General features: G+C 44.2%; 4 protein-coding genes across 4 annotated transcripts; 1 reads left to right on the plus strand and 3 right to left on the minus strand.

The window, feature by feature from the left end:
* Positions 1 to 12,301: 12,301 nt before the first annotated feature.
* On the minus strand, positions 12,302 to 13,123 carry LOC127030823 (olfactory receptor 14C36-like). The gene has a single exon (XM_050917550.1). It carries the CDS (start codon positions 13,121 to 13,123, stop codon positions 12,302 to 12,304), a length of 822 nt encoding a protein of 273 aa, XP_050773507.1.
* Positions 13,124 to 23,903: 10,780 nt separating this feature from the next.
* Positions 23,904 to 24,857, minus strand: LOC127031329 (olfactory receptor 14C36-like). Its single transcript, XM_050918076.1, has one exon. It carries the CDS (start codon positions 24,837 to 24,839, stop codon positions 23,904 to 23,906), a length of 936 nt encoding a protein of 311 aa, XP_050774033.1. The 5' UTR covers positions 24,840 to 24,857.
* A 9,355-nt stretch (positions 24,858 to 34,212) lies between these two features.
* LOC127030824 (olfactory receptor 11L1-like) lies at positions 34,213 to 36,562 on the minus strand. The gene is made up of 2 exons (XM_050917551.1): positions 35,630 to 36,562; positions 34,213 to 34,260 (listed from the first exon to the last, which is right to left on the minus strand). The coding sequence occupies exons 1-2, from the start codon at positions 36,560 to 36,562 to the stop codon at positions 34,213 to 34,215; spliced, it is 981 nt and encodes a 326-aa protein (XP_050773508.1).
* A 6,474-nt stretch (positions 36,563 to 43,036) lies between these two features.
* Positions 43,037 to 43,618, plus strand: LOC127030825 (olfactory receptor 1019-like). Its single transcript, XM_050917552.1, has one exon. The coding sequence runs from the start codon at positions 43,037 to 43,039 to the stop codon at positions 43,616 to 43,618; it is 582 nt and encodes a 193-aa protein (XP_050773509.1).
* Positions 43,619 to 72,089: the final 28,471 nt, after the last annotated feature.

Raw genomic sequence — 72,089 nt, forward strand, 5'->3', positions numbered from 1 at the left:
TGGGTTACAGTGACAGAGAGTATGGCCCTGATTTCCCTTAGTAATATCTCATGGTAGGAATATGAAAGATGTACATCACTCATCAGTGCCATTGACTAGGAGAGGGTGAATTAACATGAGTGGAAATTGGCATGGCCTACTTAATATCCACGGAGCTGCATCAGTTTACAAAGTCTGAAGATCTGGCTGGATAAAATACAGTATGAAGGATGGAGCAAAGCACATCCAACCCCAATGATCTGGCCAAGATATTTCCTTTATTGGGGAAATATGCAAACTTGAATGTGGAGGTAACATACTAAAAAGCAAAGGCTACCTGATTTCCAGTTTCTGAGGAAATATGACATGGACTCAGAAAGCATCTCCAATGACAGCTCAGTTGTAGGGACTCACTGCAACACCACACAGATGGCCTGTTTCCAAATCTGATTAGTGACACCATCCAGCTGCATTTCCATCTCTGTGTGGTGAGGGGCTAATAGCATCGCTCAGCTACAACTGTGTTGTGTAATTTCCCTCTGTGACTCTATATCTTTATGGTTCAGTGGCCATCAGGAGATTTGTTTTCTATTCTTGGTTCCACCATTGACCTGCTGTGTGACCTTGGGCCAGTCACTTCCCCTCCCTGTAACCCTGTTTTCCCTCCCTCCTTCCCTCCCTTTCTCTGTCCTGTCCACTTCAGTTGTAAACTGTCCAGGACACAGGCTGTGTCTTACTATGTGTGTCTGCGCTCCACCTGTTAAGAGTATTTCTGGTTAGCAAGCATCAGTGTGGGACAGAGGATATGGTGCTAGAACAGGAGATCTGGGGTCTAGGCACATTGCCCTCTTCTGTGCCATTGACCAGAGACAGGCTTTGTCTGGGGGCTTCAACTCTCTGTGCCTCAGTTTAAAGGTGCCTGCATGTATAAAACATAGTCTGAGGATACTAACCAGGGCTGGCTCCAGGCACCAGAATAGCAAGCAGGTGCCTGGGGTGGCCAATGAAGAGAGGGGTGGTACCTGCAGCCATTGGGCAACAATTCAGCGGCAAGGTCGTCACTCTCTCTCAGTGTGAAGGACCTGCCACCGAATTGCCGCTGTGGAAGAAGCAGTAGTAGAGCTGCTGTCAATTGCGAACACAGCTTTTTTTTTTTTTTTTCTGCTTGAGGCGGCAAAAATGCTAGAGCCAACCCTGATACTAACAATGCTGCTTACTCAGTTTTACCATCTTACATGAATCTCTTTGAAACAGCAATAAATGTGATTGAAATAGAGGGTGTTATTGGACGATATCAATGCTGGCTTAGTTATAAATTTCTAACCTGGGAAATTCAGATATTTTCTCTTTAAATTATTTCCAAGGAAAACTGGGTTTAAATGAAAAAAAAAAGTTTTATAATAGGTCTGTGCTATCCTTAAAAACAACTACAACAATTTTTTTTCAAAATTCTCAGTGAAAAATTCTTCAGTTTTCAGTATTTTTACCAGCAATTGTTTGGTTCTCAATTCACGAAACCAGAAAATGGTTTGCTTTCTATAACTTCAATGAAAAAAGAATTTTTTTATGCTGGAAAAAGTGAGCAGCTCTAGATGTTTGACTGAATGATACTAAAGGTTTTAGAGAGTTACAATTGTAACTCATAGTTCTAGTATTACATTGCTCCAGTATATTATCACCCAAACATATTTAACTGAAATAGCAGACTTACAGCGTTGGTCTTTGTGGAATGTTTTCCAACCTCTGAAGCACCGGACAGTCCACTGGCAGGATTCTTTAGTCCTTCTCTATCTGTGCACCTGTCAATGATGCCTCATCACTGCATTATCCAGCTGCTGTCTCCCAGACCCTTCGCAATATCCCCTGAGTTGCTGGGTCTCTCTGCAGTTCCTAGAGGACAAGGACCCACTCCACAGATGGATGATCCCCTCTTTGGGTAGGCTTGGCTGAAAGGTGAAGGATTAAATGGGATTGGGGACTGAAAGCCCCTCCCAGCTCTGAAACTGATCCTGGCTTGTGCAAGATTCAGACACAGTCAGGATGTACCTTGCCTGGAGCTAAATAGTGGAATCTGGTCTCCATGGTTGTGAGCCAGGCTCTGATCTCACCTCAGGAACAATTCACCTTGACAACCTTTCCTAAGTGACCCTAACCCCACAGAAAGGGATTTGCAACCAGCCTGGATCTCACACGATGGCAGCATCCCTGCAAGGATCCTTGGTTAAAAACAAGGCAGGGCTGAGTCCCATGTGGCATCCCAAAGAGATTTCAGAATAGAATATACATTGGTTGTACAGACATGTCACCCACAATAGCTCAAAGCCCAGTGGCACCAGAACCCCAGAAGTCCTGGAATAGCCTGTTCCTTCATTAATGCCACATAAACAGCTCTGGAGGAGCAGAGTTTTTTTTTTCTCCTGAATTTCATCAACAGCTCTTGGGATGCAGCCACCACAGGAACCCACAGCTCAGGCTGCCCTGGCTGTTTGATGTTATTCACTAAGAGGTACCCAGAGGCAAACATTAAAACCTCTGTGAAATGTCCTAAAATGGTGTAAATTGACACAATTCTATTGAATTCCAGGTAGTTAGGGCTCTTTACACCAAGTGGAGATGTGGCCCTTTAATTTCAGTGGAGGTATTTTGTTTTACATTAGCTGAAGATCTGGCCCTAATAGGGCCATGAAGCTATATCAGTTTTCACCAGTTGGGAATCAGGCCTCATTAACTGGAGCTACTGCTGATTTACACATACTGGGTATCTGTTCCTTTGAACAATTTCAAATCCATTTTATTTGCCTGTGAATCTGAACTGAACGAAAGACAAAAGTTTCTATCCAGTTGGCATGTTCTTAGCTCTTTGCCCCATGGGATTAATTGCTAGAGTGTAACTTTTAATGGCTACGGAGCAATTCATTCCCACTGCGGACAGAACTTTGGAGGAATTCAGTGTTGCAGAGATTTTCTGTATCTGAATTTCAACTTCTATATGGATGGATGGCCCTTTCTTTCTTTCTTTCTTTTTTTCTTTCTTTCTCTCTCAGGAATTATCTGTTTTCTTTCTACACACAACGCTAAAGTGACAGGCTCATTGGACTGCAGATGAATTGGTTCATGACATCCTAAAACATGATTAATTCAAACTTGTTGTAGGCATGTCAGAGAGACTGAACAAATTTGAACGATTAGCTCCCCAGTTTGTGTAAGTCACTTGCAGCTTCATTGAAGTCAGTGGAATCAGACCCACTCACCCCCACGCACCTTGTGTAAATCTGCCATTGTACTGTTGGAGTAAAGGAGGCCAGATACCTAGATGGTGTAAATTTGGAATGTTGCTATTGAGCCGTTCCATTTGATGTGACCTGAGTATCTGTGCTGGTGGAGACGCAGGTGGCAATAAATGTGAAAGAAAGCACAGAGTCAAATGAAGTAAAAATCTTAAATGAACCAAAATGTACCATGGAATCTCTATGGATAGTAATTCCATGCTTGAATAATTAAAAAAACATAGCATTGCAGATATACTACCGACCACCTGACTACGAAGATGTAGTGACTATGAAATACTCAGTGAGATTAGAGAGGCTATAAAAAGAAGAAAAAAAAACCTCAATAATAATGGGAGATGTGACTGAGAGACTGCAGACTCATCAAGCCCTCGGATCGCTACCCTTTCCTGATTCTCCACGTTGCCACTAATGATAGTGCCAAGAATGAACTTGAGAGGATCACTGCAGACTACATGGCTCTGAGAAGAAGGATAAAGGAGTCTGAGGCACAAGTCGTGTTCTCGTCCATCCTCCCTAGTCAGGGAAAAGGCCTGGGTAGAGACAGTTGAATCGTGGAAGTCAATGAATGGCAAAACAGGTGGTGTCGGAGAGAAGGCTTTAGATTCTTTGACCATGGGATGGTGTTCCAAGAAGAAGGAGTGATAGGCAGAGATGGGCTCCATCTAACAAAGAAAGAGGAGCATCTTCACAAGCAGGCTGGCTTACCTAATGAGAAAAGCTTTAGATAAGGTTCACCAGGGAAAAGAGACCAAAGCCCTGAGGTAAGTGCTGAAGTGGGATACCGGGAGGAAACACAAGCAGGAGAGTGCAAGAGGGGAGGACTCCTGGCTCAGACTGACAAAGCGGGATGATCAGTGAGTTATCTTACGTGCCTATACACAAATGCAAGAAGCGTGGGAAACAGGCAGGGAGAACTAGAAGTCCTGGCACAGTCAAGGAACTATGATGTAACTGGAATAACAGATACTTGGTGGGATAACTCACATGACTGAAGTACTGTCATGTATGCATATAAACTATTCTGGAAGGACAGGCAGGGCAGAAAAGGTGGGAGAGTTCCATTAGATGTAAGAGAGTAGTATGACTGCTCAGAGCTTCAATATGAAACTGCAGAAAAACCTGAAAGTCTCTAGGTTAAGTAAAAGTGTGAGCAACAAGGGTGATGTCGTGGTGGCAGTCTGATATAGGCAACCAGATCAGGGAGATGAGGTGGACGAGGCTTTCTGCTGGCAACTAACAGAAGTTCTTAGATCACAGGCCCTGGTTTTCATGGGAGACTTTATTCATCCTGATATCTGCTGGGAGAGCAATACAGCAGTGCACAGATAATTCAGGAAGCTTTTGGAATGTGTAGAGAACAATTTCCTGGTAAAAGTGCAGGAGGAACCAACTAGGAGCAGAGCTCTTCTTGACCTGCTGCTCACAAACCAGGAAAAATTATTAGAGGACGCAAAAGTGGATGGGAACCTGGGAGGCAGTGACTATGAGATGGTCAAGTGCAGGATCCTGACACAAGGAAGAAAGGAGAGCAGTAGAATATGGACCCTGGACTTCAGAAAAGCAGACTTTGACTCCTTCAGGCAAATGATGGGCAGGATCCCCTGGGAGAATAACCTGAGAGGGAAAGCAGTCCAGGAGAGCTGGCTGTATTTTAAAGAATCCTTACTGAGGTTGCAGGAACACACCATCCCAATATGTAGAAAGAATAATAAATATGGCAGGCAAGCAGCTTGGCTTAACAATGAAATCCTTGCTGATCTTAAACACAAAAAAAGAAGCTTACAAGAAGTGGAAGTATGAACAAAAAAATATTGCTCAGGCATGCAGGAGTGAACTCAGGAAGGCCCAATCACACTTGGAATTGCAGCTAGCAAGAGATGTTAAGAGTAACAAGATGGGTTTCTTCAGTTATGTTAGTAATAAGAACGTCAAGGAAAGTGTGAGCTCCTTACTGAATGAGGGAGGCAACCTAGTGACAGAGGATGTAGGAAAAAAACTAATGTACTCAATGCTTTTTTTGCCTCTGTCTTCACAAACAAGGTCAACTCCCAGACTGCTGAACTAGGCAGCAGAGCATGAGGAGAAGGTGACCAGCCCTCTATGGAGAAAGAAGTGGTTCATGAATATTTAGAAAAGTTGGATGAGCACAAGTCAATGGGGCCGGAAGCCCTGCATCCAAGGGTGCTAAAGGAGTTGGTGGATGTGATTGCAGAACCTTTGGGCATAATCTTTGAAAATTTATAGTGATAGGAGGAGGTCCTGAATGACTGGAAAAAGACTAATGTAGTGCCCATCTTTAAAAAAAAGGGAAGAAGGAGGATCTGGGGATCTACAGGTCAGTCAGTCTCACTTTAGTCCTTGGAAAACACATGGAGCAGGTCCTCAAGGAATCAATTCTGAAGCACTTTGAGGAGAGGAAAGTGATCAGAAACAGTCAGTATGGATTCACCAAGTGCAAGTCATGCCTGACTAATCTAATTGTCTTCCACGAGGAGATAACTGGCTCTGTGGATGAGGGGAAAGCATTGGATGTGTTATTCCTTGACTTTAGCAAAGCTTTTGATATGGTCTCCCATAGTATTCTTGCAGACAAGTTAAGGAAGTATGGACTTGATTAATGAACTGTAAGGTAGATAGAAAGCTGGCCAGATCGTTGGGCTCAAGAGGTAGTGATCAATGGCTCCATGTCTTGCTGGCAGCCGGTAACAAGCAGAGTGCTCCAAGGGTCTGTCCTGGGGCCGGTTTTGTTCGATATCTTCATTAATGATCTGGAGGATGGCGTGGACTGTACCCTCAACAAGTTTACAGATGACACTAAACTGGGAGGGGTGGTAGATACACTGGAGGGTAGGGATAGGATACAAAGGGACCTAGACAAATTAGAGGATTGGGCTAAAAGAAACCTGATGAGGTTTAATAAGGACAAGTGCAGAATTCTGCACTGAGGATGGAAGAATCCCATTCACTACTACAGATTAGGGATCGAATGGCTAGGAAGCAGTTCTGCAAAAAAGGACCTAGGGGTTACAGTGGACGAGAAGATGGATATGAGTCAAGAGTGTGCCCTTGTTGACAAAAAGGCTAATGGCATTTTGGGCTGTATAAGCAGGGGTATTACCAGCAGATTAATGGACATGATCATTCCCCTCTATTCAACATTGGTGAGGCATCATCTGGAATACTGTGTCCAGTTTTGGGTCCCACACTATAAGAAGGATGTGGAAAATTTGGAAAGAGTCCAGCAGAGAGCAACAAAATGATTAGGGGGCAGTGGGGTAGGTTTAGGTTGGATATTAGGAAATACTTTTTCTCTAGGAGTGTGGTAAAGCACTGGAATGTGTTACCTGGGGAGGTTGTGGAATCTTCTTCCTTAGAGATGTTTAAGTTTAGGCTTGATGAAACCCTGGCTGGGATGATTTAGTTTGGAATTGATCCTGTTTTGAGCAGGTGATTGGACTAGATGACCTCCTGAGGTCCCTTCCAACCCTGATATTCTATGATTCTATGATTTCAACTATCCCTGTATTGACTGGGTAAATATCACCTCAGGACGGTATGCAGAGAGAATGATATCTTAAATAGCTGCTTCTTGGAAGCTAGTCCTGGAACTCATAAGAGGAGAGGCAATTCTTGATTTAATCCTAAATGGAGCACAGGTTCTGGTCCAAGATGTCAATATAGATGGACCGCTTGGCAATAGTGACCATAATATATATAAATTCAACATCCCTGTGGTGGGAAATACACTACTTTCAGCAGCCCACCACGGAAGCATTTAATTTCAGAAAGGGGAACTACACAAAAATAAGGAGCTAAAAAGAAATTAAAAGGTAAAGCACCAAAAGTGAAATCCCTGCAAGCTGCACGGAAACTTTTCAAAGATGCCATAATGGAGGCTCAACTTAAATGTACATCCCAAATTTAGAAACATAGTAAAAGAACTAAGAAAGTGCCACCCTGGATGAAGAAGAAAGTAGAAGAACCAATGAGAGGCAAAAAGACATTCTCTTAAAAGTATCCATTCAATTCTAATGAGGAAAATAGAAAAGAGCATAAACTGTGACAAATGAAGTTTAAAAATATAGTTAGGAAAGCCAAAAAATAATTAAAAAAACCCAGCTAGCTAAAGAAATTAAAAGTAATACCAATTTTTTAAAAGTACATCAGAATCAGGAAGCCTGCTAAACAATCAGTGGGGCCACTGGATTATCGAGATTCTAAAGGAGCACTCAAGGATCATAAGGCCATTGCAGAGAAACTTAATGAATATTTTGCATCAATCTTCATGGCTGAGGATGTGATGGAGAATCCCAAACCTGAGCCATTATTTTTAGATGATGTATCTAAGAAACTGTCCTAAATTGAGGTGTCATTAGAGGAGGTTTTGGAATACATTGATAGTCTAAACAGTAATAAATCACCAGAACCAGATGGTATTCACCCAAGAGTTCTGAAGGAACTCAGATGTGAAATTGCAGAACTACTAACTGTGGTATGTAAGCTATCATTTAAATCAGCTTCTGTGCTAGATGACTGGAGGATAGCAAATGTGACACCAATTTTTTAAAAAGGTTCCAGAGGTAATCCTGGCAATTTCAGTCTGGTACGCCTGATTTCAGTACCGGGCAAAGTGATTGAAACTATAGTTAAGAACAGAATTATCAGACACATAGATGAATGTGATTTGTTGAGGAAGAGTCAAAATGTTTTTTGTAAAGGGAAGTTATGCCTCACTAATCTCCTAGAAATCTTTGAGAGGGTGAACAAGCAGATGGACAAGGTGGATCCAGTGGATATAGTGTGTAAGCAGAATCAGAATGAGCTTTAACCTGACATCTGGTGGTGAATTATGGTGACTGTGGAAAAGAATTTAGGGGGCTGATCTTGTTTGCATAGGCACACCCACTCCACCTAGCATGAGTCCATGGCAGCCCAAAATGATCACATTGAAATCTGTGGGATTCCCAATTTCTCGGTTATTAGGGTAGGAGGAATAAAGTGTTGTTACCCTGGATTATGTGAATGAGGGACTATGAACCTGTTTTATGACAAAGGGTATCACCATCAACTAAGTAGCACTCGCTAGACAAGGGACATGGGTTCCAAAACCCATGTGAATTGAGACAGGTTGGGGACAGGTGTGTGTACCTGATAGTATGGGCCCCCTTTGAGGGCCTGACATACCAATTGCACTGCCTTCTCTCTCTCCCCTGTTGAATAGCAGAGCTTATTATGATTCTATTAGGAGTCTAGCTAGAAACTGCTGATCTGAATTCACTTTAGGTAGATGGTGCATCAGCACTAGGGATCCCCTACTACAAGCTGAAATCACTAAGTACTGAAGCCACTAAAAGAACTAAAATTACTGAGCTGAGATCACTGAGTGCAGTGTTAACTAGTGGGGAAACCTGAAGATATATTGCTAAGTGTCTTGCCGAGCAGTTTGAAGGACGATTGGAGAAGTGAGTGCAGCAGAATGAAGCTGAGCAGTTTGTGGGGACAGTTGGAGTGGTTCATGGGATGGCTGGTGAAGTGGAGCAGCTGGTGGGATGGTTGGAGTGGCGCACGGAACAGAGAGTGGAACAGATGGAGCAGTTTGTGGGGATGGCTGGAAGAGCAGAGCAGAGTCGTTTGTGGTGAAGGCTGCAGCAGATATCCACAGAGAGGTAGGGCAGTCGGCCTTGGCCCATGTAAGGTGCCCCTTTACACCCTATGTGCCCCCCACATTTCCACCCAGTCTGAGGGGGGGTATAACTCTGCAGATGAACTTTTGAACTCTAGGATGGCACTGACCAACGCAGAGACGTTTGTGGTTGTTGGACTTTGGGGTGATTTGGACTTCAGACCCTGAGGGGAAAAGAACATTGCCAAATGTACTTGGAGGTGGATCTTTTGCTCATGGTTTGTGTTATAATCCTGTTTGTGGTGTTCCTCCAACATAATGCCGCATTGTTTCCCTCCTTTATTAAAAGGATTTTGCTACACTCGGAGAGGGGAAGTATTGCCTCCTAGAGGAGCCTGGAGGGGAGTGGTATGTAATTATCCCAGGTCAATGGGTTGAGGCTCGATCCGGTTTTGTATTGTGTTATTGGAAGGGAACCCCTGCATACTGAACCTAGCCCTTGTTGCTGCCAACTCAGAGAGGCAGAAAGGTTACAAGTGTATTTAGATTTTTAGAAAGCCTTTGACAAGGATCTCACCAAAGGCTCTTAAGCAAAGTAAGTTGTCATGGGATTAGAGGGAAGGTCCTCTCATGGATCTGTAACTGGATAAAAGGAAACAAAGGGTAGGAATAAATTGTCATTTTTCAGAATGGAGAGAGAGAAATTGTGCTGTCCCCCCAGGGGTCACTACTGGGACCAGTACTATTCAACATATTTATAAATGATCTGGAAAAAGGGGTAAACAGTGAGGTGGCAAAATTTGCAGATAATACAAAACAATTCAAGAGAGTTAAGTGCAAAGCAGACTGTGAAGAGTTACAAAGGGATCTCAGAAAACTGGATGACTGGGCAACAAAATGGCAGATAAAATTCAATGTTGATAAATGCAAAGTAATGCACACTGGAAAACATAATCCCAACTATATATTTAAAATGATGGGGTCTAAATTAGCTGTTACCATTCAAGAAATAGATCTTGGAGTCAATGCGGATAGTTCTCTGCAAACCTACACTCAATATGCAGTTGCTATCAAAAAGGGCAAAGAGAATGTTGAGATTCATTAGGAAAGGCATTGCGAAGACATAAAAAATCATATTGCCTCTATATAAATCAATGGTGATCCCACATCTTGAATACTATGTACAGGTGTATTTGCCCTACCTAAAAAAAACATGTATTGTAATTGTAGAAAGTTAAAAAAAGGGCAACAAAAATGATTTGAATGGCTTTCTGTATGACGAAAGATTAATAAGACTGAGATTTCTCAGCATGGAAAAGAGATGACTAAGAGGGATATGATAGAGGTCTATAAAATTATGACTGGTGTGGAGAAAGTAAATAAGGAAGTTTACTCCTTCTCATACCAGAAGAACTAAAGGTCACCCAATGACTTTAATAGGCAGCAGATTTAAAAGAAACAAAAGGAAGTATTTCTTCACACAAAACATAGTCAACACATGGAACTCTTTGCCAGAGGAAGTTGTGAAGCCCATGACTACAATATGGTTCAAAAAGAAATAAAAAAATTCATGGAGGATAGGTCCATCAATGGCTATTAACCAGGATGGGCAGGGATTATGTCCCTATCCTCTGTTTGCCAGAATTTGGGAATGGGTGATGGGATGGATCACTTGATGATTTCCTGTTCTGTTCATTCCCTCTGAGGCACCAGGCATTGGCCACTGTCAGAAGACAGGATACTGGGCTAGATGGACCTTTGGTCTGACCCAGTATGGCCATTCTTATGTTCTTATGATGTCTAGTTTCATATGTATTCCAGGATTTGAGATTCTCATTGCTTAGAACCGCCATCCCATTTAAATAACCATAAAATATTCTGTGATATTGATATCACGGTTCATAGAAAGAAACCTGTGAAATGGGCACCCAGCTGGGAAATCGGCTGATGAATATATAGAAAATCGCTGGGTAGCATAACAGAGATAGTGAGGAATCAGAGAGCAGGAAAAAGCCTAGTCATGGGCACCCACCCAGAGGAAGGATGTACTCCAGCAGGACACAGGCCTCCTCAGAGGTACCTCAATAAAGAGTGGGGAAAAGAGGTGTCACGACTGTAAAAAACTTGGTTGTATCTCTCAGAATTGCCCCATCTATCCACTGATGGTGAGAATAGTCCCAGAACAGCTGTCTGTGCTTATGGAGTTAACTTTGTGACTGGTTCAGGCTCTTTGCACACTCAGGAAGATGTAGCTGCATCATTATACCCTATGCATTTTCCCTCTCTCAGAGCAATTGTATCAGGATGCCTATACATTGAGGCAGGTGCTGCATTGGTTAACTGAGGACAGCCCACTCCATCCCATGAGTGATTGGCTCATGCAAGACTCAAGCAGTCTTTACTCTACTGATTACACTTGGTTTTTCTTTTGGGAAACATTTTCAAGCTTTCCTTCTCAACCACGAGGATTAGAAAATGGCTATAGTTTAGGAAATGGAAGCTGAGATTCTCTTGTACTGTCATGATTGCGGGAGCTGAAGCCTGGGACACTGGTTTATAGTCCTTAAATTTTAATCCAGCCTTAAATGCTTTCCTAATACCACATTTCTGTATTCAGAGTTGCTTATGTTGGGACATTGTGTGAACTTGAACTGCCAAGGGATATAGTCTCTATAATTATGTCTGGGTGGACAGGCAGTTGCTGAGGTGATGAAGGAGAGGGGATGTGTGCAGAAGGCAATCTCTCTAATAACATTAAAACAATTGTTTAAAAAGGAACTCAGCTAGCAACATATTTACAGAATCTTTTTTTGAATTCTTCATCCCTAGGAAAAGGGAAACCTCTGATCTCTCCAAAAACCCCTTTAAAGAGATTATGACATTGACACCTTGAATAAATGACAAAATAATCTGATTCCCACATTTAATCAAACATATTCCACCCTACAAATTCCTACCGCAAAAAGTCATCTATAACAAAAAAAAGTCAACCAAAAGAAACACAAAAAAGAAACAAACAAGTAAACAAACAAGTCAGACCTCTCAAACTCCACCCACAATTTTTACCCCCAAAAAGAAGAGAAAGAGAGTTCATGTTCATTAGTGACTTAGCTATGGCTGTTGATATTCTGTGCAACATGCTCAGATAGTATGGCAATATGAGCAGTATAAATCCCAAAGAGATATAGGTGTGTATGTACATTTATGGATAGATATTTAGATTCTGATCTTATTTACACTGGTGTAATTCTAAACTAACTCATTTAACTTCAAAGGAATTAGTCTGGATTTTATGAATTCATAAACAGATTGCACCCTGTGTTCTCAAGGAGACAATTTTGTCATCAGTTGATTATATCCAAGAAGATGCTCAGAATGAAATCTCAATCAAGGAGCAATGATGGACATTTTAATTCTTGGTGAATAAACTCCAGACAATCAGTTTCTTTAATGCAGCTTTGATCTCCTTGTCCTCATGCTGTAGATGATTGGATTCATCACTGGAGGCACTGGAATAGAAAACACCCATCAGGCGATTCATATTTGATACTGAGCTGGAGGTGGGTTTCAGGTAGGCAAAGAAGACAATGCAAAGAAACAAAGAGATCACAATGAGGTGAGGAAGGCAGGTGGAGAAGGCTTTATGCTGGACCTGCTCAGCGGGGATTCTTAGCACGGTTTTCAAGATCTGAACATAAAACACAATTATAAAGACAAAGAAGTTTAAACCTAAAAACACACCAAAGGCAAGAAGCCCAGCTTCACTGAGGTACGAGTCAGAACAGGCGAGCTTGAGCAGCTGGGGGATTTCACAGAAGAACTGGTGGATGACATTTGTCTGGCAGAAGGGTAACCTGAATGTGTTCCCAGTGTGCATTGCAGAGTAGACAATACCACTAATCCAGGCACAGGCTGCCATTTGCACACAAGCTCTCCCGTTCATCACTATCTCATAGTGCCGTGCTTGGCAGATGGCGACATATCGGTCATACGCCATGATGATGAGTAAGGCAAGATCAGTTGAAGAGAAGATTACAAATAGAAACACTTGGGTGACACATCCATGATAAGAAATTACCTTGGTGTTCATGTGGGAATTGACCATGGATTTGGGGATGGTGACGGAGATGGAGCCGAGGTCTAGGATAGACAGATTCATCAGGAAGAAGTACATGAGGGTGTGAAGATGGTGGTCGAGGGCTGTAGCTGAGATGATGAGAAGATTCCCCATCAGGCTTGCCAAGTAAATCATCAGGAACACCACAAAGTGCAAAATCTGCAGCTCCTGAACATCAGAGAATCCCAGGAGAAGGAACTTGGTCAGGGTTGTTTGGTTGGACATTTTTTTCCTCAGTTCATTGTGTGATGGCTGCGGAGGGAAGGACAAAGACAGTGGTGACGATTACAGTGACGGTAGGAGTGGTCCTGATTCCCCACAGCAATATCTCATAATGTGAGTGTCAACAATGCACAGCACTCGTCACTGCTATTTACTAGGAGTGGTGAGTTATCAAACGTGTAAATTGATGTGTCTCGCTTAAAGTCAATGGAGCTATATCAGTTTGCACCATCAAAAGATCTGGCTCAGGATGGGGCTTGAGGCAAACACAAAAAGCTCCTCGTTACGTCCTAAACTGACGTAAATTGATACAGTTCCACTGAGTTCTGAGTAGTTAGGGTTCTTTGCGGCAAGTGGAGATTTGGCCATTTGATTCCAATGGAGCCAGTCTGATTTCCATTAGCTGGGGAGCTGGCCATAAGATGCCCAGGCAGCTATGTCAGTTTTCACTAGATGGGGAATCTGGCTTCATTAACTCCACTGGAGCTACTGCTGATTACCCCAGGAGTGGCTTTTACTCATTGACACCAATGTAGCTGTGGCTGATATTGACCTGCTGGGGATCTAACCTTGTCAAACAGTTTCAAATCTATTTCCTTTGCCTGTGAATCTGAACTGAAGAAATTTTAGTCGCGAAAAAGGGCTTCGTCATGTGGACGGGTCCAGGCTTAAATCGAAATAACACTGCTAAATTCAACCATAAATCGTAGTGTAGACCAGGCCTCAGGTAAGAGCAAGAACAACTGATGCAGGATAGATTTACCCCCACAGGGCTACCAATCTGTAAGTTCTCAAAGGCCTCTAGAAAGGCATCATCGAGCTGTTGAGAGATTTTCAGAAAAGAAAGTGTAAGTTCTCACTGCTTGTTTTAATTTCCCACAACCTCAGGTCAGTTCCTAACCCCACTACACCCCATCCTCGACCATCACTTCTTAATCGTCCATTTATCTGACGTCTTTTCCATTAACCTTGTCCACCGGTGACTCCTCCAACCTGTGGTCGCCTTCTCCACAGGGATGGACAACAAGAGGCCTTCACACTCATCAGTCTTCCTCATGAGCAGTTGGGATTTGGGATCAGCTTCTGGCGTATCCAGCAAAGGTTGAGTCAAAAGGCCCTTGTTGGAACTGTGGCTGATGTAGCGCTTTCTCCACACAAGCCCAACCGTGCTCCATGTTTCCTCTCTGCATTTCCACAATTTCTAAAACATGTGTTCTTGGTAAGAAGTTGACTCTTCTGCCCGGTGCTGGGATTTATGGGATGGTGATGCTGTGCTCTGATTGGCACAATACTTGTATGAGGTGAATTTAACAGATTATTTCTTTTATTTGTCACTTTTACAGTGCAAATATTTGGAACAAAAACAGTAACATGAAGTGAGCACTGTAAACTTTGTATTCTGTGTTGTAATTTAACTCAATATATTTGAAAATGTAGAAAAACATCCAAAATATTTAATAAATCTCAATTGGAATTCTATTGTTTAGCAGTGCAATTAAAACAGTGATTAATCTCCATTAATTTGTTTAATAACAATTTTTCAAGTAATTTGCATGAATTAACTGTTATTAATCAAGTATCAGAGGAGCAGCTGCGTGAGTCTGGATCTGTAAAAGCAGCAAAGAGTCCTGTGGCACCTTATAGACTCAAGATGTATTGGAGCATGAGCTTTCATGCATGCATCCCCATGAAAGCTCTTTGCTATTATTAATCGACAGCCCCAATTTCTAGTCAACACAGTTCAAAGCTCACAGACAACGCATGTCTTGTAGTTATTGTAAATGAGCTATGGACTAAGAACAATTCACAGAAATTCTTTTATATGTAATGCTGAATAATGAATCCTCAAAGAAATCATGAGTTGAAAATCAACATTCATAGACAGAAAAAGGGCAAAATAATTGCCATTGATTATTAATGCTTATCTATCTATCCATCGATCTAGCTTTATAGCCACATATTCTGCTTTTACCTATTGTACATGTAATGTACACAATTATGCACAAACATGATTTATTATTATTACTATTACTAATAATAATTAATAATAACAACAGTCATCTTCTGGGATCTAGACACATTTAGATCCTTGTGTGAGTGAGTGAGTAAGGCAAGAGCAGCTGCATTGAAGACTAAAAAGAGAAAAACTTGGCTGACACATCCAAGATAAGAAATCAATCTGGTGTTGATGAGGGAATTGGTCATGGATTTGGGGATGGTGACAGAGATGGAGCAAAGGTCTATAATGGACAGATTCACCAGGAAGAAATACATGGGGCTGTGGAGATAGTCATCGAGGGCTATGGCTGTGATGATGAGAACATTCCCCATCAGGGCTGCCAGGCAAATCACCAAGAACACAACAAAGTGCAAAATCTACAGCTCCCGAATTTCAGAGAATCTCAGGAGAAGGAATTTGATCAAGGTGATTTGGTTGGATATTTTATTTCTCAGGTCATTCATTGTGTGATGGCTGTGGAGGGAAGGACAAAGACAGTGGGGGGTTACAGTGACAGAGGGAGTGGCCCTGATTCCCTACAGAAATATCTCATAATGTGAGTGTCAATGGTGCACAGCACTCATCACTGCTATTAAGTAGGAGTGGTGAGTTATCACATGAATGTAAATTAGTGCAGCTCCCTTAAAGTCAATGGAGCTGCTTCAGTTTGCACCATCTGAAGATCTGGCTCAGGATGTGGCTTAGTATAATACAGTATGAAGGATGGAGCAAAGCACATACAAACCCAATGATATAGTCAAGATAACTCCCCTATTGCTCCAGACAGCAGGCTGTAAACTTGGATATGAAGCTAAAATACTAAAAAGCTAATGCTGCCTGATTTCCACTTTCCAGGGAAATATTTGCATGGATTCACAAAGCATCCAATTTCCACTGCAACACCACATAGATGGGGTGCCTGCTTACAAAAGGATTTATGGCACCGAATCCCAGCTGCATTTCCATTGCTGTGTGATGAGCGGCTAATAGCATCGCTCAGCTAATTCTATGTTGTGTCATTTCCCTCTGACTTTATGACTGCGCTGTGCAGGTCAGTGGCCATCAGGAGACTTTCTGGTTTTGGTTCTGCCATGGACTTGCTGTGTGACCTTGGGCCAGTCACTTCCCCTCTCTGATCATCTGTTTCTCCTCCCTCCCTTTCTCTGCCTTGTCTACTTAAGTTGTAAACTCTCAGGGGCTTAGGTGTGTCTTGCTATGTGTATGTTCTGTGCAACTGTTAAGAGCATTTCTGTTTAGCAGACATCACTGTGAGACAGAAGATACAGTGCTAGAGCAGGAGAGCTGGGATTAGTCTTATTTCCCTCCTCTATGTCTTTGGGCAGAGACAGTCATTGTCTGGGGGCTTCAACTCTCTGGGTCTCAGTTTAAAGGTGCCTGCATGTATAACACGTATTCTGTGAGTATCAGCTTTGCTGTTTATTCAGTTTTTTCATCCTGCAAATATCCCTTTAAAATAGCAATAAACAGCATTTCAGTAAAGTGAAGAGTTCAAAAGTGTAGTATTATTTGGACAATATCAATGCTGTCACCCTGGTTTAATTCTAAGTTTCCATCCTGGGGAATAGAGAGATTTTCTGTTTAAATTATTTCAAAGGAAAACTGTGTTTTCAAATGAATAAATTTACATGGGAAATCTCTGCTATCCTTAAAAATATTTTTATTGTAAAAAAAAATTAAAAAATTCAGTGAAAATTTCCCCGTTTTCAGAAGTTTTTATTAGCAATTCTTTGGTTCTCAATTAACAAAAACAAAAATGTTTTAGTTTTCACAATTTCCGTGAAAATTGTTTTTTTTCCCTACCGAGGGGGGGAAGTAAATAAGCTATAGAAGTTTAAATTATAGTAAAAGGCTTCAGTTTCAGTTGTAACTCATAGTTCTATTATTACATTTCTCCAGTATATCAATACCCAAACAACTTTAATTGAGATTACAAACATACAATGTTGGTTTTTGTGGAATGTTTTCCAGCCTGTGATGCATCTGGCAGTCCACTGACAGCCTTCTTCAGTCCTTGTCTATCTCTGGACGCATCAATAATGCCTCCCAGCTCTGACACTGATCCTGGCTTGTGCAGGCTTCAAGACAGGCTCACAGCTCAGGACGTAGTGATCAGTGGCATGATGCCTAGTTGAGGCAGCCGGTTTCAAGTGGAGTGCCCCAGGGGTCGGTCCTGGGGCCAGTTTTGTTCAATATGTTCATTAATGATCTGGATGATGGGATGAATTGCACTCAGAAAATTCACGAATGACACTAAGCTGTGGGGAGAGGTAGTTATGCTGGAGGGTAGAGTGACCTAGACAAATTGGAAGATTGGGCCCAAAGAAATCTGATGAGGTTCAACAAGGACAAATGCAGAGTCCTGAATGTAGGACATAAGAATCCCATGCACTGCTACAGGCTGAGGACCAAGTGGCTAGGCAGCAGTTCTCCAGAAAAGGACCTAGGGATTACAGTGGACAAGAAGCTGGATATGAGTCAGCAGTGTGCCCTTGTTGCCAAGAAGGCTAATGGCATATTGGGCTGCATTAGTAGGAACATTAACAACAGCTCGAGAGATGTGATCATTCCCCTCTATTTGGCATTGGTGAGGCCACATCTAGCGTATTGTGTCCAGTTTTGGGCCCTCCACTACAAAAGGATGTGGAAAAATTGGAAAGAGTCCAGCAGAGGGCAATAAAAATGATTAGGGGGTTGGGGCACATGACTTACGAGGAGAGGCTGAGGGAACTGATCTTATTTAGTCAGCAGAAGAGAAGGGTGAATTTGATAGCAGCCTTCAAGTACCTGAAAAAGCATTCAAAAGAGGATGGAGCTAGGCTGTTCTCAGTGATGGCGGACGACAGAACAAGAAGCAATGGCCTCAAGTTGCAGTGGGGGAGGTTTAGATATTAGGAAACACTATTTCACTAGGAGGGTGGTGAAGCACTGGAATGGGTTATCTAGGGAAGTGGCGGAATCTCCATCATTAGAGGTTTTTAAGGTCAGACTTGACAAAGCCCTAGCTGGGATGATTTAGTTGAGGACTGGTCCTGCTTTGAGCAGGGGGTTGGACTAGATGAATTCCTGAGGTCCCTTCCAACCCTGATATTCTATGATTCTATGATTCTATGTATCTGCCCTGGAGCTAAATAGCTGAATCCAGTCTTCAGGGCTGTGAGCTCAGCTCTGATCTCGAATCTGGGATAAATCATCCTGACAACCTGCCTCAGCAGATACTAACTCCCTAGAGGGGGAATACGATCAACATTGGTTCTCACTGAATGGACCTGTGGCTAAAAACAGAGCAGGACTGAGGACCAAAGGGTATCTGAAGGAGATTGCAGAACAAGATATATATTTGAAGCACAGACATGTGACCTACAATACCTCAGAACATGATGGCACCACAGCCCCAGCTGGCCTGGAATAGCCTGTTCCTTCATAAACAGCTCTGAAAGAGCAGTTTTACACACACACGCATGCACGCACGCACACCATGTTCCATCAGCCACTCTTGAGATGCAGCCACTAGAGGATCCCACAGTTGGGTATTAAGAGGTACCCAGAGGCAAACATTAAAAGATGAGTGCAATCTCCTAAACTGGTGTAAATTGATACAGTTCCACTGAGTTCTGAGTAGTTAGGGCTGTTCACGCCAAGTGGAGATGTGGCCCTTTGATTTCATTGGCTCTACACTGATTTCTATTAGCTAGGGATCTGACCTTAGACCGCTATGGAGCGATGTCAGTTTTGGCCAGCTGGAAATATGGCATCAATAACTCCACTTGGCCTATGTCTGATTTATATCAGCTGGCCCATTTCACAGTTACTAATCCATATTCTTTGCCTCTGAATCTGAAATGAAGATGAGATAAAAGTTCCAAAACAGTCTTCACTTTCTTAATAATTTGAGCTGTGGATTAATTTAAAAAGTGCAATTTTTAATGGCTAAGGAGAGAGTCAACCCACTGAGGACAAACATTTAGAGGAATTCAGTGTTGCTAAGATTTTCTGTATCTGATGAGAATTTCTATTGGGATGAATGGACCAGCTTCTTTCTTTCTTAGCCACTATATATTTCCTTCCTGCAGACACCACTAAAATAAAAAGCTCATTAGGCTGCAGGTACAATACTTCATGACATCTTAAAGCTATTTAATTCACACTAGTTGTAGGTATGCCAGAGAAACTGAACAAATACGAAGGGTCAGATCACCATTTGGTGCAAATCAAGTGGAGCTCCATTGTATGTCTCCAATTTGTGTAGATCTGCCATGGTACAGTTAGAGTCAATAAGGCCAAATCTCCAGATGGTATGAATTTGATTGTGCTATGCAGCTATTCCAGTTGATGTGATCTGAGTATCTGTACCATGATGCCTAGTTTAATGTTTGTTCAGGTATTTCTGATTCTCATAGCTTAGAACCATGATGGCATTTTAATAACCATCCAACATTCTAAGATCGTGAGATCATGGTTCATAGACAGAAACCTGTGAGATGGGCACTCAGCTGGGAAGTTGACAGCTCAATATGCAGACAGTAGATCTGTGGCCGCTAGGTAATGTAACAAGGATGGTGAGGGCAGGGCCGGCTCTAGCCATTTCGCCACCCCAAGCACGGTGGCATGCCGCAGAGGCGCTCTGCTGCTCGCTGGTCCCGCGACTCCGGTGGATCTCCAGCAGGCGTGCCTGCGGCTGCTCCACTGGAGCCGTGGAACCAGCGGACCCTCCGCAGGCATGCCTGTGAGAGGGCCACCGGAGCCGCCTGCTGCCCTCCCAGCAAGCAGCAGAGCACCCCCCACGGCATGCCACCCCAAGCACGCGCTTGGCGTGCTGGGGCTTGGAGCCGGAACTGGGTGAGGGATCAGAGACAAGGAAAAGGCCCAATCCAAGACACCCACTTAGAGCAAAGACCTACACCTGCAAGAGGGAAGCCACCTCAGAGGCACACCAGGAGAGAGTGGGGCGAAATAATGTCATGTCTGTAAAAAAATAGGTTGTATCTCCCAGAATTGCTCCATCTGTCCACTGATGGTGAGAGCGATCCTGGAGCAGCAGCCTGTACCGCAACCTTATGGAGTTATCTTTGTGACTGGTTTAGGCTCTCTGCAGACTCAGGCAGGTGTTGTATTGGTTAACTCAAAACAGCTCCCTCCTCTCCATGAGTGATTGGATCATGCAAGACTCAGAGGGATGTTGCTCTACTGGTTATGCTTGGCTTTTGTCTTAGTCTCGGGTAACATTTTCAAATTTTCCTTCTCAACTACGAAGACTAGGAAATTGTGACAGTTTAGAAAATGGAAGCTGAGCTTCTACTGTAATGCCGTGGCTCCTGCATCTGAGACCCTAGACACTGATTAATAGTGTATAATCATTAATCCAGCTGCAAAGGCTTTTTAATATCACATTGCCATATACATAGTTGCTGTAGTTTATGTTGGGATATTGTGTGAACTTGAACTGGCAAGGAACATGGTCTCTATAATGTTGTCTGGGTGGAGAGGCAGTTGCTGAGATGATGAAGAAGAGAGGACGTGTTCATAAGGCAATCTCTCTATTGACATGATCAGTGATCTGACAAAATTTTGACGATCCTCTGTCAAAATGTATTCACATGGACATAGATGTCTACTCGGAGCCTGAGTGGTGGTGGGGTGAGCATATTTCAGGACTGAGGCCTAAGAGTGGATAAGGAAATTGTAGTCATGATCTTGGGTTTGAAATTTTCTGACAATATGTTTTGGTAATCAGAAAATGCTGATTCATCAAAACTAGAACTTTACTGCAGGAAAGGGTTGGGTTTGATGAGCCTCCTAATCTGATTTTTTAGAAAATTCACATTTGTTCAAATGTCCAGGTGGAACATTTTCCAGTCTGAAAAGGTTTTCATTTGGAAATTTCAGTTAATTTATACTAAAGAGATGGTGAAAAAAAATTAAAGAGTCAAAATGAAAATGAAGCTTTGCCCTACAGCATGGAGCACAGGTCGCCTGCTAGGATCACCTCAACATGGCCCAGCTGATCAGTCCCCTATCTTTGCCAGGAACAAGGGCACAGGTGGGACTACAGTGTTGCTGGTTTTCGGCCTGTGGCTCACAACAGTATAGTCTGCTGAGGACTGAAATGCTTTGGTTTAAATAAAGATGTATGGCATCTGGGCTACCAGGACAGTGAGCACAATCAAGGCCAGGAATCCCCATGTATATTAGGCAGCCTGTAACTGGATGCAGACATGAGTGCTCATGATGTTGGCATATTACAGCAGGTGGAAGATGGCCACATAGTGTTTGAAGGACATGACAGCAAAGAGGATGAACTCAGTGGATCCCCCCAGGAAGTGGAAGCAGGCCTGGGCAATGCAGCGAGAGAGGGTGGTGGTTTGGTGCTTCTGAAAATTAGGTTTTTAGTGGTGGGTGAAAGGGCTCAAAAGCCGCAGAAAAGTTCTCCCCCACCACATTACCTGGACAATGTGCTTCAGCTCTGAGCTGGTGCGGTTTCTTCAAGGGGAAAAGGTAGCTACAGTCTAGTCCCCGTGTTTATACATACCTTAGCATCCTCGAAGATACCACCAGGAATGGTTAGGATTATCAGCACCTGACCCTTTTAACTGGAGATGGACCTGATGCTCTTGAGTTAGTAGTGCTTCTTTATCAACATCTAAAAACTGCCCAAAACCGGAAAAAAATGTTTTTTCTTCTGGATTTTCTGTCTTTCAAAGAAAAACCAAATATTTTTGAGGAAAGAGGACCGATTGGGAAATGGAATTTCCACCCCCCCAAAAAAAATTGATGGAAAAAAGAGGATATCCCACCAGTTCTTTCCAACTATTACCAATGATGAATCAATCATCTATAACATGAGGAACAAGGACATCAAAGCTGCATTGAGGAGACTAACTGGGGGGGATTTTATTCACCAAGAATTAATTGTCTGTCTTTGTCCAATAAATACTCTTTCAGTTTGTGTCTCCCAGTCCATGTTAGTTACTTCCATGACAACACAGTTTATACACAAATGGGCCAGATTCTGCTTTCAGTTTCACCAATGCAAATCCAGATTAACTCCACTGATGTTAATGCAGTTGGGCTGGTTTACTTCAGCAGAAGATCTGTCCCAATCTTGGAGTTAAACTGGTGTGCATTTGCGGGAGGGAAAAATCAAGCTTTCATTCTGTGCCCAAGCAATGCCTATTAAACTGCTTTGCCACTTATACCTGTTCCAAGGCCATTAGAAAGCCCGGATGGAAGCGTCTTTCCCTTCTGTGTAAAAATCAGGAGTGGATCAAAGGAATCAGATTGGTTTTTGGTTGTTACTTCCAGGTTCTTTGCGGTGTACCTTGCAGTTACCATTAAGTCTTAGGTAAACAAGATCTAAAGAGCAAGCAGTAGGCCATTTATCTGCGCCAAGGTCACAAACATACTTGCTCATATGTATGCTGCCCGTTGAAACAAATGTCTAAATCCCAATTATTATGGTTAAATGTTTAGCTGAACCTCTGCTCCCTGCTCCTGTCTCTGAGTTCACATCCTGAGGTCTCAGCTTTGCACCTGTCCCTCTCTAAGGGTGGAATAGCGTGATTCATCCCCTCTCATACTGGGTACCAGGCTATAGCAATTTGTGTGCCAACGATATTTTTCCAACCAGGTTTGGTACCTGGAATTCTTCCCATAGGAGCTGTGACCAGTAGTAAGTTGAGTGACTAGCCGGGCTTTTCCATACAACTTAAGATTTATTTACCACTGCAGGAATAAAGCATAACATAAGAGAAAATATGAGCAATTCCAGATCTATCATTGCAGTAGTTTGGTAGGATAAAAAACTGGCTTTATTACTTGTTTTTAGGAAACATTGCAATAGCTTTTTCTCCAAATACCTCTTCACCATAGCAAGAAGAATGCAGTATTTATTTATTGAAATAAAAAAAGATAATACTCATAATTATATAATGATCTTTGTGCGCTAACACATTAAAAATAAGACAATAAAACTCCCACCAACATTAAAATAATAATTTGAACAGCAACTCAGCTATCCAGACATACACAGAAACTTTGCTTCAATTCTTTGTCATTGGGGAAAGGAAAACTTCAAGTCTTTCAGAAAACTGCTTCAAAGATATTATGACATTGACACCTTCAAAAGATGATAAAATTAACAGATACACCCATTTAATCAAACATATTCCACCCTGTAAATTCCTATCCTCCAAAAGTCACCTGGAACAAAGAAACAAGTCAACCAATGAATCAATAAAATGAAACAACATGAAAAAGAAAGAATCAAGGAAACAAACAAGCCATTTGTCTCATACCCCAACTACAATTTCTATCCCAAAAAAGCAGAAGGGCCAGAAAGTTCATGAAGTCCAGGAGTGACCTAGCTATGGTTGTTGATATCCTGTGCAGCATGAATGATGATGGTAGGAGTATAAATCCCTAAGACAGATAGATAGGTGTGTATGTACAGTTATGGATAAATATTTAGATTCTGATTTTATTTACACTGATGTAATCTAAACGAACTCATTTGACTTCAATGGAGTTAATCTGGATTTCATGAGTTCCTAAACAGATTGGAACCTATGTTCTCAAGGAGACAATTTCATCATCGGTTCACTATATCCATAAAGAAGCTCAGAATGAAATCACAGTCAAGGTACAATAACAGACACTTTAATTCTTGGTGAATAACCTCCACACAATCAGTTTCTTCAGTGCAGCTTTGATCTCCTTGTTTCTCATGCTGTAGATGATCGGATTCATCACTGGAGGCATGACAGCATAGAGAACACCCACTAAGAGATCTACATTAGATGCTGAGCTGGAGGTGAATTTCAGATAGTCAAACATGGCAGTGAAAAGTAACAAGGATATCACAGTGAGGTGATGAAGGCAGGTGGAGAAGGCTTTATTTCGGCCCTGCTCAGAGGGGATTCTAAGCACAGTTTTGAAGATATGAACATAAGACATAATAATAAAAACAAAGCAGTTTAAGCCTAAAAACACACTAAAGGCAAGAAGTGCAACTTCACTGAGGTACCAGTCAGAGCAGGCGATCTTGAGTAGCTGGGGGATTTCACAGAAGAACTGATTGATGACATTGGACTGGCAGAAGGGTAAACTGAAGGTGTTCCCAGTGTGCAGGGCAGAGTAGACAATACCAGTAATCCAGGCACTGGCTGCCATTTGGACACAAGCTTTCCTGTTCATTACTCTCTCATAGCGCAGTGGTTGGCAAATGGCGACATATCGATCATACGCCATGATGGTGAGTAAGGCAAGATCAGCTGCAATGAAGACTACGAAGAGAAAGATTTGGGCGACACATTCAGGATAAGAAATCACCCTGGTGTTCATGAGGGAATTGATCATGGATTTGGGGATGGTGACAGAGATGGAACCGAGGTCTATGATTGACAGATTTGCCAGGAAGAAGTACATGGGGGTGTGAAGATGGTGGTTGAGGGCTACGGCTGTGATGATGAGAAGATTCCCCATCAGGGCTGCCAGGTAAATCACTAGAAACATCATAAAGTGCAAAATTTGCAGCTCCCGAACATTAGAAAATCCCAGGAGAAGGAACTCGGTCACCGTGGTTCGATTGGACATTTTCTTTTTCAGTTCACTGTGTGATAGCTGTGGAGGGAAGGACAAAGACAGTGGGGATTACACTGACAGCGGGAGTGGCCCTGTTTCCCTTCAGCAGTGTCTCATGATTTGCGTGTCAATGATGCACAGCACTCGTCGCTGCTATTAACTAGGAGTGATGACTTATCACATGAATGTAAATTGGTGCAGCTCTCTTAAAATCAATGAAGCTGCATCAGTTAGCACCATCTGAAGATCTAACTCAGGATATGACTTGACAAAATGCCATATGAAGGATAGTGTAAAGTACAATCCCAATGCAACAATTCTAGATAAGCTGGAACCCCTCTTGCTACAAATAAGAGGCTCTGGACTTGGGAATGAAATTAAAATGTTAAAATGTCAACACTGTCTGATATCCACTTTCCAGGAAAATATGTCATACAGTAACTCAGTATCCTGCATGACATCTCGTCTGTAATGATTCCCTTGCAACACCACATAGCCAGCTTTCTGCCTGCTTACGTATAGATTTGTGACACAGGATCTCATTTCCATCTCTATGTACTGATGGGCTAGTAGCATTGCTCAGCTACCTCGCTGCTGCATTGTTTACCTCTGTCAGTTTAAGGCTGTGCAGGTCACTGGCCATCAGGAGACTTGGATTCTATTCTTGTCTCTGCCACTGATCTGCTGTGTGATCTTGGGCCAGTCACTTCCCCGCCCTGTGCCTCTATTTCCCCTTCATCCCTTTATCTGCCTTGTCTACTAGGACTGTTGGTTCTGTGAGGGACGAGCTTTGTCTTATTAGGTGTATGTTCAGTGACCTCATTTACAGCATTTGTGTTTAGCCAGCAGCAGTGTGGGACAAGGATACAGTGCTAGAGCAGAATATTTTGGTTCTAATCCCATTCACCTCCTTTATGTCCTTGGCATGGATAAGAGAGTGTCTTTGGTGGGGGGTTTCAATTCTCTGTTCTCCATCTAAGGCGCTAGTATGTTTAACATCTATGGGCTCATCTGTGGGCTACCAACTATCAAACTTACTCATTTTTATAAAAGCAGCAAAGAATCCTGTGGCACCTTATAGACTAACAGACGTTTTGGAGCATGAGCTTTCGTGGGTGAATACCCACTTCATCAGATGCATCTGATGAAGTGGGTATTCACCCACGAAAGCTCATGCTCCAAAACGTCTGTTAGTCTATAAGGTGCCACAGGATTCTTTGCTGCTTTTACAGATCCAGACTAACACGGCTACCCCTCTGATACTTGACACTCATTTTTATGAATCAACAAGTATCCCTTTGAAACGGAAATAAACAAAGTTGCAATAGTGTGACTGGGTGCAGCTTTTATTATTATTGGACAATATCAATGTTCCCATCCTGGCTTACATCTAAGTTCCCAGTCTGGGGTATTCAGACATTTTCTATTAAAATTATTTCAAAGGAAACCTGAGTTTTCAACTAAAGAAATATTCTGGGGAATTTTGTTATTCCTGAAACAGAACCTATGTATTGCAAAACTCTTTTTTTCCCTTAATTTACATGAAAATGTTTCAGTTTCCAGCAGTTTTCCTGACATTGTCTGGTTCTCAATGAACACACACACACAAAAATTTCTATGAAAATTTCTATGAAAAATCAAATGTTTTCTGCTGTGAAAAAAACAAGCCACCTATGAGCAGCTCTAAAGGTTTGATTAAATCATATTAAGATTCTTAAAGAGTTCCAGTTGTAACCCATAGAGCTATGATGAAATTTGCCCAGCATATTAACAGTTGAACATGTTTAACTGAAATAATAAACTTACAGCTCTGGTCTTTGTGGAATGTTTCCCAGCCTGTGCTGAATTGGACACTTCACCACCAGGGTTCTTCAGTCATTGCCTATCTCTGTATCTGCCAATAACACCCCATCTCTGTATTATCCAGCAGCAGTTTCCCTGTCACTTCACCATATTTCCTGAGTTGCTGAGTCTTTCAGCAGTTCCTAGAAGACAAGAATCCCCTTCACAGATAGACACTCCCTGCTTCCCTCCTTGGACTGGCTTGGCTGAGAGGTGAAGGTCTAAATAGGATGGGGGCAGGAAGCCCCACCCAGCTGTGAAACTGATTCCAGCTTCTGCAGGCTTCAAACATGGTCACAACCCAGGATGTGCTTGTTCTGGGGCTAAATAGCTGACTCCTGTCTCTGGGGCTGTGAGCCCAGCTCTGATCTCACCTTAGGAGCAAACCACCATGATAAGCTGCCCTTGCTCAACGTAACCACCCAGAGAGGGAACACAATATGCCCTGGATCTCAGGTGGTGGCAGCACCCTGAAAAGATGCTAGACTAAAAACAATGCAGGGCTGAGGCCCAAAGGGTGTCTGAAGGAGATTACAGAATAAACTATATATTTATAGCACAGACATGTGACTTACAATAGCTCAGAGCCCAGTGGCATCAGAGCCCCCGCTGGCCTGGAGGAGCCTGTTCCTTCATTAACTCCACATAATCAGCTCTGCAAGAGCAGAGATGTTTTTCTCCTGCTTTGCATCAGCAGCTCTTGGGATGCAGCCACCACAGGAACTCACAGCTCAGGCTGCCCTGGCTGTTTGATGTTGGCCTCTAAGAAGCAGCCAGAGGCAAACATTAAAAGCTTCTACCTATGTCCTAAACTGATGTAAACTGATACAGTTCCACTGAGTTCTGAGTAGTTAGGGCTGTTTATGCCAAGTCAAGATTTGGCCATTTGATTCCAGTGGAGTTAGTCTGATTTCCATTAGCTGGGGATCTGGCCCTAAGGTGCCCAGGCAGCTATATCAGTTTTCACCAGCTGGGGAATCTGGTCTCATTAACTCCAGTGGAGCTACTGCTGATTTACACCAGCTGTGGTTCTTGCCCACTGACACAAATTTAGCTATGGCTGATATTGACCTGTTGGGGATCTCACCTTGTTAAACAGTTTCAGATCCATTTCCTTTCCCTGTGAATCTGAACTGAAGATGAGGCAGTAGGTTAATGTTGAGCTGTTGTGTGAACTTGAATGGTCAAAGGAAGTGGTCTCTATATTTGTATCTGGGAGGAGAGGAAGTTGATGAGATCACAATGGATAGGAGATGGGTCCATAAGGCATCTCTCTATTGATATGGTCAGGGATCTGAGAAAAAGTTGAGAGCCTCCGGTCAAAGGGCATTCACATGAACATAGAAGTCTGCCGGTGGGAGAGAGTGACAGGTTTCAGGGTTGGGGCCTAAGAGAGAAGGAAAAAATTGTAGTCAGTGGGCTGATTATGACCTCGAGTTGGAAATTTTCTCACAATATGGTTTTGTTCATCAGAAAATGATGATTCATGGAAACTCTGTTCGCAGCAAAGGGTTGGTTGGTTTTGATGAATATTCTAATTTGATTTCTTTTAAAAGGTTCAAATTTGTTAAAATGTCCAGTTTTGACATTTTTCAATTTGAAAAAAAAAATCATTTGAAAATTTCAGTTAATTCATTCTAAAGAAAAGTGAAAAATAAAGGGTCAAAATCAAAATGAAACTTTGCCCTGGAGCATGGGGCGCAGGTCGCCTGCTAGGATCACATGGATGTACTCCAGCTGATTAGTTCCCTGTCCTTGCCAGGGCCTAGGGCACAGGTGAGACCTCAGTCTGCCAAGGTCTAGGCCTCTGGCTCACAACAATGCAGTCTGCTTAGGACTGAAATCTATTAGTTTAATTGAAGTCATTGGGCTCAACACAGGGGTAACTGAGTGGGATTCAATGGTCGGTGATAAAAAGAATTTCTGACTCGGTGCTTGCATCATTCCTCCTGGCCTAAAATTCTATGAAACTATAAAAATTATGGAAGGTAAATGTTTTCTTTTGACTCAATCTGCTTTTTTTTAATTTTTTTTTTTTTTGTTGCTTTCAGGTTATCTGTTTGAAAAATAATTCAATTTTCCCATATGGGAAAATATTTCAGATTTCTTGAAAAGCCTCACAAGATGAGAAACTCCCTTTCCCAACAAGTTCTACTCTTCAACTTCTCTCCTTTCAATAACCCACTAAAAGGTTATTATCTTAGCGGCTAGGAGCTGCAGGGAGATAGCAGCTTTTGGCTTTAATACAGGGATTCTGCTAAGTCAATATACACTTACAAACATAATAATATTTACTGATAAATAACCAGTTATGTGCAATTTGAAACATACACACAGCAATGTACACTCACAAAACACACACACTCACACAGCACTTTGTGCTGGTAAACACACAATATTGTCATTCAGAAGCAATCATACACAAATGAAGGCTCAGAAATTCACTCACAGACCCTAACGAGTGCTGATAAAGCACACGTTCATGTATGTTTCACACATGCACCTTTACATATACCACTAAGTATATAACTAACAGACTTCTACAGTTTAAGAACACTTTTTAACTACTGGATTCTGGGAAACTCTCACGGGAGAGTGCATCAGCTACTTTGTTAGAAGCTCCTGAGATGTGCTGAATTTCACACATGATGTTATACATTCATAACTTCACACAGTGATTCACAGCCAGAAACACACATTCTCAAAGAGATGCAGATCAGTGTAAAAACTCAATTGCATATTGATTTCCCAGGAGCACATTCAAAAGCACACCTACTCACACAATACTGTTCCCTAGTAGATACACACTCAAGGAAATGACTCTGATGAACATAGAATGTAATCTTAAAAATGAACACGAAGACCTGGTCTGTACTAGAAATGTTTTACCACCAGACGAGTGTCGGTTTGGATCTGTGATTTTGGGAGTGATATTTTTATACCAGGATAAAGTAAAATTTTAAGCAATTTTATTAGTGCAATTAGTAAAGACACAAAAGCTCCCAGTCAAATAAAATTGCAGCAGTAATATAAGATTAAGCTGATACTTAGTATCATTCCTTACATAGAATCACACTGTTTCCTGGGGATTTGGTGGTTAGAGACAAGCGGTCATCTCTTCTGTCCCTGGCCTGCAAAACGAGTCCAATGGTCCAGATCTCCCCCTTACGTTGGGGCATGGGCGAGTAGAGGGTCCGATAGTTACCATATATATTCACAGATATGCCCAACTCCTTTGCCCATATATAAGTTCCTCACCCTAATAATCTTGGGGGTCCTCATCCTATCAGTTCATATTTTAATTATTTTCATTTATTATCATATTGGTCAACATCCAAGTCCAGTATCAGTTCAATGTTTCTGTGGTTACCTGATGTCATTTTATACCAATATCCCCCATAAGAACAATGTTCCCAGTTTTCCAAATCTCAGAGTCATTGTGGGGCTACTTACTTAAGCTAAGGCTCATAGATGTCAAAGCCTTCTGCTAACAGGTTCACATGATATAGGCCTGTAGGTTCCTTTTGTTCCTGCTGAATACAATGCTAAGCTAGCTCTTTGGGCTACATCATCAACTGAGGATGAGTATGGTCTTGGATCTCAATTTTATGGAGTTAACTTTGCAAGTGGATCAGGCTATATGAAGACTCAGGCAGGTGTCATCATCAGTTTCACTCAAAGCAGTCTAATCCCCTCAACGTCCTTGGCTCAGGCTCTCTGCTCATCTCCATGGGCTCTCCCACCTCCCTCCTTGGAAGGAAACTTGCCCATTCTTAGCTCCCCACCTAAAGGGCTCATATGTGGGGCAGGGAGGGAGCTACAGATGCTCCCAAAATGGCAACCCCTCCCTAAGCCTTGCTCACACAAGGGGATGTATGGAGAGTGGTCCACATCTTTAGATGGACACAGACCCCCCAGATGCTGGCACACGTGGGGGGCAGCAAGAAGGGCTCAGACACTCGAGAGTGAAAAGGCCCTCCAATCCCAGCTCATATGAGTGGGGCAGGGAGGGGGCAAAGACCTGCTTAGAGGGGCAAGAGACCCCTAGATTTGGGCACACACATGAGAGGGGAGCATGTGGGGCTGACAGGTTCCCCTGCCCTTTTTTTCACTCAGTCCCCCTCCTACTCACTCCACATCCCCCTACCCATTCTCTCATCTCCCCACACCCCCTAACACTCACACCTTCCTCATCTGAGCCCCCAACCTCTCTTCCCTCCACTACCAACCATCATCACTTATTGCCCTCCCCATTCCTCCCTGCCTTTGCTGCAGCAAAGTTTAAAACAATCCGAGCAACCATTCGGATTTTAGGCCACTTACAAGAGTAGAGCTTTAAAACAATAAAAAATAGAGAGAATGGTGTCTGTTACAGATATCCTCCTATTCCATTTTGTTTCTTATAGCTGTTCTCATACTCCATTTTGTTTTTGTTCTCCTCCTGTGGCCGCCCTTCCCAGGCTGTTAAGTTTTTTACCAGGGCCACTGCCCTTCTCAAAGGGATGGCCACTTGTGCTGCGTGCTAAGTGGGACCACTGCCCTGTTCAAAGGGTTAGTCTTGTTATCACCTTTTGAACCTGGGCTTGGTATAGGGCAGGCAATGTCCAGAGCTGCAAGACCTATTGTGTTTTTAAGATCCTGGGCATGAGTCATAGGCCTCATGTGCTTTTGAGTCACCTACTGCACAGGACTCTGCCCAGGCATGTCTCTGTGCTCACCTGCAGTTTTTTTCCCTGTGCCTCCTCCCCTGTGACAAAGGGAGCCTATCAGGATTACTGGCGGGAAACTGCCTAAATTTGCCTTTAAAAACAGACATTTTTGAAACAAACATCAGAAAGGTTCCTGCATTGCTGCCTGGTCTGATCAACCAGGGGTTTTGGGGGGTCCTTTCTCTGCTCTTGTTTTATTTTTGCGCATACCCCCGATTTTTAACCCCCCCCACGAAGAACGAATTGCTGCCTGAGAGATCTCCTGATTATCCAGACCGTACCGAGCCCTCCTTGCTTCTTCTGATGTTGCTGCTGCTTCTGCCTTTGCTGCTGCCTTGGGGACTGGTAAGAATCCCTCTGTGAAACTTTCCATACTTTTATTTTATTACTTTAGCTGCTGGCTCTGTTTCCCTAGCACACAGACTCAAGCTAAGCCTTAGTCTGTGTCTTAAAACCTCTCTTTAACTCCGTGGCGCTTTGCTGCTAAAAATAAGCTTGTACCACTGCTAAGCTCTGCTCCCTGCTTTCAGCTGTATCCACTGCTGCAGCCATCATCCCTTGGCTTCCTTGGGTGGCTGCCTTGGGAGCTGTATCCTGGGCACATACCACTCTGCCCTCTGTAACTTCCCCATAGCATAAGGTGCACAGTAGGTTTTGCTTTTTAGTTTAATAGGTCAAAGTTTGCTAAGATTGTACAGCTTGTAAGTTTCACCTGCCTTTTTATAGTTTCCTGTTTTGTTGCTCTGTATAGTTGCCTATATAAAGTTAAGTTGCTTATTGACTGTACTGTATCCCATTGTGCTGAACCCCACTTACTGTACCCCACTGTTAAAACTCCCTACACTGTTCAGTAAGAACACCCTCCCATCATTGTCTATTGTAAACACCTATTACACCCCTCCCATCACATTTCATCGTTAAATTCCCACCACTTCCTTTTCCCTTTAATAAAGAAATTAATTGGCACCCCACCTGTGTGGTAATTGCTCCCCAAGATCCCATATACCTGCAGGCAGGGACAAATGGAAACTCTCTCGATGTTTAGTTCTGTATTGGGGTGCACGTCCTGTAAAAAGTGAACATTCCTGTTCTTAAATGTCCTTCTAAATTTGGATATACCAAAGAGTTAACGGGGGCCATGCACTGACTTGGGTAAAACTCGACAAATTGAAACCATTTTGACTTGTATCACGTCCAAAGTTTGAGCTGAAGCGCTGTGCAAGAATAAACAAACTTTTGAGAAAAGGGTTATTTTATTCCAGAGCTGATATCTCTCCAAAGTCCAGCTCAACTGACTCCAAATCTGGAACACTACCCTTACCCGGAACCCTCCCAAGGCACACCAAACTTCAAAGGAATCCAAGTTAGCATGTTGATGTTAGAGATCTTAGAAAGGGTGACCTTGAAACAGTAATTATGATGCAAGTTGGTAAGACAACTCCCACATTTTCATGCTTTCCGTATGTGTATATATATCTCCTCAATATATGTTCCATTCCGTGCATCGGAAGAAGTGGGCTGTAGCCCACAAAAGCTTATGCTCAAATAAATTTGTTAGTCCTAAGATACCACAAGTACTTCTGTTCTTTATGATGCAAGTGATGCTATACTAGTGCTGCCGTGCCAAGATAATGTTTGTGATAAATAAAGGGAGGGGTAGCTCTCTTTTATGAAAACATAACCAGCCAGTTAGCTATAAAATCCCTGTTAGTAGCTGTTCTTTACTTATTTTACCTGTAAAGGGTTAAAAAGTCCCACTGCTATGCATCAGTAAAAGGAAGTAAGTGGGCAACTGAGACTGAATAAGAGAAAAGAATAATGATGCAGAAACACAGCAGATCTATAGGCCCAAGCCTATAAGAATTAGTGTAAGTGCTTAGTATAAAAGCAAGGCCTCACTGCCATAAGAGTAGGTTGCTTAATCTAGTAAGCAGCTGGTACCAGTTTTATGGTATTGAGGGAGCGGGGTTAACAACAATAGATGATCAGCAGCTGTTTAACCATTGGTAGTTAGGGCAACTAATTGACATATATGCTAATAAGTTTAAACTAATGAATATATTAATCTATAGGATAATGGCACCCCATTACTCTGAGTGTGAGGCACTGAAGATATGGTAAAAGAGGAAGGAGATATTCATGCATGTGACTGATAAACATTAAGGCCTATAAATTCTTGGCATGGATTAGGCTATTGGAGTTCTCCATTAGCATGATGGAGCCAAATAGAAACTTTCTCAATCCTCTGAGTCCTCTCGAAGTGTAGAGTGAGTATTCCCAGCCAATGGTACTGAACATTATTATGGGGTTGTATTATTTCACCTTACGTGTGTGGATCGTTTTACAAATCGTAGTAATAATTAAAAAAATTTCACAATCACAAAAAGTGTTCCTGGAGTGTGAGTTGTTGTCACAGACGGGCACAATAGGGCTCTCTGCTAAACAGTAATTCTGATAATACTGAGCCTGATCTTGGGACAAGAACCTGCCATATTTCAGAGTGTTAATTGGGAATGCTAAATAATTAGGGAGATCAATACATAATCAATAGTTCAGGCAACAGTAGAGAAGTAATGTAGGGAGGAGAAGTCTACTGGTGGCAGAGGGAAGAGAGGTGGTTGGTGAAGGAGGTGAATTTTACAGTTGATGAATGGGATGTCTTTTATGGTAAAGGAAGGAGAATGTTATGGGGGATAACCTACTGCGAAGCGGGAGAACCGAGTCGAAATGTCTTACAATGCTGTGTATAGGCCAATACTTTGGGGTATGTGGTTTTCTATCTCTCTCTACAAATAAATAGCACACATAGTGCTGTTACTGCATTCTATGGCATTTCACTGCCTGTGTGTTTCAGAGGTGACTGCAGAACCAGAGATTTTGGTCTTGTGAGGAGCAGCACAAATTCATCTCTCATGTAAATTGGCCAGGCAACATTAACTACAGGTGGTGATGTGCCCTTTTCACCATGAATGGATTAGGCTCACTGAGTGCTACAGCACCACTAGGTGTTGTTAGAGGAGGGAGTTGATGTTCTCAACAGCTGGGTTTCTGGGACCTGGGCATGTCAGTTGCTTTAGACACCACCCCGCTGAGTAGAACAGAGAGAGATCACCAGCACCACTGGCATGGTGTGAGGATGCGGTGCCACCTCCCATGTTTTCCGTGCTATTTAGATCACTACTACAGAGATTTGCAAAGCTGCCTTGGCAAATGGGATGTCAGTCCCCATTAATTTCATTCAGATCTGAGCATTCAAAATCCTCTAAGTGGGTTGCAATTTCAGCCCAAAAGACTAGAGAACGGTTAAAAGAAACCAACAAAAAACAAACAAAAAAAGCGCCTATCTCTCATTTTCCTAAGTGATACACTACCTCCTTAGAGGAACCTAAATGCCTTTAGAAACTTGGCCCTTTGTCACCTGGGCATCTAAGGTCTTGTCTAGTTTGGAACGAGATAGCATCAAATGTGCAGCCTAGTCCATGCCATTTTAGGGATCCATCAGTATTGTTATTTGCAGTCGTATTAATATTAAGACAATATTTGCAATGATTATTTTGAGCCCTATTTTCAAAAGTTGCTTTTATTTCATCCCAATCCTGAAAAGTGACCCACCTGGGCAGATCATTAGGTCTTGAAGTTCTTGCACCTTTTTTTTTTTAGAGCTCCTGGACTATATGCCAGTAGAGAGATTGTTTTGTGGAATGTTCCTCTCTCATTTCTGATCTCACCAACACACTCTCCAGATATACTGGATTTTTCCTATTTGTTTTATTTATGACCAAAAAAAAAATTTCTGATTAGAAATATCAGTGTAAAACAGTTACTCCTTCACACTTAGAATTAAATATCACAAATAAGAGAAGCATGGTTTATTGGTGAAGCATTTCAAGGTGCTCTGACAGCATGATAATGAAATAAACCAATAAAAAGAAAAATGCGACAACATATAAAATCAAAAATCAAGTAGGTAAATCACCACAGCAAATATTCAGGTTGTGTTAACTTTGGAATGTGTGTGAATTTATTTAGGTAAACTTTATACAAAAAGGATTCAATTTTTTATCAATAGAGGGGTTTGTAATAGGATAGCTAGATAAACGCTGAAGCCCTTTTACAGTATTCTGGCAGTGTAAAAGAAAATGAAAATGGATGAAATTGTAATTTACATTCATTTTTATACACCCAGTTTGGTATAAAGGCCCCTCAGCATTAGCCAGAATCCAACCTCCAAGCTCTTACATTTATTTATACTCTGTGCAGACTGCACTGTCCGCTGATTACTTTCTTTAAAGCATCCCTGAAGTCCTTGTTCCTCAGGCTGTAGATGACGGGGTTCAGGAGGGGGGTGATAATGGTGTAGAACACAGAGACAATCTTACTGAGCTTCGAGGGCAGGCTGGAGGTAGGGCGGACATACATGGAGATCATGGTGCCATAGTAGATGGCCACCACGGCCAGGTGTGAGCCACAGGTGGAGAAGGTCTTCCTCTTCCCAGAGGAGGACGGGATCTTCAGGATGGTGAGAATGATGAAGAGGTAAGATACTAGGGTCAGCAGCAGACAGCTGACGAGGACCAGGAGGGAAAGAATGAATATGATGACTTCGGTAGTGGAGGTGTCTGAGCAGGAGAGCTTGAGCAATGGAGGGATATCACAGAAGAAATGTTTAATCTGGTTGGAGCCACAGAAATGGAGCCTGGAGATTAGGAAGCAGGGTAAGAGCCCGGTGAAGATGCCAGTCACCCAGGAGACCGTGGCCAGGCGGGTACAAGATGTATCACTCATGGCCACCGTGTAGTGTAATGGGTAACATATGGCGAGGTACCTGTCATAAGCCATCACCACCAGGAGGAAGCACTCAGTGGCCCCCAGGAAGACAAAGCAATAGAGCTGTGCCATGCATCCAGCAAATGAGATGGCCTTCCTTTCTACCAGTAAGTTGGCCAGCATCTTGGGCATGATGGTGCTGGTGTAGCAGATCTCCAGAAAGGAGAGGTTCTGGAGGAAAGTGTACATGGGCGAGTGGAGCCAGAGTTCCAGCCTTACCACCGAGATGATGACAATGTTCCCTGTGATGGTTAGGATGTAGATGACCAAGAACACAAAGAAAAGCAGGGCCTGCCAGCCAGGAACACTATGGAACCCCAGCAGCCAGAACTCCACCCCTGCGGTGTTGTTGGTCATCTCCTTGGGAGAGCTAGAATTTGCCTGCAAATGGTAGAAGCACCATCATTACTACTCTTATAACCAGCATCACCACTGATAAAATAATAAATAACAATTACAACTGGGATTCTCAAACGGGCCTAAGGGAACACTATAAGTATCACCACAGTGCTTTTTCTTTCTTTCTTTCTTTCTTTCTTTCTTTCTTTCTTTCTTTCTTTCTTTCTTTCTTTCTTTCTTTCTTTCTTTCTTTCAACTCCCCATTCATTTAACTTCTCATTTTTTTTGCAAGGTAATAATTAAATCCAATTATTTAATGTATTTCTTTTGGTACACATATATTTCAGGTATCATGGAAAAGTTCATATTTAGACAGTGAAATACAAACATACCCATGCATAAACATTCCCAAAAATGCTCTCACACAAACTTTCTCACAAACACAGTTACTCAAACTTTCACACAGAAAAATACTCCATGACACATGCATTAACAAACACACTTGGACTTTCATGCACACAAGTAAATGCCTAAGAAACAACACAACACATATAAATACACCTCACACATCTCACCGCAATATATACACAAAATCTCAGTCATAAATGCACACTGTCTCACACACACATAAAAGAAAGGAAACATCCTCACAGTAAAATTCACACATATAAACATAAATACCATCACAATCCCACATTGGCACAAACATACACTCACAGCCACAAATGCTCTGCAAATCTCATTCTAGCATCTGAGAGTTACGATGGAATTTCACTGCTCAGGCATTGTCTGAAGTAACAAAAATTTGTAATTTTACAGCTGTTGTATAAAACAATAGATTGCCTCTCCTCTCATAGTTGTGTTGGCAATGAATATCTCTATCTATCTATCTATCTATCTATCAGAATATTCGTAAATATAGTCAGCGTATACAATTCTGAATATGAACATATCTGTTCAATAAGAAGGTCTATTTTTGCTTAACCTTTTCCATAACCCCATAACCAAATTTTAAAGTGCTCATGGTTGAAAACTGCTCAGACTCAAGTATAGAACAGATAGTCCTGGTAACTTACTTGATTACCTTTGTGCAAGAAATGAGGACATAATCCAAGAATCAGCAGTTACCCCAAAATTAATCACATTTTGAATTGTGGTTGGACTCTAAACCACCTGTTCCCAAGTTCTAAATCACATAGCAAAGAGACTAGCTAGCATCTACCCACTTCTGATCAGAGTTCAGCTTTCTGGAGTCTGACACAGCGAAATAATAACTCTTTCTTGGACTGTACCTTCATTTCAACCCTTGCTTGGCATCTCTGGGACCCACTCTCTGCAACCCCACTGGAATTCCCGAACAAGAGATACACAAAGCAAGACCCCAGCTGTTCTGTTTTAATGACTGAGGTGTAATCTAAAGCATGTGACATATCAGGAAAAGGGTGGAAATTCATATGAGGCCAGATTCAAATCCCCAAATACATTGACTTCGGCTGTTTTTGGATCAGGCTCAATTCAAGAACTTTTAGGGTCAGATTTTACATTGATGAAGGCCAATTAGATCAATAGATAGATAGATGAGTGTGTATGGAAATTAGCCATTTACTCTCCCGTAGTGTGATTCATGATGCAGCAGACAGGCAGAGCTATAGGAAAGAGATCTCTATGAAGGGAGCCAAATGGCCCCTATTTTAGGCTGAAACTCTGGGTTATGTTTGGAAGCAGTCTGGCACTGGGTTGCATTTCTAAGCCTCTGAATCCACATTGAACTGAATCCCTCCTGAAACCTGACCAACTTTCTCCATTTCCAGTTATTATACCACATGCAACTCAGGAAACCTCTACTAATGATTCCTCAGTGTCTGGTTTTCCTGTGAAAAGTGACTTTCCGCAGGTGACACTCTGGAGTTCTAAGCTTAGAACTCTGCAGTGTCACGTGCAGAAAGTCACTTCTCTCAGCTACTTCAGAGAAAACTTGCTTAGAAAAAATTTAAAAGAGTCTGTTAATTCTCACACAAACTCTCTTCCCCTCATCATATACCATCCCTAAAATCTCAGTTTGGGATTTCATTGACTTTATGACCAAATGGACAGAAACGAACAGGCTCCTGAATATCTGGCTTTGAATTTAGTGCTTGTCTATACACAACTGAAAATGACTTGACTACATTTCTTAGGGAAATCACAGGAAAGTCCCAAACGATAACACACACACACACACACACACACACACACACACACACACACACACACACACACACACACACACACACACACACACACACACACACACACCTGGTGCTTTAAACGGCTGATTAAAAAATGCTGATAAAAATTGGAGAAAAGTGACTGCATTGAAGAATAGAGACAGAAAAATGTGAATTAAAACTAGGAATTGTTAAAAAAGGTTTACTCAGTTGCCAAAAAAGCCACCATTTCCCATTTTTGAAAGAAGAAAACATTGTTCAAAAGCCCATCTTGGTTAAGACGGGAAGTGAAAGTAGCTGTTAAAACAGAAACAAAAATATAAGCATAACAAATGAAAACAGAACAGTAGATAACGATTAATATATATTAGAAGCTATGAAAATTGATAAAGGAAGCTAAAGACATGAGGACAAAATCCAGCAATGGCTGGGCTAAGGTAATAAGAAAGACATTTTCAATAATATCTGGAAAAAAGGAATCATAACAATGGTATAAGCCTGTCACTAGATGGAGACAATAACATTGTTGATGATGTAGAAAAATTAAAAGTATTTAAATAAATATTTTTCTTGTCTGTTTGAAAAGAAGCAGGATGATGTTTTTATATCTCATGAGGATTCTGAAGTACTTCTGAGTCCTTAGGTAAATAAGAAGGATATTAATATAGCATTAACCAAAGGGTACATATTTTGAATTCAGAAAGTCCAAATAATTTGTGCCCAAAAGTACGAAAATAGTTGTCAGAAAGAAACAATTTGTTTAATATCTGAATATGTGTCACCCTGCATGAAAACACCTAGATGCAGAATGATGCCTATCCTTTCTCTCTCTGTGAAAAGAACAGACACTATTTAATATTTCATTTATAGTTTCATTGGCAAAAAAACAAACAATAATACTAAAAAACTCAAAAAAATAGTGAGGGATGAAAAATAATAGATTTGAAGGAGTAGAAGTGCAGTTCATAATTTTGCAGAGAATATGTATTAAGACCCCAGTCATGCAAAGACATATAGGTGCTTTACTTTACAAACTGTGAAAGAGCTGTTTGATTTTCCCATTGATTTATCTGAACCTATTTATAATATTTTATGACTTAATTAGAGCTTACCAAAATATAAAACATTTTGAGGAAATGGACAATTTGAAAGATTTTTGTTAATTCATTTCTTTGTTTTTTTGGTGTGATTTTCCATTTTTTACATTTTCAGTGTAACTACAAATATTCTGTACATGTGAAAGGAGTTTTAAAACATTTTAAAAGAACAAAGAAGAAAATTAATCTTTCTCAAAAGTAGGATGGACAAAATTTTCACACAGCAAGGGATTAAAATTGTTCCGCTTAAAACTCCAGTGAACTTTTATAAAATAAATATAAATAAATATAAATAAAAACATCTATATGAAAAATATTTTTTAAAAGTTGAATTTCAAAGATAAACCAAGTTTTGTTTTGTTTTAGAATTTTAGCTAGTGTTTAGATTTATTTCTGCAGAGTGCGAAATGGTAAATCCCCATTGTAGAGATGTCAAAGTGATTTACCAAGGCTGAGCAATATTCAAAGGGGACTAAGGGAATCATAGAAGATTAAGGTTGGAAGAGAGCTCAGGAGGTCATCTAGTCCAACCCCCTGCTCAAAGCAGGACCAACACCAACTAAATCATCCCAACCAGGGCTTTGTCAAGATGGGCCTTAAAAACCTGTAAGGATAGAGATTCCACCACCTCCCTAGGGAACCCATTCCAATGCTTCACCACCCTCCAAGTGAAATTGTGTTTCCTGATATCCAACCTGACCTCCCCAACTGCGACTTGAGACCATTGCTCCTTATTCTGTCATCTGCCACCACTGAGAACAGCCAAGCTCCATCCTCTTTGGAACCCCACTTCAGGTAGTTGAAGGCTGCTATCAAATCTCCCCTCACTCTTGTCTTCTGCAGACTAAACAAGCCCAGTTCCCTCATCTTCTCCTTGTAAGTTATGTGTCCCAGCCACCTAATAATTTTTATTTCCCTCTGCTGGACTCTTTCCAATTTCTCTACATCCTTTTTCAGTGGGAGGCCCAAAACTGGATGCAATACTCCAGATTTGGCCTCACCAGCGCTGAATAGAGGGGAATAATCACTTCCCTCAATCTGCTGTCAAAGTTCCTAATAATGCAGCCCCATATGCCGTTAGCCTCCTTGGCAACAAGGGCACGCTGACTACTCATATCCAGCTTCTCATCCACTGTAATACCCAGGTCATTTTCTGCAGAACTTCTGCTTAGTCAGTCGATCCCCAGCCTGTGGGAATACATGGTCACTTCCTGAGTCTGCAATGCATCCCATCATCCAGATCATTAATAAAGATGTTGAACAAAATTGGCCCCAGGATAAACCCCTGTGGCACTCCGCTTGATACTATCTGCCAGCTAGACATCGAGCCATTCATGACTACACCTTGAGCCCAATAATCTAGCCAGATTTCTATTCACCAAATAGTCCATTCATCCAATCCATACTTTTTTAACTTGCTGGCAAGAATATTGTGGGAGAATGTACTGAAAGCTTTGCTAAAGTCAAGATATATCATGTCCACTGCTTTCTCTGTATCCACAGAGCCAACTATCTCATCATAGAAGGCAATCAGGTTGGTCAGGCATGATTTGCTCTTGGGGAATCCATGTTGACTGTTCCTGATCACCTTCCTCTCCTCCAAGTACTGCAAAATGGTTTCTGTTAGGACCTGGTCCATGATTTTTCCAGGGACTGAGATAAGGCTGACCGGTCTGTACTTCCCTATGTTCTCCTTCTTCCCTTTTTAAAAGATGGGCATGATATTTGCCTTTTTCCAAGTGTCTAGAACCTTGTCCTATCACCATGAGTTTTCAAAGATAATGACCAATGGCTCTGCAATGACATCAGCGAATTCTCTCAGCACCCTCAGATGCATTAGATCTGGAACCATGGACTTGTGCATGTCCAACTTTTCTAAATAGTCCTTAAACTGTTCTTTCACCACTGAGGGCTGCTCACCTCCTCTCCATCCCATGTTGCCCAGGACAACAGTGTGGGAGCTAACCTTGTCTGTGAAGACCAAAAAAAAATAGCATTGAATACTTCAGCTTTTTCCACATCATCTGTCACATCGGGATGGTTTGTTCTTGCACCCTCAGTAAAGGCTTTTTTAAAATAGAGCCAGCTTTCCTGGACTCCTTTCCCCCTCATATTAGCCTCTCAGGGGATCCTGCTCATCAGTTCCCTAAGGGAGTCAAAGACTGCTTTTCTGAAGGGCCTATATTTTGCTACTCTCCTTTCTTCCTTTTGTGAGGATCCTGAACTCAGCCATCTCAGAGTTGCCCAGGGAATCAGGAATTCATCCATCCATACTGAGGAAAATGTTTACACATTTGTTTAATTTTAAGCATGCACTTTCTACCTGAATCAAGATGGATTCCAGCATGTGCTTATAAGGTTTCGAGGGCAGAAAAATTTCCAATAGCCTTGAAAAGAAGTTACCATTTTATCAGGAACTTTAAACCTTTATTTTAAAAGAAACTGTTATTAAGATAGATAAAAACCAAAACATAGAATATAAACTTTGAATAGCTGCTGAATTTCCATGGTGGGTTGATGTAAATTAGGACTGTGCAGCCAGAATAAATATTGAACATCAAGTGTTATTATTTAGATTGTTACATGGGAATATATCTAGAATTAATAAGAATAATAATTAATAATAAACATAAGTGCTTAAGGCTTAATAATGTTTGAAAGCGCTTGAGAGACAGAAATGCTCTCTGAACTACAGAATGTGGTCCAAAAAGGAAGACATGGTGGAGCGTGTGTTTAGCATACATATACTTTCTCTCCATTCCACCATCTTGTATTATCCACATGTTGTTTTCTACTGAGTATATTCACCTTATTTGTTCCTGCATGCAGGTAAAGTGACAGACATGGACAATCAAAGCACAGTGACAGAATTCAGACTCCTGGGCCTCTCGAGCTTCCCAGAAATGCAGCCATTATTCTTCATGAGCTTCCTGATTATCTACCTGCTGACCTTGGCTGGCAACCTCTCCATTTGCTTGACTATCTGGGTGGATACCACTCTGCACACTTCTATGTACTTTTTTCTAGTCAACTTGTCTGTCTTAGACATCTCATAGTCTTTTGTCACTCTCCTCAATATGCTAGTGAAATTTGTTGCCAAGATTAAATCTCTTTCCTTCTCCAGTTGCATGGCCCAGCTGTACTTTCTCATCTCCTTTGCTGGATCTGGATCTTTTCTTCTTGCCCTGATGGCTTATGACCGCTACATGGCAATATGCCAGCCTTTGCACTATGCAACCATCATGAACCACAGGACATGTATGTGCTCTGCCATTGCTATATGGATAGGTGGTTTTGTCTACTCAATGTTACATATATTCTTTATAGCCAGGCTACCTTTCTGTGGTCCCAATGAAATCAATCACTTCCTCTGTGAGATCCCTCCTTTGATCAAATTGGCCTGCATGGACACCTATTTTAATGAGGTGTTGGTTTTTCTGCTCAGTGCAGCAGTAGGTGGAAGTTGCTTCCTGCTGATTTCCACATCATACGCTTACATACTATCCACCATCATGAAAATCCGCTCAGCCCAGGGCAGACACAAAACCTTCTCAACTTGTGCTTCCCACCTTCTCACCGTCCTGCTGTTCTATGGCCCGGGTTTCTTCACCCACCTCCACCCCTCCTCCAGCTACTCCATGGACATTGGAAAAGTGGTCTCTGTGTTTTATACTGTGGTCACACCCATGCTGAACCCAATGAGCTACAGCCTCAGGAACAAGGATGTGCAAGCCTCTTTCAAGAAAGCCATGGGAAGGAGCAGGAAATAGCATGAAGAGGGAGCCAGTTCTTTCTTTGAATGCAACAATATATTTCCAAAAAGAAGGCTCCCTAAATTATTTGGCAGCTGATTCAGAGTATGGATGGAGGGAACTTGACTTTTTCCTCAGTTACCTCAGCCCCAAGTCTGGTGCATTCCCATTTAGCATAGATACCAACCGAAGACATTCACATCCATTATGGCAGTGTACCTGGCCATTCCCACTCGCCAAAGACATTGATTTATTACAATAATCCCACTCACCCCATCTAAGGGCTTAAAATATTCCCAGCCACCACATCGACAAGAGAGGCACCATTCCATCCATTTATCTGATGTACTTTATACTGAAAAAAAAATCATTACTAACCCCTTGGGCACTTTATGATTATTAAATTATTTCAGTAATTAATTAATTCATTTTGTTTGGTCTGAGCATGTGCTCTCTGTGTGGCCAGACACCTAAGCCCCAGTCTGATTTATGAACTTGGGGAAGATATGAGTGTTAAAGGGCTTTCTCTTCACCCCCTCCCCTGGTTCTTGTCACGCAGACAGAACGCAGAAGACCAGAAATCCGAAGTGCAGGCAATGCAATGTTTATTGGGGTTAGTTCCAAGCAAATATATCCATAGCTCTACACACCAGCAGAGTCGGTTTCCCATTGTTCCATTCTGAGCTATGAAACTGCAGAGCATTTACCCCGTGTCCCCCTTCCCAGGTCTGATGCCATAGAGCCTTTACCATGCCATTCTTCCCAGCTCTGATGCTGCAGAACATTGCCAGTGTCCCTATTCTCCTTTTCCCATTCCCACCACCTTAGCAGGCTCTTAACAGGCCCAAATATACCTGTAATACATGCCCAGAGTCCCATCCCTTTTGGGGTGGGAGTGAATTTGTGCTATGGTCTGAGACAGGAATTTTGGGGAAATAGGAAATGGGGAATGGGGACATAAATGTTAGAGTCCTTTCCCTTTACCCATCCCTTGGATCTTGTCACAGACAGAAATCAGCGTTCATATTAAAATATATACATGCATACGTATGATTGTGTGGGCAGGGGAAGAAACAACAAAATTCCTCCAACTGAAGAACTCAACTCCACCACTCTCTTCAGTACAAAGCTTCCAATATGTAAAGTGAGGAATTGGAGTTGAACTTAATGGATGTTTGTCACCTATTAAGTCATCTGCTGAGTCAATGCTGACCTCATTTCCCCAACATGATACTAAGGGATGAGTAAAACCCCCAACAAATGTGAAATTTACTGTAAAACATTTTGTTTTTAAATTAAATTAGTTCTGGATCAAACAACACACATGCACACACACATATAATAAAATAAATGTTTGTGTATGTGTATATATATATATATATAATATACACAATAAAATATGTATATATATATATATATATAATATACACAATAAAATATATATATATATATATTTTATTGTGTATATTATATATAATATACACAATAAAATAAAAAAATGATAAAATAATATAATATACAATGAAGTAATATAAAGTTAAAATAATCTAAAACGTAATATTGGAAATGGCAGAGATGCTTAATGACTTCTTTGTTTCGGTCTTCATTGAGAAGTCTGAAGGAATGTCTAACATAGTGAATGCTTATGGGAAGGGGGTAGGTTTAGAAGATAAAATAAAAAAAGAGCAAGTTAAAAATCACTTAGAAAAGTTAGATGCCTGCAAGTCACCAGGGCTTGATGAAATGCATCCTAGAATGCTCAAGGAGTTCATAGAGAAGGTATCCGAGCCTCTAGCTATTATCTTTGGAAAGTCATGGGAGACGGGAGAGATTCCAGAAGACTTGAAAAGGGCAAATACAGTGCCCATCTATAAAAAGGGAAATAAAAACAACCCAGGAAACTACAGAGCAGTTAGTTTAACTTCTGTGCCAGGGAAGATAATAGAGCAAGTAATTAAAGAAATCATCTGCAAAGGTGATTACCACTTGGAAGGTGGTAAGGTGATAGGGAATAGCCAGCATGGATTTGTAAAGAACAAATCATGTCAAACCAATCTGATAGCTTTCTTTGATCGGATAACAAGTCTTGTGGATAAGGGAGAAGCGGTGGATGTAGTATACCTAGACTTTAGTAAGGCATTTGATACGGTCTCACATGATATCTTTATCGATAAACTAGGCAAATACAATTTAGATGGGGCTACTATAAGGTGGGTGCATAACTGGCTGGATAACCGTACTCAGAGAGTAGTTATTAATGGCTCCCAATCCTGCTGGAAAGGTATAACAAGTGGGGTTCCGCAGGGGTCTGTTTTGGGACTGACTCGGTTCAATATCTTCATCAACGACTTAGATGTTGGCATAGAAAGTATGCTTATTAAGCTTGCAGACGATACCAAACTGGGAGGGATTGCAACTGCTTTGGAGGACAGGGTCAAAATTCAAAATGATCTGGACAAATTGGAGAAATGGTCTGAGGTAAACCGGATGAAGTTCAATAAAGACAAATGCAAAGTGCTCCACTTAGGAAGGAACAATCAGTTTCACACATACAGAACGGGAAGAGACTGTCTAGGAAGGAGTATGGCAGAAAGAGATCTAGAGGTCATAGTGGACCACAAGCTAAATATGAGTCTACAGTGTGATACTTTTGCAAAAAAAGCAAACGTGATTCTGGGATGCATTAACAGGTGTGTTGTAAACAAGACACGAGAAGTCATTCTTCCGCTCCACTCTGCGCTGGTTGGGCCTGAACTGGAGTATTGTGTCCAGTTCTGGGCACCACATTTCAAGAAATATGAGGAGAAAATGGAGAGGGTCCAGAGAAGAGCAACAAGAATGATTAAAGGTCTTGAGAACATGACCTATGAAGGAAGGCTGAAAGAATTGGGTTTATTTAGTTTGGAAAAGAGATCTAGAGGTCATAGTGGACCACAAGCTAAATATGAGTCAACAGTGTGATACTGTTGCAAAAAAAGCAAACGTGATTCTGGGATGCATTAACAGGTATGTTGTAAACAAGACACGAGAAGTCATTCTTCCACTCTACTCTGCGCTGGTTGGGCCTGAACTGGAGTATTGTGTCCAGTTCTGGGCACCACATTTCAAGAAATATGTGGAGAAAATGGAGAGGCTCCAGAGAAGAGCAACAAGAATGATTAAAGGTCTTGAGAACATGACCTATGAAGGAAGGCTGAAAGAATTGGGTTTATTTAGTTTGGAAAAGAGAAGACTGAGAGGGGACATGATAGCAGTTTTAAGGTATCTAAAAGGGTGTCATCAGGAGGAGGGAGAAAACTTGTTCACCTTAGCCTCCAATGATAGAACAAGAAGCAATGGGCTTAAACTGCAGCAAGGGAGATTTAGGTTGGACATTAGGAAAAAGTTCCTAACTGTCAGGGTAGTTAAACACTGGAATAAATTGCCTAGAGGGGTTGTGGAACCTCCACCTCTGGAGACATTTAAGAGTAGGTTAGATAAATGTCTATCAGGGATGGTCTAAACAGTATTTGGTCCTGCCATGAGGGCAGGGGACTGGACTCGATGACCTCTCGAGGTCCATTCCAGTCCTAGAGTCTATGAATCTATAATATTTTTTTTTATAATTAACCAATAAAACAAAATAAAATATAAATTTTAAAAACTAGAGAAAATATATTTAAACTGAAGTATCTAAAGATTACTCTCCTATAAGGATGGCTTTGAAAATTTTTTTCCTTTCAATATTATTCCAATAAATAAATAAATAAATAAATGAAATTGACTGAAATCATTCCCACATAATATTTCAATTTTTATGAATCAACATTTTCCATGCATTGTTTACCATCATTTCACTTTTTAAAAAGCACTTAACACTAAGCTATCTGTATATCATAGTTTACTTATGCACTATATTTCATTTGATTTTGATTTTTACTTTTCCTTTATCTTTTGGCTTCTAATTTTGATTTTATATTGTACACTATTTTACATTAATGTATACTATAATATGATGTAAAATAAAAAATATAAATGGAAATAATATAAAATGGAATGAAAATCATATAAAAAGGATACATGAAATTATACGTATAAAATAATGTAAAAATAATAATAAAATTAAAATATAAAATAATTAATATAACACAAAATATAAACATAAAATATAAACAAACATGAACAAAACCTATTATAAAATAGAGCTATTTTGAAAATGTAAGATAAATGGAATTACAAACAAAAAAAAATGTTTTCCAATGAAAAATTGAAATATTCCTGCCCAATTAAGGCCAGACATGCTGAAACCATTTGTTTCATTTTTTTTTACAATTGTCACTTTTCTGTGGAATGTTTCAATTTTGAAGAATCCTCATTTTTCCAGCAGAAAAACTTTCCACTAGAAAACTGTTGACCAGTTCTAGTCACCATAATTCACTTTTCTTCAAGCAGCTAATACTATTGGTTTCTTCGCTCACCACTGGATGCACCTGACTCCCATCAGTTTCCCAAAACCTATGGGGATCTTTCTGTAAGAGATTAAGGTGACAACCTGGGGTTCAGAAAGTGGTGATATGCCCCTGAAACTCCACCAACTGTGCCCTCCCTTCAGACTCACTGTTGACCCCAGCATGGTGCTAGTATGCGCACTGTGCTGCCAGCAGAGGGATGATGGTATCAGAAGAGCAGGTATCCCACAAGAAATGACCCTAAAGCCACAAGCACTGCTATTGGAGTGCTGTATTGCAGAGGATCAGGTGGGTAGGTCAGTACTGGCTTAGTTTTAGTCCTCAGCATCCCAGTGAGATGCTGCAAGGAGAAGAGTTTGGGGTCTCCATAGGAGTGCAATTCTCCCCTCTGAGTGAGAGCTGATTTCAGAGTTCCAGTGGTTTCTCTTTCAAGAATGCCTAACCCACTTAGGCACTTTTGAAAATCCTAGTCTGCATCTTTGAGTTCCTAAATAGCTTTGGAAATCTAGCCTATAGCGTGTCCATCTATGTCATGTTGGTTAACAGACTCGTTTATCACATAAGGTTAAGGAATTCTTAATGATTTAGAAATATGGGGATTGCCATAATGGGTCAGACTTGTGGTCCATCTAATCCAGTATGCTGTCTGTCTGAATTTAATACTGTTTGTAACATCCTTTAAGGATCCTTATCTAGTCTCTTGCCCTAGATGTCATCATAGATATCTGAAGGAATAGCAAGTGCTGACGGTGCTCAGAAATGTATGCAATATCATTGCATCCCTGTTGGTCCCAAGATACAATAGAGAGACAAGGTGGATGAGGTAATATATTTTATTGGGCCGACTTCCATTAGTGAGACAGAGAGAAGTTTTAGAGCACAGAGCTCTTCTTCAGGTCTGGGGAATGTACTCAGAGAGTCACAGCTAAATACAAAGTCCGATAAAATATATCACCACTACACTTTGTCTCTCTAAATATCTTGGGAGGGACATGGTTACAACAGTACTGCATAACAACAATGGAAGATATCGAATTTTGCTGTCCAAAATGGAAACTCCACAACATGTAGATAAAGAAACAAAACTTACCAGCGACATTCCTGAGCAAATGCAAGAAATGAAACATCATCCCTAGAGATGTCACCCATCTATAATGCTCTGACCACTTACCTTGTATGGACCCTTGAAATATGTGTTAGCTACTTATGCTAAACTATCTGTTTCACTTTGTATTAGTTGTGACACTCTGAGTAAACTGCAGGGTACATATCATATCCAAAGTCACCTTAACTGCCTTCTTTGAGCAATGACCCAATAATATCCAGATCCCAATAATATACATAACACACATAACTCGCATGTGTTAAGTTAAAAAACATGTGTATCTCTTTGCAAGATTGGCACATATACCAGAGCTGCAATTTTAGCTTGGAGCAAAGCCAATCCTTCCTATGTAAAAATCACAAGTGAGGCCTTGAACAAATCGTGAGATTGGCTTAAAATCATAAGTTGTTATCTATCTAGATATCTAGAAATCATCAGTATCAGAAACAACATATGTGGCATGTCACAGTTAGGCCGTGTAACCACCTATGTGTTCAGTCTCCCTCGGACAGCCAATGAAATGGTTGCATGCAAATTAGCTGTAGTGTAAGGGTGGTGGTTGGTTGAGTTAGCATTGAAATCCCAGTGTTTTAGAACTCTGGGCATGACATAGATACATGCCTTACAGTAGCTGTACATCAGATAGCTGTAATCTGCAAAGTCAGAATGGCTGAAAACTTAAAAAATGGACGGTAACAGACCACAAATCCCACTGGTGATTGAACCTCGTGGTATTCTGAACAAAAAGAGACGTGAGATATGTTTTGACAATCCTGGAATCTAATTATATACATAAACATAGAGTTCTTTGTAAATATCTTCCATTGCATTTCTTCCTTCCTTTCTTATGAAAAAGGAGTTTGACTTAACCCCCTGACCTCTGGAAAATATTTTACTATTTTGTTTAGTAATCCTTTGGAGTGCATTATTTTACACCCTACACCTCTAATTAAGGCCACAACCAGTGTCTCATTATACAGCTGATGTTGAATGTCCCCCTTGAAAATAGGTATTAATAATAACAATAAAACCCCAACAAGTAACATCAAACAAAAACATGAAACACACAGAAAACCTCAAGCCTTTATCGTTTTATTGTTAAATTGCACTGACAACTGGCCTTAGTACTCAATATTTCAGGTAAAATTAAAGGTAAAAGTTTCAAAAGCACTTATGACCAGATTTTGAAAGGTATTTTGGCACCCAAAGATGCAGGTAGCTGCCTAGTGAGATTTTTCAAATCACTCAAGGTCCAGGTTGTTTGAGTGAGTTTGACACCTAAATATTTTTTAAAATCTGGATCTAGATACCTAACTCCTATTAGGAGCTTAATGCCTAGGCACTTTTGAAAATCACCTTAGGGGCTTTCTGTATCTTCAGACATCTAAATACTTTAAAACAGGTACTAAATTCCAAATCACTTTTTAAAATGGGACTTGGATGCTTTTGAAAATTTACCCTGAAAGCTTTAAAAGCTTTCCTTTTTAATGTTTATTCAATGTAATGCAGTTAATTAATATAAATACAATTTTGAGATTGGCTTCTGCAATAGAGAACTAGCCACAGTGGTAACTGCTTTAGACAACTGTTTTACTACTTAGTTTTCTAAAGGGACCAAGTACATTGGGTCATTTAAAAATGGCAGAAAGACTCAGCAGCAAAAGCATCACACTCATCATATTTACTAATGTACATAATATCTATTGTGAGCATTGTTGAGGGTGAAAAAAACATGAAAAATTAATAGTCAAAACATTACAGTACAAACCGTGAATTTGCAGATCACACCTACAACTGGGAAGTTCTATTCTTGTCCATCTGTTCTGACATCTATTAGACACTCAGATAGGGAGTAATTCTGTGTAAGAGAATGTGCTATGGAAGCAGCAGTTGTGTTTCCATAGTCACCATTGTGTTCCAATTTGCACTAATGGCACAGCGAAACTCTGTTAACCAGTTTAAATGCTGTTTTTCACTTTAAAAAGTGCTACATTGCTCTTCATAGGCTCATTGAATTTTCAATATTTTTTCAATGTTTATTTTTTTAAAACATCCTTTAAATACAACTATATTGAAACTCAATATATGCTGGTCAGAGCAATTGCTTTGGCTTGAATAATCTCACTAAATTTAATTATGGCATATTAATTAAGGCTAACTGAAATATAAAACTTGGGAAACTCAAAACCACTAAAAGGAAATACTTTCCCTCCCCACAAGTAATTAAACTGTGGAACTGATTGACACATTAAATGGTTCAGGCCAAGATCTTAACAAGATTCAAAAAGGAATTGGACAATTTGATGGATATCAAGAAAAGCCAGGCTTAAGTGATAATCACATACATTTTGGAAGGGATGTTAAATCTCATGCTTCAGCTCTTACACTAGCCTCAAATTATTAGAGATTCAAGATGATACCTAATGTAGGGGACTGATTATCCTTCAGCTGCCTATGGCTGATCCTTACACCTGCCTCTGCTGCATTTGGTTCTATCCACAATTGAAGACATGATGCTGGATTAGAGGCATAACCTGATAATTCCTATGTCAATTCCTGTCAGTTCCTATGCTTCTATTGCATAGTCAACAAAAAAACAACAAGGTAATCTGCATTTAAAAGGAGAAATGAATTACTTGCTTCTGTGAAAAGTCTGAGAATTAGGAGGAAGGACTATAAAAAACTTCCTTGTTGTGTATTCTACTGCCCTTTCACCCACTGGAATTAGGTGGCACAGCCACTAAATAATAATGGGTAAGTGATTACAAAGGGGTTTTTAAACATGAGTGCAGGGTGGGTAATGAGTCACAATATACCCTAGATAATTTCCAAGTGCATAAACACAAAGCGTTACCCAGAACAGGTACTGAGCTGGATTTATTCTCCCAGACTCTCAATCTCTCTCCTTATTTTGTAATGGGAGAGAGAAGATTAAATGGACACAAATCAGACCTCAAGAATTGTAACATTCAAAAACCAGTTGGAGAACACTTCAACCTCCCTGGTCACTCAATTACAGACCTAAAAGTCACAATACTCCAACAAAAAACTTCAAAAACAGACTCCAACGAGAACTGCAGAATTGGAATTAATTTGCAAACTGGCCACCATTAAATTAGGCTTGAATAAAAACTGGGAGTGGATGGGTTATTACACAAAGTAAAAACTATTTCCCCATGCTAATTTATTTTTCCATACTGTTACTCATACCTTCATGTCAACTGTTGGAAATGTGCCATCCTCATTATCACTACACAAGTATTTTTTTCTCTCCTGCTGATAATAGCCCACTTTAATTGATTACTCTCATTACAGTTAGTATGGCAACACCCATATATATACACCTCTGTGTATATATATATCTTCCTAGTGTATTTTCCACTGCATGCATCCGATGAAGTAGGTTTTAGCCCATGAAAGCTTATGCTCAAATAAATTTGTTGGTTTCTAAGATGCCACAAGTACTCCTCGTTCTTTTTGCTGATACAGACTAACACAGTTACCACTCTGAAATCTCTGATTTCAGTATGCTGTTATCTAGGGTGGATTGAAATGTTTCCATCAAAAACAGTTTTTCAGTGGAAAATTGGGTTTTCACCCTCCCACCTCAAAGAGAGCTAGAGTCCAGACCCAGACATCTACACAGCAATGAAACAGCTCCACAGCCTGAGATTCAGCTGGCACAGACCAGCCATGGGTGTCTAGTTGATGTGTAGATGTATCCTGAGAGTTCTAGTAGTATAGAGACAACAATTTCTTAACATGAATTTTTATTCCTTGCACCAAGAGCCCGAGCTGATGAGATGTGTGCTTGTGTGTGTGTGTTGGGGAGGGGGGAGATGGGCAGGGGCAAACAATCCACAAAGTCTTTGGTCCACTGATGGCTTGTTTGGCGTCTATGGGCCTTCCTTTGTTGGAGAGGAGATGACATCTTTTGTGGTAAACTCATATTTCACACTTGGTAATGCTCCTTTCTTGACAGTTTCAGGGCAAACACTTTTACAGTTACAGAGCAAACGCTTCAACATTAAAAACTTGAGAACTTGCATACAGACATTATAAGTGAGCTTAATGCAGGCAGCAACTCATAAGTATTGCACAAATTCTAAACACATCTTTATAAACCTAATACCTATTTAACAATACAAATGCATGGGTGAACCTGACTCATCTCCAGCTGGGCATTCATCTGGGTTCAGTGAGTCCTTGACATGAGCTGGCACCTGGTCTGCCAGTGTCACAGTTTGCATTCTGCATCATTTTTCTCTTTAGAGCGATAGGCCTGAGCTTTCACACTCCTCTTCTTCCCCTTGTTACCCCAAAATCAATGGGTGTAAACCTGAGACTCAATTCTCCCACAATGAACTCATTTCTGTAATTCTAATTCACTAACATTTAAGTTATTTCAATATAGTTCCTTCAGGATATGTATCAGAATTACAGAAACAGAACAAAACCAGTCTATATTCTCCTAACAAAGCCTAGATTCCTCTATATGTTGTATGATACTCAGGGCTTGTCTACACTGTGGGGACTATAGCAGCATGTAAGGTGACATAGCTATGCTGGCATAACCCTATAGTGTGGACTCAGCTTACTGCAATGAAGAGGTTTTCCACCATTGTAGAAACAACACCTCCCCAAGTGATGGTACCTACATTGATAGCAAGGTTCTTCCATTGACTTAGTGACTGCATCTCTCAAAGAGGTGAATTACCTGCATAGATGAGGAAAAAAATCTCTTCCATTGATGTAGGAAGCATCTATACTATTGTGCTACAGTATCATAGCTGTGCCACTGTAGGAGTTGTAGTGCAGATATACACTAAGTTCCTCGATGGGTTTGTCCTAGGTATCTCACCTACCTAAATACTTTTGAAAATTTGTCCCTAAATGGTGGTAAAGTGTATCACAGTCTGGCCTTTTATGATTATGGCTATTATTATTGCTGTTTTTCACAATGCTATGCCAGTGACAAGCAGCAAACCTCTCCAGGTGCTGTGATCACTCAGCCATCAACATGTGGAGACCAACACTCAACTAAATTGCATCAATCCTCTCTAAGTCACTCATGAGCTATATAAAGACAGGCACCAAAAAATCACCCTAGCTCCCAGTCTTACAACCCAGAAATATACAATCTTATACTGCTAAAATCTCCCTTGGACAGTGCAAGCTCATTAAATTAGTTCACCTCTCTGTCAAAGGGTAATGGACATGCACCAGTCCATGTGAACCTGAGCTGAGATTCCCCAAGCACTTCAACCAAAACCACACTGTTTTAGATAAAATATAAAACAGATTTATTAACCACAGGAATGTAGATTTTAAGTGATTATAAGTTGCAGGCATAGAGATCAAAGTTGGTTACATAAGAAATTAAAAATAAAATTGCAGACTAAATTCTACAGACTAAGTAAGATCTGAATCAAGCAGTTTTTCACCCTAATAGATGATACAGGCATCTAGATGATTATATAAGCCGGATCCCCTTCCCAGCTGGGAACCAATCTTCCAAACGATCTTCCAGATGTTGAGATGGGGGAGGACAGAGGCCAAGTGATAATGTCACTGTCCCTCTTTTATACTTGTTGGAACTTCATGAATTCTAATGGAATGTTACTTGTATTGTTTTCACTTATCTGTTCCTATTATAATTACATTATGTATATTCCTATAACTAAATACCTCACTGAATGCAAATGAAGAAGAGTGCTAAATTCAAAGCAATTTGCCATTGTTTGGATACAGACACTCATCAGACTGTTGTTTGTTCAAGGAAGCTATAAGTACTGATTCAAAGAGAGATCCTTTATCTATGACTGTTTGGATTCTAACAGGGCAGAATAACTTAATGAGAAGAGGGAGATCCCCAGAGTTTCTCTAGGTAGCCCTGAAAAGACTTTTGGGAAACTGGCAGATCACTACATCTCTGCTATGATTTGGGTCTGACAAATGTTGACTCATCTGTTTATGTATTTGATCTGCTTTAACCTCTCAGTAGCTCTCCTTTCCTTTTCTTTGACTAATAAACTTGTGGTTAGTTTACTAGAGACCTGGCTGCCAGTGATGTCTTTGGAGTGATATCTGGAGGACCAGTTGACCTGGACTAAGTAACTAGTACTTTGGGACTGGGAGCAACCTGATGTGGTGTGATTTTTTACTCTATGTGACCATTATCACTGATTCCCGTTTGTTTGGGTGGCGAGATAGGCTTGAGAGCCTAAGGACACTGTTTCTGACTCCATTGTAAGACCAATATGTTACTGAAATATCGGGTCTGCCTAGCTGAGAGCCAATTAACAGCCTGACAGGGATAAGGAAAAATGCTGAGCCTTTTGGGTATGGCTGTTTGTTGCTTCTGCCAGTTTTGGCTTGCTGGCGCCCTCTGGCATTGAGTTTGAAGATGTGGTTGCACTTGCTGGTGCTAGTTGCTGTTGCAGTTCCGGGCCTGGGACTGGAGGTGCTGTGGCTGTTTCAGTGGTTGGCATGGAATCCGGGTTCATTACCTCTGTCTGGGTCTCTGGTAACACAGACGGGGCGTCTGTGGATGGCTCATGAACAGGAATGGGTCTGGAAGCTTGCCTGGTTTGGCTACGTGTAACCATTCCCACTCGCTTGGCCCGCTTCACCTGGTTGGCCAAGTCTTCCCCCAGTAGCATGGGGATAGGATAATTGTCATAAACTGCAAAAGTCCACATTCCTGAACAGCATTTGTACTGGACAGGCAGTTCAGCTGTAGGCAAGTCTACAGCTTGTGACATGAAGGGGTAAATTGTCACTTTGGCCTTTGGGTTGATGAATTTGGGGTCTACGAAGGATTGGTGGATAGCTGACACTTGTGCCCCCGTGTCTCTCCACGCAGTAACCTTCTTTCTGCCCACTCTCAAATTTTCCCTTCACTCCAAGGGTATTTGAGAGGCATCTGGGCCTGGGGATCTTTTGTGTGATGGTGGTGTAATGAACTGCACTCGGATGGCGTTTTTTGGACAGTTGGCCTTGATATGTCCCAGTTCATTACACTTAAAGCATCTTCCATCTGATGGGTCACTGGGCCGAGGTGAGTTACTGGAGACTGGAGAGGTGGAAGAATAGGGTGTCTGTGGTTTTACTTGGGTTGTATGTGGGGTCTTTGGCGGTCCTCGGTTGTAGGGTTTATGGTCGGTGTGCCCCCTGGGGTATTCGTTCCCCTTGACAGTAGCTTTCTTGCTTTCCGCCGCTTCCATCCATCTGGCTCCAATCTCCCCCGCCTCAGCGAGATTTTTGGGTTTTCCATCTTGTATGTACCGTGTGATGTCCTCAGGAACTCCATCCAAGAACTGCTCCATTTGTATGAGGAGGTGCAGTTCTTCCAAGGTTTTAACATTGTGTCCTGATATCCAGGCCTCACAATTTTTCCCAACGTAGTAGGCGTGTTTGGGAAATGACACATCTGGTTTCCACTTTTGGGTTCTGAAACGCCAACTGGCGTGATCCGGGGTTATCCCCATTCTGTATCTGGCCTTGGTTTGAAAAAGTTTATAGTCGTTCATGTTCTCCTTAGGCATTTCAGCTGCCATCTCTGCTAAAGGTCCACTGAGCTGTGGCCTCAATTCTACCATGTACTGGTCTTCAGGGATGCGGTACCCAAGACAGGCTCTTTCAAAATTTTCCAAGAAGGCCTCGGTGTCATCACCTGCCTTGTAGGTGGGAAATTTCCTGTGCTGTGGAACAATTATTGGCGCAGGGTTGTTAGGGTGGGCTGTGTTTTGCTTAGCCTTTTCTAATTCCATAGCCTGTCGGTGGGCTTCCCTCTGGAGTTCCAGCTGTTTTTGGTGGTCTGCATCTTTGGCTGCTTGCTCTCTTTTGTAGGCTGCCTCTCTTTTTCTTTCTCTCAGCTCCATCTCTTGTAGTCTTTTTTCCAGTTCTCGCGTGTGTTCAGCTTCTTTCATATGTTCTTCGGCCACCATTTTTGTCTTGGTAGGCATGTTTCCTGTTTTCTTGTGTTGGGGTGCCCTCCGGTGTTTATCTTCTGAACTGCAGGCTCTGTTGCCTCCTGGGGTCTGCCTAGCAACAGTGCCTTTTTCCCTTTCTTCCTAGCTAATTTTTTCAATGTAAAGTAAACCAGAAAAAACACTTTATTTGCATGTATATAGTGCTGGTATTTGCCTCCTAATGGGAGTGCTATTGTGACAAAAGACCCTTAACAGTCTCTTAATGGTTACTTGCTTAATATGCAAGCGAAAGCTGCCAGAGAGAGCGGAGAAAAAAAAATTCTCTCTGGTTCCCTTTTAAAACCAAACTGTTTCTCTCTGCTAAAAAGCCCCTAGCAGAGAAAAGAAAAATATAATATTCCTACTGGCTTCTGGATTCTATCTTTCCCAACGCTGCCACTCATGTCAGTAACCTAGTCCCAGATTTGGACCTTAGCGTCCAAAATATGGGGGTTAGCATGAAAACCTCCAAGCTTAGTTACCAGCTTGGACCTGGTACTGCTGCCACCACCCAAAAAATTAGAGTGTTTTGGGGCACTCTGGTCCCCCCCAAAAACCTTCCCTGGGGACCCCAAGACCCAAATCCCTTGAGTCTCACAACAAAGGGAAATAAACCTTTTCCCTTCCTCCCCCTCCAGGTGTTCCTGGAGAGATACACAGAAGCAACCTCCGTGAATCTAAACAGAGGGATTCCACCCTCCCCGTTCCCAGCCTGGAGAACAGAATTACCAAGAGTCAATCTCTCTTCCCCCCTCACCCAGAGTGAATGCAAAGTCAGGCTAGTACATCTAACACACACAGGTTTTCCCCTGACTTCTTCCTCCCACCAATTCCCTGGTGAGCTGCAGACCCAATTCCGTGGAGTTCCTCACTAAAGAAAAACTCCAACAGGTCTTAAAAGAAAGCTTTATATAAAAAAGAAAGAAAAATACATACAAATGGTCTCTCTGTATTAAGGTGACAAATACAGGGTCAATTGCTTAAAAGAAATATGAATAAACAGTCTTATTCAAAAGAATACAATTTAAAGCACTCCAGCAACTATAGACATGTAAATACAAAACAAAAAACCAACTTTGTACTCACAACTTGGAAACAGAAGATTAGAAAGCAGGAAATAGAAAAAATCCTTCTCTAGCTGAGAGATTCAGGCAGAAGACAAAGAACTCAGACACAAACTTCCCTCCACCCAGAGTTGAAAAAAGTCTGGTTTCCTGATTGGTCCTCTGGTCAGGTGTTTCAGGATACTTTTTTTTTTTTCAGGTGAAAGAGACATTAACCCTTAGCTATCTGTTTATGACAGCTTTATTCTGTAGAAAAAGGAAAGCTTGTACCTTGGTACAAAAGACTCTGTCTTAAACAAATTTCACAAACCTTTTATACACATTCAGACAAAGACCCTTGCGTGTTAACACTTGATTGGTAAGTGTAAAATCTCATGTTCCCATTATCTAGGTAGTACTGACTGGTTTGGAGCAGGATTTTCCTGCTCTGAGGCAGAAGAAAAGTTTAGGCTACTGTGTCTGTCAGCAGTACTCACTCCCCGCCACTGGCAGCTTGTAATCTATTAAGGGGAGTCAGCCAGCTTTCACAATCCCCCGTTTGGGCCTGACAAGCCCAGATTGCCAGGCCCGTTACGTAATTTACGATCAAGCTGAAGAGACAGGTACTGAGTTGTCTTATGGACAACAGAACCTTTAGTTACAGCATTATACAGACATTTTGCACATTTTATTACTATACAAACAATACATAGGAAGAACAGACAGAAAATAATCCATTTAACAATTGTACGGAAAAGGCCAGTAAACCATGACCCAAGGTCTGGGAGAAGGTCCTCAAAATTAAAGGTGTGATCAAGAGATACAGCATGGAAAACAACAGCAGCATTCTTAATAGCCTGTAAATCTTGTTCAGTTAAGCCAGAGTGATTAACATAAAAGCAACATTTTTCCCCGATGCGAGCACAAGCCTCCCCAATTCAGCATTCATGGCATCTAGCATACTTCTATTTTGCATAGCTACTTCTGCTACTTCCTCAATCTCTCGTTGCAACTTTTGAAAAAGGTCTATTGATGCATTAGCTGCTTTTTCAAGCTTTGCAGAAATATTTATAACTGCTCTCTCTAGTTCAGCTACCCACAACCCATGAATGAACGCACGGACAAAGAAATGAAATCCTGTCTGCCTAACAACTAAGGGATTCTCGGCGCGCTTGGTTCTAGTCCTTATGGAGGGGGTAAAAAGCTTGTGAGAATAGCTTCCCAGGTTGAGGATCTGACTAGAATCTAACATGGTGTTAATTTGAACATCAGGCAATATCCGGGCCACACCATACTGACCCTGCCAGTCTGGAGGGAGAGCCTTGTGGCGCTATGGCCACAGATAAAATACAAGCCAGGAGTCTCTAAATAGAGGGTAAGGGTATTACCAGCGACTTGATGGCGTCGGGTCACTAATACATCCCACTGCTTGGGGGTACCTACCATGCGGTATTGGCACCTCCAATGGGAGATATTTAAGCTTCCCAGGGCATGGGTTGCATTTAGGATGCCCCCACAATACATAACAGCAAACAAATTAGCTGTAAAACTTGCAAGCAATCCCATGGGCTGTGGGCATCCAGACATTTTTTCAAGGGATAGGTGAGGCAACACAATGCCAGAGTAAACATCCATATAAAATGTATGAGTACTATTCACGGGGACCAGCGGGAGGAACGAGGGGATCCATTTCCCTTGATAAAGAATGCATGTTGCCCTTACAGTAAAGGCCCCGTCTAGGAGGCAAGGGAGTTTCTGGGCGTTCTCAGAAGTATTCAAAGGGGGAAAAGTCCCAGTCTCAATATACATAATGGTCTACCACATTCCCATCCGTTGTGGGGACTGGGATGGTCCGAAGGGGTGCCTGAATACTAACTGCTTTTTCTCTATAGACATCTCCCTGTCTCGTACTAGACGGACTAAGGACAGTGGTCAGAGAAGAAGTGTACCCACCACCTGTCTCTCCACTAGTTAGCTCACTGGCTTGAATTGTGGATTCCTCAATTTTTATTGGCGGGACCTGTCCTGATACACCTGCTGTCCCAGGCTTTGTAGAGGAGGATACCGAATCTGCCACAGTCAATGGTGCTATCGCTGAAGGTGGTCGCGGTCTGGGGCAATACATGAGGGAAATATCCTTCCAACAATCAGCTTCGTGAAAGGCAGAGGCTTTCGGGAATAGAGGGGCCTGAATGTGCGCCTTCTCTAAGCGACGATGAGCCTCATCGTCCCACAAAAAACAATAATCCATTTGACCTGGCGCTTGATCCTCCAATATCAGGCGCAAAGGGGTTAAATGAGTTGGAATATCAAAGGAGCCAAACTCGGGCCATGCAGTTCCCAGGACTGGCCAATCCTTGGTGCAAAGTTGTAAAAAGCGCTTCCTTGATATCCCTTTTTGAACACCGGGTAGGGGCTATTTACTTAACATATAATCCAAAGGACTATCCTTAGATGTTTTATCCAGAGACCCACCCATCTGTCTGCTGACACTCAAACAGGAAAGAGAATTACACAGAGAACAGAAGAAATTATGGTCTAATCCAGGTTTTTCTACTTCTATTACACTGACTGCTACAGGGGATGGGACAGAAAGATCTCAGTTCGACGTCAGAGCTTCATCGCACTCAATGGCTTCCACCCTGAGGAATTACAAATGAGAGGCTCAGTTCTGCCCACACACCTAACGCCCAAATGTATACAGAGCAGAAAAACAACAATAACTGGTTAAACAGAACAGAACCAGATAGTGCACCAGAACCAGATAACCAGATAAGAGGCCCACCTCTAACCAGAACCAGATAGTATTTCCTTATCCTATTAGGGCTCCCCTTATCGGAGCACGAACCCCAGGGGCCGCGGTGAAGTGAGGAAGAGGGGTTCAGCACCCCAGTGGTGCCACTCCTAGTTCGCCGCAGCCATCCGGAGTCCAATGTCCGAGCTAGGAGAGTCCCGTCTGGAGTCACCAGAAACTGTTACCGAAATATCGGGTCTGCCTAGCTGAGAGCCAATTAACAGCCTGACAGGGATAAGGAAAAATGCTTTATTCTGCAGAAAAAAGAGAGCCTGTACCTTGGTACAAAAGACTCTGTCTTAAACAAATTTCACAAACCTTTTATACACATTCAGACAAAGACCCTTGCGTGTTAACACTTGATTGGTAAGTGTAAAATCTCATGCTCCCGTTATCTGGGTAGTACTGACTAGTTTGGAGCAGGATTTTCCTGCTTTGAGGCAAAAGAAAAGAAATAGTGCAAAAGTTCAGGCTACTGTGTCCGTCAGCAGTACTCACCCCCCCCCCACTGGCCGCTTGTAATCTATTCAGGGAGGTCAGCCAGCTTTCAGCTCTCATTTCTTTCCCTTTGACTAATAAACTTGTGGTTAGTTTACTAGAGACCTGGCTGCCAGTGATATTTTTGGTGTGATATCTGGAGGACCAGTTGACCTAGGGTAAGTAACTAGTACTTTGGGACCGGGAGCAACCTGATGTGGTGTGATTTTTTGCTCTACGTGACCATTATCACTGATTCCAGTTTGTCTGGGTGGCGAGATAGGCTCAAGAGCCTAAGGACACTGTTTCTGACTCCATGGTAAGGTCAATATATTGATCCAGGAGTTCACATTTGTTGCTGGCTTGGTGAAAAGTAGTTATAGAACATGCCACCAGCTTCGGGTATCTGACCTGTTTTCTGACAGTCTGCCCTGGGATGGACAGTCACAGTGGTGAGCCACTGCAGACAGTGGGACTATCTACTATAATGTCTGTCCGGAGGAACAGTCTTCGATGGCTCCATTCTTTCATCTGAGGCTCACCAGAATGCAGAACCCTCTGAGCTGCATACTTGCTGCAGCCCCTCCTGCCCCAACCCATCCTGGAACACGACTGAGAAAGAGTGAGGTGAATAAATGAATAAAGCCCAGCTGCACATGAGGAACAACTTCAAATGGCTTTATCCTTTGTGGGTCTTATCCTGGGCTGAGGAGTTCACCACTTACTTCCCATTCCCACACATATGATCCAATAAAAGATAGTATCTCACCCACCTGGTCTTTCTAATATGAACTCCTACCCATTTTCACTGCCCTTTTCTTGACCTGACCTGTTACTGCCATGTCCTATTTTGAGAAGTAGCAATGAAAACTACCATGTTAGTCAAGTTGAAGGTGAGCCATCAACTGATAATGGAGCCCATGGGTGCCTAAATCCCTTTGAAATTCCCAGTCTATACAGTTAAATTAAGTAGGAAAAGAAATCCATTTTCTGCGCCAATAAATATACTAAGGTGACCAGCAATTGTCAGGCTTCTAGAGGACCAGGTAGGGCTGGGATTTTCACATGGGCCTATAAGAGTTAGATACCCAGATCTAATTGGATTTCAGTACCTAACTCTCATGGCTATTGGAATATCCAGCCAGAGAGTGCGATTTCCAAAGCACTCAGGTGGTCTTTTCAAATGGACAAATGGTGGTTAGGCACCCAAATCCCATTGGCTGTCTATGGGCACTGGGCATCTAACTGCCGCTTTCCCCTTTGAGAACCTTCCCCTTAGCAATGCTTTAAGCCTCCTTTCCTTGAAAGCAATGGGATTTTTGCCCTTAATTTCAAGAAGAGCAAAGACAGAAACATGATTAGTGATTTTGAAAATCCCATTCATAAAATCTTCTTAGGTGCTGCTGGAAGCAGAGCTTTGAGGAGGCTAAACAAGGAGGCTAAACAAGGAGAATTGTCTGGAATGAGACACAGTCTGTTTGCCCAGACCTCCATACAACTGCGTTGACTATCCATGTGACTAAAATAGGTACGTGCTTAAGCATCTTGCTGAACTGAGCCTTAAATTTTGAAGTCCTTGAGATTTAAGGATGAAATTTGCAAGGTCATGTCAGGGATGTGGACTTATTAGAAATGAGTGGCAGGTTTGAAAGTCTCAATCTAGAATTCCGCCTGTCCTGCAGGTGTCATTTTCCCTGGGGAGTGGAGAGGGAATAGCACAGAACACCCTTTAACCATTGTGACAGACCAAAACCAGTGGGGTACAGGAATCTGGTAGAATGCAAATATACTGGTCCTATTGGCATCTGGGGGTGGGGGCGGGCGAAGCCCGTCCACTTCTAAAGGGCCTCCCCCCAGCCTAAGGGGAGGACCCACAGGTCTGGGACATCAAGTAATTACAGGGGACAACTAATGAAAAAACAGGATCGGGAGTGAGGTCATAGGGCTAAACGAAGGGAACCAGATGGGGTCACCGAGCAGAGAACCCCGGACAAGGCCCACTACTCCTCGAAGGCATCAAGGGAGCCAGTGGACGCCGCCCAGAGGAACTCTGCCCAGATGCGTCAACAGACGGAGGAACGGAAATAGGCCCTGGAGTCACAGGAAATCCCGTCGGCCAACCTCCTCTCCCTGGTGTTGTAGATGGCTAGTTTGGCCAGGGCCAAAAGGAGGTTGAAAAGGAGATCCCGCGACTTTGTGGGGCCACGGATGGGGAGCGTGTAGATAAAAAGGTGAGGGGAAAAGTGCAACCAAAAACGCAAGAAAATATTCAGGAAGAGCCGGAATAGGGGCTGCAACCTGGCGCACTCCAAATAAACGTGCGCCAAAGTCTCCTTCTCACCACAGAAAGGGCAGGTGCTAGGGACAGAGGTGAACCGCTCCAAGTACACGCCCGTGCTCACAGCCCCGTGAAGGAGCCACCAACTGATATCCCCAGCGGGCCTCGGGACCAGGGCAGAGTACAAGCGGGCCCACCGGGGCTTCTCACCCTTGAGAGGTGGCAGGAGGTCTCACCATTTGGTATCGGGGCAGGACGCGAGGGTGAGGTAGTGAAGGGTATGGAGCACGAGCGTGTACAGATGTTTCCGTGGCGCGGTCTGGAACAGAACCGGCTGCAGATCATGCAGCCGGCTGGCAGTGAAAGGGTGAGGGGGCCGATTGGGTCCATGGGGCAGGGGTCCGATAAAAATGTCCACAGGGCCTGGGGTGGAGGGTGGGCGGGGCGTGCCCTCTCGCAGGACCCAGTCGAGGTAAGCCCGAGCATCAGGCAGTAAAGCGGCCTTCACCTCCTGAAGTACGCGCTGGGGAGTACAAGGTCTGGAGAGCCCCATGCGCTGAGCGAGCGTCAGGGGATCCAGCCAGTCTCCCCGGTCGTAGTCCAGGAGGTCTCCAACCCTGGTGACGCCCGCCGAGACCAGCCTCTGGCGCACCGTGGGAGACTCCGTCACCTGCACACGAAGCTGGGAATTGTGTAGCAGGGGCTCCGCGAGGAGGCCAACCCCCACGGTGGCCGCCACGGACCTGGTCGTTGAAAAGAGCTTCCAGGTCCGGAGGAGCTCTTGGTAGAAGATCGGCAGCCCGGAGAGGTCTCGCGGAAGACCTCTCGGATGGAGGTAAAAGAGCTGCCGGTTGTATCGGAGCCCTCAGAAGCGGCATAGGAAGGCGTGCGCCAATACGCTCCACGTCGGACTACCTGCACCAAACAGGAGCCTCGGCAGGGCCTGGAGGCGGAAGACATGGACCTGAGTGCGGAAGCACTTCAGGCCCTGCCCCCCCTCCTCCAGGGGCAGGTGGAGGACCCCTGCAGAGACCCAGTGCGTCCCTGGCCAAAAGAACTCCAGAATCGCCGTCCGGAGGTTGGCCAGGAAAAACGAGTCCGGGACCAGGGTGTTGAGCCGGTACCAGAGCATGGACAGGACCAGTTGATTAAGCACCAGTGCCCTCCCCCGAAGGGAGAGGCACCAGAGTAGTCCTGTCCATTTCCGGAGCCGCTCCGTCACCCTGCCCTGCAAATCTTGCCAGTTCTCCGGTGGAGACGGATGCATGGCAGAAAAGTAAATGCTGAGATAGAGCAGCGGACCCACGCTCCACCGGATGGCCTGAAGCACGGGTGGGAGGGAGCTCGTCTGCCACCCGTCCCCGACCACCAGGCCAGAGCTCTTGACCCAGTTGACCCGGGCGGAGGAGGCTGCCGAGTACACAGCCTGGCAAGCCTCCACCCGCGCCAAGTCGCCCGGGTCCTGGACCACGAGGAGCACATCGTCAGCGTATGCCGACAGAACCAGCCGCAGCCCCAGCTCCCGAAGCACCAACCCGTCAATCTCTTGCGGAGGAGACAGAGGAAGGGCTCGATCGCCAGAGCGTACAGCTGGCCCGAGAGGGGGCACCCCTGCCGCACTCCCCGCCCGAAGCTGTCCGGCTCCGTCAGGGTCCAGTTGAGCCTGACCAGACACTCCGCAGAAGTGTACAGCACCTGGAGAAAACCCACAAACAGGGGTCCGAAGCCAAACGCTCGCAGAGTGCCCAGGAGATACCCGTGATCCATCCGGTCGAACGTCTTCTCCTGATCCAGGGACAAGAGAGCGAACGACAGACCATCCCTACACCTCAATTCCAGAAGGTCCCGGACCAGATACAAGTTATCAAAGATGGTGCGGCCCGGGACGGTGTAGGTCTGGTCTGGATGGACCACGTCCACCAGCACGGACCCTAGCCGCATCGAGATGGCCTTCGCAACAATTTTGTAGTCTGTGCTGAGGAGCGAGACGGGGCACCAATTCTGTAAGTCGCGAAGGTCCCCCCTCTTTGGTAATAAGGCCAGCACGGCTCACCTGCACGAGAGAGGGAGGACCCCGCCCTGGAAAGACTCGGCCCAGACAGTGACCAGGTCTGGGCCGAGGACGTCCCAGAACACGCGGTAGAACTCCACGGTCAGCCCGTCCAAGCCGGAGATTTATTGGTGGGCATGCGACGGAGGGCTTCCAAGAACTCGGCCAGAGTGAGAGGCAGCTCTAGCCGGTCCTGGTCGCCCGTGCTGACCGTCGGGAGCCCGTCCCAGAGTACTCTGCAAGCGTTAGGATCGGTCGGATCCGGGGAGAAAAGAGTCGCGTAGAAGGCCCTGGCCCTCTCACACATCTCCGCCGGATCCGTGAGGGGGGTGCCGTCCTCCGCCAGGAGGCAGGTGACGTGCTTCTTGGCCCCCCTCCTTTTCTCCAGGGCGTAGAAGAAGCGGGAGCCGCGATCCATCTCCCGAAGGAGGTGGATGCGGGAGCGAACAAAAGCACCCCGGGCCCGATGGTCTTCAAGGGCCCGGAGCTCCTCCCACTTCTCCCAGCACGCTCCGCAGAGGGATGGATCCTCAGGGCTGGCGGCCAGACGCCTCTCCAGCTCCAAGACCTCCCGCTCCAACTGCCCTATCGCTGCATCCCTCCGTTGACTGGCACCCCGAGTGCAGTCAAGGCAGAAGAGCCGGGTGCGCACCTTCCCCACATCCCACCACCGCCGCGCCGACGAAAAGGCGCGCCTTTGCCCTCGCCAGGCCAGCCAGAACTCCCGGAAGGATGCCACGAAGCCCACATCCTCCAGCAAACTATTATTAAAGTGCCAATAGGCCGGCCCCGGCTTCTCTACGCAGAGAGAGGCCGTCACGGTGGCAAGGTGGTGATCCGAAAAGGGGGCCGGCCGAACGCTGGAGGAGTGGGCCCGTGAAAGGTGGAAACATGACAGGTAAATACGGTCCAGCCAGGAGTGGCGCGACCGATGGGCCTCCACCCGGACGAAGGTGAATGTTGAGATGTCATCCGGGTGGTGGTCGCGCCAGACGTCCACCAGGGAGTGGCGTTCGACGATCTCCCGGAGGATGTCCACGGCGGCTGGGCACTGCTCGGTCCCCGAGCTGTCTCGTTCCTCGAGGGTGGTGTTAAAGTCCCCTCCCAGGACCAGGCACTCACGAGGATCCAAGGAGCCGAGGAAGGCGGACGCCTGTTGATAAAAACATAGCCTCTCCGGACTTGATGTCGGGGCGTAAACTTTGACGAGATTTACCACAAGGCCCTCCATGCCGACCCGGAGGTGCAGCAGGCGACCCGGCATAGCCTCGGCGACCCCCAGCACCTCGGGCCGTAGGTCGGGGGAGAACTGGGTCGCCACTCCAGCCACGCAGACTGAGAAGTGGCTAAAGTAGACCCCGTCTCCCCACTCCAGCCACCAGCTAGCTGCAGCGGCCGGATCCGTATGGGTCTCCTGCATGAAAACCACAGAGTACCCCCCACCCCCGGAGGAAGGAGAGCACCTGGCTCATGCCGAGACCCATCCTACAGCCCCGGCTGTTTAAGGTGGCAAGGACGATCGGCACCATGAGGAGGGTTGGTGGGGATCCTCGCCGGCAGATATGCCCACGGCCTTTGGCAGGCCGCGCAGCAATCCGTGACCTACCCCGAAGGTGAGTAAAGAGTCACGGAAGACACGGACCCGCCGGTAGGCCGCGGCGGCCTGCTTCCCGGTCCTCTTACCCTCCCCCAGAAGGGCCCTCGCGGCCCGGAGGACTTGATGGAAATCCCCCCACCGCTGGAGCGCAAGATGGACTTTGTTCCGGGAGCCACGGACGTCCTCAAGGAACTCCCGCAGCACCTTCCTCAGTGCAGGGGGGGTGGGGTCACTGATCAATGACTATCCCCCAGTGGGGCCCCCGTCACAGCCCCGTGGCCCACCGAGGTGGGTAGGCAGGGGGCAGACCCCCAGCGTGGCAGCAGATGGGCCAACGCCACGCAACCCGCCCTGCTCCCAGATTCAAGAAGGGGCGGTGGAAGGAGAACAGCAGCCCCTGGGGGGTCAGGACAGGAAGAAACTAGTGAACCCACTCCATGGGAGGTATTCCCAGGGGTGGCACTGGCATCACAGGAGGTGGGGTGAACAAGGACAGAGCCAACAGGAGTAGGGCGGGGATCACAGAGAGAATCCGGGAAGGAGGTAGAGGCAGAATCCGGAGCCCCTATATTTGAGCCGCCGGAGGGTGGCTCCTCCTGGCCAGGCTCAAGGATCTGGGAAGTGGGCAGGGGACCCCTAACGATGCCGGGCTCAGCCACTGTGGTACGTGCGGCAGCCTCGGCATTCAGAGGTAGATGTTGGTCAATGGGGTCCCCGCTGAGGAAGGAGGGTGGGTCCTCCACACCCAAGAGGGACACCCCCTGGGAAGCGGGTCTCGGCAGCGGGGCACTGGCTGTCGCCCCAATGGGCATAGCGGCCGTCAACAAAGTGCCACCCGCAGCCAGGTCGATGGAAGATTCCAGGGGACCCTCAAAGGTGGGAGCAGAAGCAGCAGTTAGGGGAAGGGAACTCAGGGAGAGGGGGGCCGTGGGGAGGTCGCCCAGATCGAGGCCCACTGGCAGAGGGTCGTCCTCCCCCTGCGCGACCGAGGTCAAACCCAGGGCGATCTGCTCGTAGATGGGAGAGAGATCACCGGCAACCACCCCAGGGCCCTCCCCACCAGCACCCGGGGCGATACCCACCGCAGCGCTCTCAGGGGCATCAAGTGGGAAGGGGGAGAGAGAGGCTCCCTCGGAGGCTTCCACAGAAAGGGACCCTGGAGGAGGGGCGGTGTCACCATCTGGTGCTGCCACGGCATCCCCAGCCGGCACCACAAACTGGGAGTCATCAAGGGGCAAGGCGGAAGACTCGACATCGGCGCCCCCCTTCCTGCTCTTCCGGGGGGCCTCCGAATCCGAAGGATGTAAGGAAACTCAAGCCTTCCGCTTGCCCCACTTCCCCTGCACTAAGGACCAGCCCTCCATGGCATCATCCGGGGGCTGGCTAACAGGAGTAGGCTCGGGGGGCAAGGGCAATGGGTCAGGGACTTGGGGAGGCAGTGGTGGGACAGCAGAAACCGGGGAGGATTCTCCCTGGGATGAGCCCTCTACCACATCCAGTGTTAGCCCCGCCACACCCTCCTCCACAGAGGTGGACCGAGAAGGAGGAGGAGGGCAGCTTCGGGTGCTGGGCAGCCAGGGGGACCGGCAATGACAGGGCCGGCGCCTTGCCAGTGCTCGGGGGTCCCGGACGCTCCTCTGTGCTGGGCCAAGGGACAGTCCCTCCAGACATGCCCCATCGCCCGGCAGAGGTAGCACCGGGCCTCCCCCGTTGAGTAATGCACCCAGTAGTGGGCTCCCTGGTAAGGGACCAGAAAGGACCCCTCGAGCGCCTCTCCGTCATGCGCCGCCGGCGGCAGTTGAAGCTGCACTTGCCGGCGGAACGAGAGAACATGACGGAGGGCGGGGTCCTTGCAGCCCAAGGGGAGAGGGCTGATGACGGAGATGGGGCGTCCCAGGGCAGAAAGGGCGGGCAGCAGGGCGGCATTGGGCAGGAAGGAAGGGACGGAGGTCAAGGTTAAGCGGACCCCCAGGTCTTCCAACGGCTCCAGGGGGACGAACATGCCCCCCACCGCCAGGCCTGTCTCTACCACCTCCTGGGCGGCGGCCTCCGATTCCAGGAAGAAGACCACCTTCCCATACATTTTGGAGGCCACCACGATGTCCGTGGGCCCCACCACCCTCGCCAACGCCCGCATGTAGGTCTCCACATGGGGCGAGGCGGGCACTAGGAGGCAACGAACGCTGTGCTTCCTGGTCAAATTGGGAAAGGGGCCCCGGCCGCTGTAGATGTTGGCGGAGGCGGCGGTCGGAGGAGCAGTGGCAAGCTGGGGGGCCGCTGCCACCTGGGCGTACGCCCTGAGGGCCGGGGGAGGGACACCTGCAGAGCTGGTGGAGGGAATAGCGGGGAGGGATGCCGCAGCCGGTAGCGGGGCTGCAGCAGCGGGAGCAGTCTCCGCCATGGAGGGTCTGAGCTTTTTAGCGGGGCCCTTACCCTTCTTCCCACTCCGACCCTTCCCACCGGCTGGGGGGGCTCCCCTCAAATCAGAAGGGGCGAGAGACGTGGCAGCAACGGAGGTCTCCCCTGTACTCGCCGCCGCCAGTGCCCCAGCAGGGGCGGTGGTAGGTGGATCGGCAGCGGCGGACAAGGTAGTGAGTTGGGCAGTGGACACGGGGGCAGGTGGAGGAGGGGCAGTGGGAGCATCACGAGGGGTCTCCCCTGCCGCATCCCCCGCCATAATGAGAGCGGGGAGGGGGACAAACAGCGAGGGGAGGGGAAGGAGAGGAGGCGGCCACCCCTCCCCTCTAGGCTGCAGGCAGGGGAGGAGGGTGCCAGAAAGAGAAGGCTAAAGGGGCGTGGGGAGCAACCAAGGACCTAAGGATGGGAGGGTTTCAGGGCACCAACACAGAGGGAGGTTCCGGCTCCTCCAGTTGCACTAGGGGATCGGGGGGGCAACGGCAGAGGGGGGAGTGCAGTGAACAAGGGGAAACCAAATGGGGAAGGGCACAAGCGCCTGGGAGGGGGCGTGGGCGCACGGGGGGGGCGATCAGGGCTGGGGGAGCACAGGGTGGGGGGAAAAGGGCGAGCAGGGACTGAGGTAGAGAGACCACGGGGACAGCTGCAGGGCTGGGGCAGAACTATCAGGCGGCAGAGGGAAATAGGTGGGGTGGACAAAAGTGGCAAAGGGCAGGGGGTCAGTCCAGGAAGAGGGGGGAAGTGGTGCACCCACAGGCACTTATGCCAAAAAGTCAATGATTGGCTGCTGCTGCTGCAGGCCCAAATGGTGGAAGTGGGTGTGGTGAGCCAGGCGAGCAGCTCAGACCCAGAGGCAGGAGTCCAAAGCAGAAGGAAAACAGCCAGCGGGGGTAGTGGAGGGGGCAACGATGGTGGTGGGGGCGAAGGGGGACACGGATGGACCAGGGGCAGGCTCCACGCCACACCCCCAGCGCCCCAGCAGACACAGACCAAACCCCCACCACAAGAGCACAGTTCGAAAAAGACTCAGTCCAGGAAAGCCCTCTCCACAGTGGTCTGCACACAGTCTCCAGCAGCAGGCGGTCCTCTTCTCCTTCCTCTCCTCCTCCAGGCACCAACAGCTCCCCAGCAACAGCCACAGCAGCCCCAGCAGCTCCAGGTGGTGGTGGTCTGGTGTCCAGGCAGGAGGCACCCCGCTCAGAGGGTGGTGTCCTCAGCAACAAGAGCTGGGGTCCCTCACTCTCCTCCTCTCTGGGAAGCAGGCCAGCAGCCCCACCCCCCCTCCAGGGGCTGTAGGTGGAGTAACAGCAGTAACTGAGGTGGGGGGAACCACTAGCCAGGCAGCAAACAGACAGCAGAGAGAGGGGCTGGTGGTGGTGTCTAGCCCAGCCAGGGGAACAGCAAGAGCAGGAACAACAGCAGAAACAGCAGCAGTGAGGGCCCAGTGCCCAGCAGGAACAGCAGCAGCAGCCCTCTCCCCCCTTCCTCTATAGCAGAGTGGGCAAAGGGAGAGCCACTACTGGCCCCAGGAGAAGCAGGCTTCTGCTCCCTGAGGGACCAGAGCAGGGGCTGCAGTAGAGTAATCAGGAACCTGCTAGAACCAATGAAGGCAGACAGGCTGATTAGAACACCTGCAGACAATCAAAGCACCTGGGTTTAAAAAGGAGCTCACTCCAGTCATGTGAGGGGGAGCCAGAGGAGAGGAAACGTGTGTGTGTGTGTGTGTGTGTGTGTGTGTGTGTGTGTGTGTGTGTGTGTGTGTGTGTGTGTGTGTGTGTGTGTGTGTGTGTGTGTGTGTGTGTGTGTGTGTGTGTGTGTGTGTGTGTGTGTGTGTGTGTGTGTGTGTGTGTGTGGCAAGAAGCACCAGGAGCTGAGAGCGAGAGGCTGTGCTGCTGGAGGACTAAGGAGTACAAGTGTTATCAGACACCAGGAGGAAGGTCCTGTGGTGAGGATTGTCTGTTACAGCTATCCACCTATGCCATTTTGTTTCTTACAGCTGTCCCCATACTCCATTTTGTTTTTGTTCCCCTCCTGTGGATGCCCTTCCCTGGCTGTTAAGTTGTTTACCAGGGCCACTGCCCTTCTCAAAGGGAGGGCCCCTTAAATTGTTTACCAAGAGCCATTGCCTTTCTCAAAGGGATGGCCACTTGTGCTGCATGCTAAGTGGGACTACTGCCCTGTTCAAAGGGTTGGTCCTGTTATCACCTTGTTAAACCTGGGCTTTGTGTAGGGTAGGCAATGTCCAGAGCTGCAAGAGCTAATGTGTTTTTAAGATCCTGGGCATGAGTCATAGGCCTCATATGCTTTTG

Source organism: Gopherus flavomarginatus, chromosome 11 (assembly GCF_025201925.1).
Source record: "Gopherus flavomarginatus isolate rGopFla2 chromosome 11, rGopFla2.mat.asm, whole genome shotgun sequence".
In the NCBI taxonomy this organism is placed as follows: domain Eukaryota; kingdom Metazoa; phylum Chordata; order Testudines; family Testudinidae; genus Gopherus; species Gopherus flavomarginatus.

Bases quoted from the DNA above. Each gene is read 5' to 3' on its own strand.
- LOC127030824 (XM_050917551.1), bottom strand. From the start codon at position 36,562: ATGACCAACAACACCGCAGGGGTGGAGTTCTGGCTGCTGGGGTTCCAT. The intron at 34,261-35,629 runs GTATAAATAAAT...GCTCCTCACAAG, and splicing joins GACAGTGCAGTCTGCACAGA to ACCAAAATCTCTGGTTCTGC.
- LOC127031329 (XM_050918076.1), bottom strand. From the start codon at position 24,839: ATGTCCAATCGAACCACGGTGACCGAGTTCCTTCTCCTGGGATTTTCT.
- LOC127030823 (XM_050917550.1), bottom strand. From the start codon at position 13,123: ATGGGGAATCTTCTCATCATCTCAGCTACAGCCCTCGACCACCATCTT.
- LOC127030825 (XM_050917552.1), top strand. From the start codon at position 43,037: ATGGCTTATGACCGCTACATGGCAATATGCCAGCCTTTGCACTATGCA.